At 41.6% G+C, this 72,089-nt stretch overlaps 1 protein-coding gene across 1 annotated transcript; it reads left to right on the top strand.

Moving 5' to 3' along the window:
- The first annotated feature begins 16,669 nt into the window (after positions 1 to 16,669).
- Positions 16,670 to 47,161, top strand: GDA (guanine deaminase). The gene is made up of 14 exons (XM_064438373.1): positions 16,670 to 16,890; positions 19,615 to 19,703; positions 23,828 to 23,999; positions 26,528 to 26,615; positions 28,498 to 28,603; positions 31,398 to 31,425; positions 32,846 to 32,953; positions 34,014 to 34,121; positions 36,135 to 36,232; positions 36,825 to 36,892; positions 37,365 to 37,511; positions 41,231 to 41,349; positions 42,456 to 42,483; positions 43,635 to 47,161. The coding sequence occupies exons 1-14, from the start codon at positions 16,768 to 16,770 to the stop codon at positions 43,703 to 43,705; spliced, it is 1,353 nt and encodes a 450-aa protein (XP_064294443.1). The 5' UTR covers positions 16,670 to 16,767; the 3' UTR covers positions 43,706 to 47,161.
- The last annotated feature ends 24,928 nt before the right edge of the window (positions 47,162 to 72,089 follow it).

Below are 72,089 nucleotides of genomic sequence, written 5' to 3'. Positions count from 1 at the left end.
GTTCATTACAACGTTAAACCCAATGGTCTGGTTCAAAGGGACCGGGGCTGGAGATTGTAATGGAAGTACCTTTAAATTGTTGTAACCTGGGATTTCAGTTATAGGTTATGGGAATTACTATAGCAGAAACTCCTTGTTGCTAGCCAGGCTAGGAGCAAGGGGAAGAGTTCATTGCAGTGTTAGGGCCTATAACCTGGCGAATGGGGCCAGGCGTGGAAATTGTAATGGTTCTACCTTTAAAGTGTAACCTGTGATTTGAGCTGCAAGTTATAGGAATTACTATAGCAGGGACCACCCAAAACAATGGAGGACAAGTCTTACAAGAAGCTGTGCAAGTGCAACAGTCACCCGACCTGAGCTGGCTTTGGCGCCCAGGAACTCCACACAGCACACCGCCTCTCCTGCCCTGAGTGACCACCAGAACAGATGGATCCCAAAGTCATGAACTGAATGAACTCAGTGGACACTTTGTGGACATTTGTGGACATTTTAAAGACATTTTACATGGGTGGTCCGTAGACTAGGGGAATGATATCTGTGTATTACATCAAAGGATGGGTGTGTGTGTGGGTGTGCATGTGTGATTAATGGGGTTGTATTGGATAATGTGGCACCTGAGCGTGATGTCAAATGGTGTGGAATAAGGGGTGGATACTGTCCTGGTTTTGGCTGAGATAGGGTTAATTTTCTTCATAGTAGCTAGTATGGGGCTATGTTTTGGATTTGTGCTGAAAACAGCGTTGACAATGTGGAGATGTTTTAGCTGTTGCTAAGTAGTGCTTCCACTAGTCAAGGACGTTTCCAGCTTCCCACGCTCTGCCACAGGCACAAGAAGCTGGGAGGGGGCACAGCCAGGACAGCTGACCCGAGCTGAGGGTGCGAGATATCCCATACCATGTGATGTCATGCTCTGTATATAAAGCTGTGGGAAGAAGAAGGAAAGGCGGACATTTGGAGTGATGCTGTTTGTCTTCCCAAGTAACCATTATGCACGATGGCGCCCTGCTTTCCTGGAGATGGCTGAACACCTGCCTGCCCATGGGAGTTAGTGAATGAATTCCTTGTTTTGTTTTGCTTGTGTGTGCGGCTTATGCTTTAATTATGAAATTAAATTAATGATTAAACTGTCTTTATCTCAACCCATGTGTTTTCTCAGTTTTACTCTTCCGATTCTCTCCCCCCCATCCCATCGAGGGGAGTGAGCAAGCGGCTGCGTGGGGCTTAGTTGCTGGCTGGGGACTAAACCACAACATTAGCTTTTTTTATTTTGCCTTATCTTCTTTTCATCAAGTTATTGAAAGCCGAGAATCTTAATCTAAATTTCATCCCACCTCAGTTTGTTGCTGTCACCACCCTGAAATGGCTTAGGGAACAGGCATATTATCTGAAGACAGATCTTGACATGGCAGAAATTGTTGTAGCTTTTGAATCTAAGGGAACAGTGATAGTGAGAGAACTTATTATCTGAAAGAACTAGCTGAAGGAACAACTAATTGTGGAGGATACTCCATTTTAAGGGGCAGGGTGACCTTAGTTTTGCCTCCCTACATAGTCCTTGAACTCTCTTGCTGAGGTAAAACTAAACTTTCAAATTCTTAAGTAGAAATCTCATTATAGCCTTTAACAAAACAGTTTAGGGGCAGGAATCAAAGGGCTAGTATAGTTAGCTGTTCCACATCCTCTACACCTTGAAACCAGCTCTCTGTAACTTTTCATACCTCATTTGGTAATCTGTTAAGCAGAAAGCTATTAAAACTCTTTCCTTTTTTGGAGGTGAAAGTAAGCACCCAGGGAAGACTTGAAAGGACAACACAAAGAGTTGCTGCTAATTGAAAGATGTAATTTCAGAAGTTTAACTCAGAAACTAGGGGAAAAAAAGAGGTCCAAAAGCACTAATAAGACTTGCATGTGCAAGCTTATCGACACCCCTGTGAAATTAGTTATTTTACTAGCAGACAGACTTTCACTGTGAAAGTGTCTAATGTGTTATCGCTCTTAAAAAACCTCAAGACTGTATTTAATCCAGTGCATCTGAGCGTGATTTAAAGGAATGAGTTATGGACAGAATTGGTGACTGCATGTGGGAAGTGAATGAAGGTATTTGGCGCTGAGGACTTAACAAATATTTGTGGGTGTTGCTATTTTTGTTTAAGGCACATGAACTGAGGTTGGTGTTAGTGTTAATATAATCTTCAACTGATCAGTTGCTTAATGTTTAACCATTACAGGGTATTAAAAGAGATATCTGCTCAATCTTAAAACTGGTTAAATTAAGTTGCCCAGACAGCGAAGTACAAGTTGGCTTTTCTGGCTAACTCCTTCACTGTACAAACTTGTTTCACGATATAAGCATTCCCATGAATCTTCTCCCTGGGGAAATAAATGGTTCCCTATCAGTTAAAAAAGAAAGAGTTAATACACACAAAATCTTGTGTTTCTACTCTACTGCCAAAAGTATAGACAAATGTAACCCCTAGTTTTGTTTTGTGATTAAAAACATCCTCAACTGACCACTTCTTTTGTAGTTTGCCTGTGGCAATGTAGCCTGGATTTTTCAGTTTAATCTTGACTGTTATGCTGTGCAGTGAATGATGAAAATTAGGCTCCCTGTGTGAGTCAGCTTCCTTATAAATTGCTACTTTTTTAAAAATCAATTTTGCACTCACATAGCTAAGGTAAAATCAGGAGGTATAACAGTGATAATTTCAAAACCATTACCCATTATTTCGGTTCAGCCACCTCCAGCATGCTTCAGGATTCCCAAATGTACATAGGAATTAGCTTTTGGAACAACAGGGCATACTGTGAGGTCAGAGTCTGGGGAGGATCACCAGTCATAACAAGTGATCAATAGGGTTAGCAGAGAGGTTCATGAAGCTCTCCAGTCAGAAACTTCCTGGGATATTTTACGTTGCTGCATGATTCCTCTGGTGCAACACACCAAATCTGGCATCACAGGAGCATGGTAATTCCTGTTTAAAGCACTCTAGGGTTTTTTGGTGCATGGCTCTGGAATAGCCCAGACACCTCTAAAACTTCTTTAGTCTTTCAGTGTCCACTGGAACACTGGCTGCGCTGTGCAAACACCTCTGAAACACATTACATGTTGCCTAGAAAAGCAGAAGTCGCCTAGAAAAAATAGAAATCAGTGCTGATACTGTGGGAGTTACATAACTTCTCCTGGGAATGCTTCTTTTCTTCTCTCTCAGCCTAGCAGGTCTTTCTGCCAGTATCTGCCTTGGGACCTGTAGGGTAGGGACACATCAAAACTAGTGTGGCTGTACAGTCAAAAAGTAGAAGTCATCTTTCTGAAATGACACAGCCAGAGCAAAAACAGTACTTTCAGCTGGTACTTGACTGTTATTCCAGACATCCATTTCTCTTGCACTGACAAGGTGGCAGGATAAAACTGGTCTTCCCTCAGACAATGAAGCACTCACTGAGAATCTGTTGTAGGTGCCTTGGTTGTTTTTTTGCAACTATGTGTGTGGGACTGAGAAACAGGAGGCATAAACTAATTGCCTTTTACAAAGGCTTAGATTTTTTTCTGTTGTGTCTAATCCAAAAAACTGGAAAAATACAGCAGTTTAACATTTAAAGTGTGTGAACGAGTTTGATTTACCAGAGAGCAAGATTCTCAAAGCAGACAAGCCACTTTGCCTGTACTGTCTTTCTGTAACAGGGTACTATTTAAAGTGTTGTACTTGCATATCAAAAGGGCCTATGAGTCACGACAGTACTTCTGAATCACAAAAACAATCTTGCTTGTACCACTGATGAAAAAAATAACTTAGCTGTGAATGCTAGCAGGCGGCAGATAATTAGATGCATGTTTCTATGTGACTAGAAGTCCGAAACGGAACTTTTACACTCCCAAGCAGAAGCCTGCTACTTGCTAGTTGCAACTGGCCTGGGGGACAGTTGTAAAGGTTGATAACACCTGGTCTAAACACGGGTGGCACATCCTGAATCCTCCAACTGATGAAGGGACATGAGACACCACTTAAGAGGCTGATCCTGCTTCTGCACACAGACTGTTCAGGTTGGGAAAGATGAGGCCTGTAAAGCAGCAGGTGAAGGTCCTGGCTGAAGGAAACATCCTGGAAGTGGGGGAAGATCCTGGAGGTCAGAGAGCTCTGTGGAGATGAGTGCCAGGGGATGTCCAGCATCCTTGGTCAGTAACACCCTAGAGAGGTAACGGCCAGCAGTCACAGCAGGAGCCTATGCGACCTCCTACCCAACTTCACTGGATCAGCAGTGACCTCCCTGCTGGGGTCAGAGGTCAAGAGTTTGGGAACCTAATGCTGGGGAAAGTGAGGGAGTGAGGGTGTGAAGACGCCTTAATCCTGTTGCCTCTTACACACCAGTACCCAGATCCTTGATGGCTGTCATTCAACCTGCCTATCTGTGACAGTTTGAGAGGTTGCTTCATATGTTTTTTAACTGCTTCTGAAAGCATTTCAGAGCTGACATTTTCTAATGTGTGCCAGCTGTTGCATGCAGATGCTTTGGAGTGGAGATCCCAGTGCTCTTTTCTGCAAGTATTGAAAGAAGTGATTGGGGAAAAAAAAGCACAGAAAGCAATTATCTAAGTGTCTTTGGGTTTTTTTGGGTGGAAATAAGAATCTTCTGCTATAGTGAAGTGATAAAATGAGAAAAAAGTAAGCAATCCTATTTTCTAGGTATACTAGAAATGTGGAAGTACATTATGGTATGTCTCTACTAGAATTGTGCAGATACCCCTGCTTGTCTCTACACTATTTCTACCAGTCATTTGAAAGAAAATACAAAATTGTCATGGGTAAAATTTGCAAAAAACATGGAGGTAGAGAAAGTATCAAACATCAGAAAGTCCAGTTCTGTGGTCTGGACAGGTTAACTATCTTGTCTCAAATAGCATGCATTTCAACAAAAATGAATGTAAGGTGTATGCTTAGGGATAAAGAATGTAGGATGTATATATTAGGCAGCTAACTGTGCCACAGGATTAACTGTGATTGATAATCAAGTGAATATGTCTTCTCAGTGTATCAGCAAAAGCAAAATGGTAAATATGCTGGTTTCAGATGTATAAATAGTGGTGCTACATAACTTCTGCATTTGGCTTTAGCATGATTGCTTCTGGCATATAGTGTCCAGTTCTCACGTCCATGAAAGACACTGAAATTAGAGAGGAACCAGAAAAGAGCCAGAAGGAACATTTAAGGCTGGGAAAGCAAACTATACATTGAAAGACAGAAAGCACAATCTATTTAGCTTGTCAAATAGAGATTGAAGGGTTCTGTTTGATCACAGTGAAAGCACAGCTTTCATAAGGGGTTTTCTACTCAATATAAAAATATTGTGTGTCTGGAAATTCAAGGTAAACAAATTCAAATTATCAATAAGATGCTTTCTTCATTTTTTTGCCAGGAAAGATAATTATAAATAAAAATAATCTCTAATATCTTATTAAAGGCCATAATGAATTCTCCATTACTGGCAAATTATGTATCAAGGTCTTTCTAGAGATATACCCAAACACTCATAACCTCAGGCATTGCCAACAGAGCATATTACATAGATGATTAAACTACAGGATCACGCTTGTCCCTTCTTCTTTATACAAATTTAGCTGTATGTATGGGTGAAGGGAACAGCCATGGAACACATCACAGTTTAACAACCTTGAGTATAGTGTTTCAGCTTAAAATCTGAAGGAAAAACGAAATATCTTAATATCACTAATGTGAAAAATTGAAAAGCACAATTCTTAAAAAAAATGAGAATATTACTTAAAGTTTAAGGAGGTCTGAAGAAAACATTGTAGAAACCATAGAACTCTTGAATGCTGCACGACAACAAAGACATCTGAAAACAAACCTGAACAAATTAACCTCATAGTATTCCTAAGCAGCAGAAAGACTGCAGCATAAATAGGAGTCACAAAAAAACAGAACTGAAAAAGAGCTGTTATGATATTACTGAATAAATTGACATAAAGTACTAATGAATGACAAGCATGATGAAACAATGTTCTTGGGCAATACTTGGCTAAAAATAAGAACTGATCTAATACCTTGTACCACAAATATATAGTATCTACAACATGTCACCATGTCACAGTGTTCTGCCTTGTCCGTGTATGTGTTCATAATGCTCCAGTCAGCATTGGTTTCTCCACAGCTTTTGCAGGCACATTTCCAACAGAACAATTTAGCCTCGGTATTGGTTTTGGGATATGCCTTGTGATGCTTTTGTGAATTCTGTCAGGATTCCCTTCTGGAGGTGTCAACAATAACGTGGGGTATGCAACTGTGTTTCCCAGATATCATCTTGAGATTCAAGAGAAGTACCACACTATAAAACAGTGAACACTGTTATTACCTTTGGGGGGAAAAAAAAAAAAAAGACTGGTATCTTCAGAAGTAGGCAGATATTTAGAATCACAGAATGGTTCAGGGTTTTTGGACCTTTAAAGTTGAACTAGTCCAACCCACCTGCCTCAGGCAGGGACATCTTTCACTAAACCAGGTTGCTCAAAGCCCCATCCAACTGGACCTTGAACACTTCCAATGACTGGGCATCCACAGCTTCTCTGGGCAACCTGCTCCCATGTCTCACCATCCTTATAGTAAAGAATTTCTTTCTTATGTCCAATCTCAATCTACCCTCTTTCACCTCAAAACCGTTACCCCTTGTCCTAAAGGCCCTGGTAAAAAGTCTTTCTCTGTCTTTCTTATAGGAAATAATTATGTAAGGTAAATATAAGCAAGAATATACATTGAAAGACTGCAATAAAGTCTCCCTTGGAGCCTTCTCTTCTCCAGGCTGAACAACCCCAACTCTCAGCCTCTCTTCACAGGAGAGGTGTTCCAGCCCCCTAATCATTTTTGTGGCCCTCCTCTGGACCCAATCCAACAAGTCCATGTCTTTCCTACACTGAGGACTCCAGAGCTGGATGCAATTCTCCAGGTGGGTTCTCACCAAAGCAGAGTAGAGGGGAAGAATCACTTCCCTCGACATACTGGGCCCACGTCATTCTATGGAGCCAAGGATACAATTGGCTTTCTGGCTGCAAGTTCACCTTCCTGATTCATGTCTAATTTTTCATCTACCAGTATCCTCAAGTCCTTCTCTGCAGTGCTGCTCTCAATCCATTCACCATCCAGCCTCTACTCATGCTGGTGATTACCGTGACCCAGGTGCAGGACCTTGCACTTGGCCTTGTTGAACTTCACGAGGGTCACATTGGCTCACTCCTCAAGCTTGTTAAGGTCCTTCTGTATGGCATCCCTTCCCTCAAGCATATCAACTGCACCACTGACCTTGGAGTCATCCACAAACTTCCTGAAGATGCACTCAATCCCACCGTTTATGTCATTAACAAAGATATTGAACAGTACTGGTCCCAGTACATACTCCTGAAGGACACCACTTGTTTCTGATCTCTATTTGGACATTGAGGACTGATTGCAACTCTTTGGATACAGTCATCCAGCCAGTTCCTTACCCACATAATAGCCTATCGATCAACACATATGTCCCTAATTTAGCAACAATGACATTGTGTGGGACAGTGTCCTTAATGGCTTAAGGATGCCGCCTTACTTACTGCTGTGACTCTAATGGAAGAGGTTTGTTTTAATGCTATCTGTTATGGTTCTAGGATTGTATACCCAAGTTCTCTTTACCAGCAACAGAATTCATGCTAGTTGCTGGTCTTTAGTATGCACCATGTGTCCACACCTAATAAGTGATTCCCAGGTGAATATGTCTATAGCTCATAAGTGAAACCAGATTTCTGTAGAAACATCCCAGACTGCCTAGTCTTTACTAACAGAAACTACTGAAGGACCTTGCAGAGACATTGCAGACAGGGACCTCTATGTGGCTTCCTGCATGCAATGTCAGCATGGGCTCCCTTCAACCAAGAGAGGAAACCATGCCAAGCATGCAAGTGACACTGCATGACTCTAAATATAGACACAAGACAAATCTGCACCCAAAGGAAAAAAAAACCCTGTCTAGGAAATTTGTGTGTCCAGAATAGTAAATTGCTAACATAAACACATTTATTGGGTGCCAATATGGTGGTACAGACATGTAGTACTTTGAAGTTATACCAATGAGTACTTAAGGGTTATCAAGCAAGACAAAGTATTAATTTTATGAGGAAAACTCACACTACTGAAAACCCTCTGGAAAACACAAGCAAAATGTAGAAAAAAATGGATACAAGAAATATTAAGGCCTATCAACAACTGTTCTTTTGCAGCCTTAGGAAATCACACTTTTTCTTTGTGTCCACATGGTCCCTACATAGCATACTGACTAGTACTCTAGGTTATAGGTCTTATTAGTCAGTAGGCAGCATCCCATAAAAACCTGTTAGGATAGGGGTGAGGTTGGGAAACAATGAATACTTTGATCAACGTTAAAGTGACAAAAGTTCCACTTTTTCCTACTCATTGTATGCACTTGCCTTTTGGGGACATAAGGGAGCTTTTATCAACTTCTCAGATTGAACTCAGGTAAATAATACTTACATGCACATCTACATAATGGTTATCATCACTAAGTTCCTCCCTTTCTCCCCCACCTTCCTTTTTGCCTTGCTTCCTTCTCCCTCCTCTTCTCTAAGAGGAACTATTGGGAAGTTGGAAACGTTGTACACCTCAGATAAGAGACTGCCACTTTTAGAAGGCTTAGAAATCCTGTTTTGGATGGAAAGAGGAAACTTTCTGTCAACAGGTCATAGAAATAAATTCCTTTACAATTTCAGAGCTGGTAATCCATAAAACTATGTACCTGTGAATTAATGTTAGTTAATTCAGTTTATGCACATCACTGTTGCCATCAGAATTCAGTAAGAGTTTGAATTATTTTTAATTCTCACAGTATATATATTTATGTTTTAATACCTTCTGTAACAAAGTGATGAAATAATAATACTATGATATTTTTATATTTCTAGTAGACTTTCTCCAACTTGATCACAAAACCTTTTGCGATAATTTTACCACTTGACTGGACACTAGCACACATGAAGAGGTCCTTTTTACAGCTTAGAAATACAAATGCTGGTTAGACATTGCAATTAGTAAGCTATTTTACAGGAATAGGTTTGGATCATTGCATTATCGATTACTTTTGTAAGTTAGATTACTCATCATGGTTCAGAGTTGACAAACCACTTGAGAAGAAAATGAATTCCAGTGTTATGTGGGAGAACATTGGATGACGGAGCTCATCAAGAAAGGTGTTTGTGTGTGGAGAGCATTAAAGAGGAAATCAAGAGTAACTGCTTACTTCAATTCCTTATGACAATTTATTTTTGTCTACATGTCTTAAGGGCATCTTTTGTTACCAATGCAAAAGTAGATAAATGTCTAGTCACTGATAATATGTTGAAGTATATTGCTTGGTTTCATGCATTTTGAGCATGAAAACCAGCCTAGCAAGACAGTTTTTTTAAACGGTTAAGTGCAGTGGTTTATGATGATGTCATCACTAGAAATCAACTGATCCTGTTCTATTACTAGAATAGAATACAGTAGAAGACTAGGCTAGACTAGGCTGGAATGGAATGGAATGGAATGGAATGGAATGGAATGGAATGGAACAGAATGGAACAGAATGGAATGCAATATTTCAGTTGGAAGGGACTTGCAATGATTATCTAGTCTTACTGCTTGACCAGTTCAGGGCTGACCAAACATTAAAGCATATTATTAAGGCCACTGTCCAAATGCCTCTTAAACACTGACAGCCATGGGGCATCCACCACCTCTCTAAGGTGGCTGTTCCAGGGTTTGACCACCCTCTCGGTAAAGAAATGCTTCTTAATGTCCAGTCTAAACCTCCCCTGGTGCAACTTTGAACCATTCCCACATGTCTTATCACAGTATAGCTGGGAGAAGAGACCAGCACCTCCATCTCCCCTTCTCCTCCTCAGGAAGCTGTGGAGACCAATGAGATCGCGCCTCAGCCTCCTTTTCTCCAAACTAGACAAACCCAGAGTCCTCAGCTGCTCCTCACAAGACATGCCTTCTGGCCCTTTCACCAGCTTTGTTGCTCTCCTCTGGACACATTCAAGTACCTTTCATCCTTCTTAAATTGTGGGGCCCAGAACTGCACACAGTACTGTAGGTGAGGCTGCACCAATCCTGAATACAGTGGGATAATCACATCTTTTGAGCGGCTGGTTATACTGTGTTTGATGCACCCAAGGATGTGGGTTGTTGTCTTGGCTGCCAGGGCACACTGCTGACTCATATTGATCCTGTTGTCAACCAGCACCCCAAGATAACTTTCTGCAGGGCTGCTCTGCAGACACTCTTTGCCCAATATTTACCCAACATTACTCCATCCCAGGTGCAGAATCCAGCATTTGGACTTGTTCAATTTCATTCTAATAATCACAGCCCAATGCTCCATCTATCCAGGTCCCTCTGCAAGGCAGAGTCTTGACCAGATGTCTGAAAGGCAGAGACTTGACCAGCCTTGACCAGAGTCTTGCAGACCCTCAAGAGAGTCAACAGCACCTCCCAGTTTGGTATCATCAGCAAACTTGCTAATGGTGCATTCAACTCCTGTATGCAGATAGTTGATAAATATATTGAACCCTATTCAGGCCCTAGAATTGAGCCCTGAGGAACACAACTGGTGACTGGTCACCAGCCAGATGTAACTGCATTCACTAAAACTTTTTGAGCCCTGCCGTTCAGCCAGATCTTCACCCAGTGCACTGTGAAACCACTTATCCTACAGTTGGACAACTTGTTCAGAAGGATGCTGTGAGGGACAGTATAAAAAGCCTTACTAAAATCTGGAAAACCCACATGCACTGCCCTTCTTATCTGAAACAACACTGGCCAGTTTCAACTCCAATTGAGCTTTGGCCTTTCATGACTTCCCCCTGCATATAAAAACCACAGCTCTGTACTCTTCCTGTGAAACCTGATCTTGCTTCCAGAGATCATACAATTTCTTTTTCTTCTTGAGATCCATGAGAAGTTCCCTCTTCAGCCAAGCTGGTCTTCTGCCCCACTTGTTTGGCTTATGACACAGTGGGATGGCCTGCTCCTGTGCTTCTAAAAGGCGGTTCTTAAAGACTGACCAGCACTTGTGGAGTCCTAAGTCCTCAAAAGCAGATTCCTAGGGTACTTTGCTAAATAGCTCCCTGAATAGCTTAAAGTTTGCTCTCCTGAAATCTAGGGTAGCAACTCAGCTGTCCTTTTTTCTCCTTACACTGAAAATTTTAAACTCAACCATTTTATGATCATTGTGGCCAAGAAAGCCACCTACTGTCACATCCCCCATGAGTCCTTCTTTATTCACAAATAGCAAGTCTAGGAGGCCATCTTTCCTAGCTGGCTCACTGAGTACCTGTGACAAGAGGTTATCTCCTGCAAACTTCAAGAATTTCCAAAATCTGCGTGTCACAGCAAGTATGGTATTCCCAGTTGGTGTCTGGGAAGATGAAAACTCCCATAAGGACCAGTGCTACTGATCCTGAAATGTCTCCTAATTTCCTATAGAATAATTAATCAGTGCTTACATCCTGGATGGGTGATCAGTAGTAGATACCCAGTACAACATCTCCATTGTTTTACATCCTCCAGAGGCTCTCAACCACATCAGCACAAACTGTAAGGGCTGTACAATCAAACCTCTCCCTCCACCTTGACTGCCCTGCCTATCCCTCTGGAGCAGCCTGTAGCCCTCCATCCCAGCACTCCATTTGTGGGACTGATTCCACCAAGTCTCACTAATACCAATAATATCATAGCTCTGGGAGCTGACTAATGCTTCCAGTTCATCCTGTTTATTCCTTATACTCTGCGCATTGGTGTACAAGCATTTCAGGTAGGCTTCTGAGTCCTCCATGCTCCCAGGAGCAGTGTAAATATTCCCACTAGCACTGCCACCCTCAGGCGATGCCATGCCAACCCTTGCCTTACCTACTGCAGTCCTGTTAGTACCTCCTCACATCGATTCTAGTTTAAAGCTCTCTCAATCAGTCCATCCAGCTTATACCCAAAGACCTGGTTTCCCCGTCAGGACAGGTGGATCCCATCAGGCCTCAGCATTCCTGTCCCTCAAAGGCTTTTCCATGGTTTAAAACCCCAAAGTTTTGGCAGAGGCACCAGTCCTGGAGCCAGGTTTTGATATCCTGGGCTTGGCTGTTTCTTCCAAATACAACCTCCCCACAAAACCCCGCCATTACTGAGAGGGTTGAGGAAAACACACATTCATCATGCAATATAATTCCACCGATAAAGTTTTCTCAGTAAAAAGGCTCAGGCAACTACACCAAGTCCTGGCCCAATTTGTTCCCCATAACAACAGCAGACACTCAAGTTCTGTTCTGTTCTCTTTTAGCATGATCAGAGGCAAAGTCTAGCAAGTGTATTAATTCATCCTGTGTGTCTTGTGGAAACTGAAAATAAGTCTGCCAACAAAATCTTTTGGCATGTTTCACCCATCCATGCTTGCACTTCCAGTGAAAGATGAGCTTTACTGATATTTGTGTAGTATTTCCTGGCTCTTCTTAAGGACACCTTTGGCTTAGTTCCTACAATTCCTGTTAGGAACAAGGCAGTAACCACAAAATCTTTATCAGTATTAAAACTAACATCAGCCAATCTGCACTTCAGGTAGTTATGTACCAATGAACAAGTAAGACGTACTACCTTTAAATTCTAATGATGGGATATTTTATGACAGGACTATGCCAGTGCTGGCCCCTTGGAGGAGGAAAACATCCAAAGGTCACTCTAGCTTCACTTGGAGGTGTCTCATCCTTGCCTTCCCAAGCTTTTGTAGACTTGGGAATCAAAGGCTGAAAACTCTGTCCAGGACCTGCAGAGTGAATGCCCATGGCAGTAATTGAAATGGAGCTTGTATGTATGGTCATTGGTTCTTATCCTTTTTAGGTGGGGTAATTTTCAGTTTTAGCTGGAGTTGGAAAAATAAAGTATTGTAAACAGATGTTAATGACATAAAAGTTTCAGGGAAAGTGAGGTGCTTGAAGTAGCCTGTGCTAGATTAACCCTAGCTCTCAATTTAATTTCACACTTGAGACTAGATATATATCATGCTTCGCTTCCTTTCTTTTTCTGAATAATCCCAAGTATTTGCTGCACACTCAGCTCTTTCTTTTACAGACAAAAATCACTCAATAGCAGATAAATCAATTATATTTTGTCTCTCCATTGACTTAGTTGCTATGCTACAAATTATATACAAGGTACATTTTGACCATAAAATGCAATAAGAACATTCACTTCCATATCAGAACAATAATTAATGTACCCTGATGCTCAGGCTCCGCAGGCACTTACCTCAGCAGAGTCCTGATGATAGGAGTTTCTGTTCAGTGGCATGTACCACATCAACTACTTTTTGAAAGTGGGGGGAGAGGCAACTTCCTTTTTCTTATATTTCTTAGATGTTCCAGAATTAGCTTAGGTCCTCTGAAACTTTGAAACAAGTTGAAGTCTTGCTCTGTACAGTGTAACAAGTAAAACAAGAGATCAAGAAATAAAAGTGTTAATGAGAATGATGACACTCTATTCCTGCTAAAATCTGTCCCTGTGCTCCTAGAAGTACACTGATGGGTTCATCTTCTAGTCCTGAAGTTGTTTGGCTTCAGGACTCACCGTAAAGACTTATTTTTATAATTGACTAGAAGACAATGTACTGGAAGACAAAGAGAGTCAGAAAAGCTATTGAATGGTAAGACAGACTGTTTTTTAAACTGCAGTATATCGAAGTACAGTGATTATGTACTTTAACGTAAAAGTGCTAATCCAGGTATGATGATTCTAAAGCTAAGATTTATTTTAAAATACTATTAAAACAAAGTATTTTGTAATTTTTAAGAAGCTAAATGTCTTGCCAGACCCTCAACTGTTTCGCAAAAAAAGCAAATTATTTCAGTCACTCCATAATTAGTATGTAACGGTGATAACAGAGCATTACATTTATATCCAGTGAGGTAAACTGTCTAGCTCAGCATATCCCAGTGAAACTAAACATACATCAGTGTAATCCTCTTATAATATCTTGGAAGAATGACTCAGTTTTTCACGTCTGGCCGAGGTCTCATCTTGAGCCATGTCAATATCTAGGGCACGTATGTGTAACTTGCAAACTAATAACCAAAAAAATGTCTGGGAAATGGGAAGGGTGTTAATCATTCTTCCACCAGCCCTCTTCAGGGGCTTCCATTCTCTTCCACATGACAGCTGGAAAAGCAGAAAAAACCTTTAGTTCTTTCAAAAGCGAAATTATAAAACTTCAGAGCATTTGGAACCCAATTACAGCAATACATTTATCATTAACAGTGTTTGTTATTGACATTCCTTCTTAAAAGTGCTAAAGAAAGAGACTATCAGTGTTTTCAGTGTTCTTCTCATGTATAAATACTGGCTGGACTAAATCTCACTAAAATCAATGGGGTAAGTATCACCCTTTATGTAAGGTAGCTTGAGTAAATACCTGAGATTTTAATGGAAAACCAGGGTTGAAGCAGTCTCGGACTCTCAGGAGCAGCCCACGTGCCCACCAAATGCAGCCAAAGGGTTTCTCAGGATTAGTAATCTCTGCTGATGACTTCTTTGGACCGCAGTGTACATGCGCCTGGGCAGCAGCCAGCACAAGAGCTCAGGATTTGAAGCTGAAGGCTGTATGTAGACTGATGTGAGTTAAGTGAAGCACGCAGGTACCTAGGGCAGCATACTGGAGAGGAGAGCATACAGTAGGACCCAGGTACCTTGAAAAATTGGGTTAGCTGCTGTCACAAGAGCGGAAGGAGGCTGTATGGAGCAGTAGCTATTGCTGGGGAAAGTTGTTTTCACTCTTCTGTTCACAGGAACAACTGAGCTTACCTCTGCAGGGCTTGGTCTCTGTTCACCCTATTTCTCAGCACTACTCCCTCTACCCTTTGTTATTCAGGGACAAAACCAGCCTCTGACTCATTCCTTAACCTTCATACAGAAGAAGAAAATTTTCCTCACCTGGGGTCACAGATTGAATTGCATGGAAGATTCTCATGCCATTTTCTTCTCCCAACTAGATTGATCTGCAAGAGCAATGTGTTTTGTTTTGTTTTGTTTGCTAGCTTCTCATGTGAAAGAGATTAGAAATACAATTAAAAAAAAAAAAGCCATGTGTCTTAAAAATCCATTTTATCTCATTGGGAGTCTTCTTAAACTACAAGACCTCTCACAAGAAATTACCAATACCAGCATGTAAGAGTCACTTTCACATGTCCATTTTATTTTGGACACTCTTTATGGCCTGACTAAGTTGATAGCAAAGTCAAGATAAGGTCTTTCGGTTGGAGTCAGTAAGTCTACTAATTTTTAAACTTTATTCACAGTAACCTAAAGCATTATGCAAAGAAGGCAGGATAAAGGCTGATGAAGTGCCCATAGCAGATCAAAATAAAATTCATTCTGTGCTTTCCCACTTTGTCTTTCTCTCCTCCCACCATTGACCTGGAGAGCTTGCAGGAAAGATAATCTGCTATGCATTTGTATAGTGTCAGCACAAAGGGAAATGCAAAGATATGATAAACTATGTAACAAGAAACTTTGCAATCCAGCTTTGAGAATGACGATGTCAGTGCCCTTGGTGCCAAGTTCTTTCATCACTTGGCAACCTGATGAAGAAAGGTGTCTTCAAACCAGAGTAGAGGTCACTCATGGTGTTATCCTTGGTGTACATCATTCTGGCCCCATGAAGTCTTATCCCAATATTCTCAATAGTGATCCTCTTAGCATGTGTTTATGATGTACTTTGACTTACGTTGTGTGAGCAGAATGTGGTTCTGGAAGTGCAGTTCTCTCAGTTAACAAAATTAATTTTTCTCTACCTTTCATTTTCCTGAGGCTGATTTCTCTTTTTCTGTAGACCATCTCCACTGAATGTGGCATTTGGCTGCCTACCTCTGGTAGTTTTGGTACCTCAGGTGGCATCTATTTCCCACTCCTACAGCCTACTAACATGCAGTACAGGGGGCAAGGACCGAGGAGACAGTCTGAGAGATTAATCTTGCAGCACTGATTACAAAAGAACAGGTGAAAGAAAGCAGTAACTGCCACCTCTAAATAAATGTTTTAAGTTTATAATATTTTAAAATTAGTTCTATTTTCTAAAACGTTGGATAAGTTTCCTAGTGCTCCAGGCACAGAGCGACAGGCTGCAAGCTGCTGGCAGCTTGTGGCAGAGCAAGCTTACAAACTCAGCCTTTAGTAAATGAAGCTTTTGAAAGTGGTTAACGGTCTTCAGGTTGGTTGCAAAAGTCAGTTGCCAGGCGCTGGGGAATTATTGCCGGATGCCTTGTCGGATGTCTCACCACTTCCCAGGAAGTAACTGGGACCCCAAAACCCAGCGGGCGTTGCTCCAGGCTTTTGCGCCTCTTACATGGCCCCCCTCGGGGGCGGGTCCGGTGATGGGGATGTCTGACGGATTGGGGTGGGGAGACACCCCGCGCACCTCCCGCCTCCCCGAGCCGGCGCCGGTGGAAGGGAAAGAAAGGGGAGGAAAGAAAAGGGAAGGGGGGGGCAGCCTCCCGCCCTCCTTCCGCCGAAACCACTCCTCGAGGAGAAAGTCATTAGGGGGTGGGGAAATGGTGACAGCTGCAGGAAGCCGCCAGCGGCACCGTGAGAGGCCGAGGGGTGGCAGCCCGCCGGCTGGCAACTCCCAGCCGCCTCCGCCGCGGCGAAGCCAGCCCTGCCGCCGGCCAGCCCGCCCGCCCGCCAGCCCGCCGCCGCCATGGGCTCCCCGCAGCACCCGCCGCTCACCCACGTCTTCAGGGGGACCTTCGTGCACTCCGTCCCCTCGGCGCCCATGGAGATCCTCCACGGACACCTGCTGGGGGTGGACGATAGCGGGAAGGTGAGCGCGGGGGCGAGGAAGGGTGTGGCTGGGGGGGTGGCTGGTCCGGGCGGCCGGGGAGGCGTTGGGGGTGCCCGAGCCGCTCCGCTCCGCCAGGGTGGTGGTCTCGGGTGTCCCGCTGTTCCCCACCGCCCCGCCGGCTCGTGGAGAAAATGACCTTTTTGGGGTGCCGAGCCGCGGACCGGCGGCGACGTGGGGCAGGGCCGACTCTGCCCGTCTGGGGGGAGAAAGCGGAAAATTTTCGCACTCGAAGTACTCGGAGCCTGTCGACAAGGGAAAAGAGAGCGGGGAAAGGATTTCCTGCCTGCAGGAGCTGGAGGTAACTGGGATGGCGCGTTACCTCCCTGACACGAGTCTGCAGATATCCTAAATTTTGTTTGAGGTGCGCTGGAGTTGTTACTTAGCCTTTCTCAGCAGGTTGGTCTGTCTGTTCAGGAGCTGGGTCTAATAAGTTCTCCTGACTCTCATGTAGCCTCACATTCCAGTTTTGGGAACCAGGCAAGCAACAGGCATCATGTGTCGAACTGCAAAAGTCGGCTAAACATTGTGGGAGCATGTGGGAGGGGAAAGAAGGATGGACCCCTTACTCATGTTCAGCTGTGAATGTCATAGCCGGGAACCAAGTAACACAGGAACTGTTGGATAAAAAATCCCCGTGTTCCTTCAGCCAGTATTGTTCACATTCTGTTCTTTTGGTAGCAAAGTTATTTTCACTGTGGTGCTTGGAGGCAATCAGGGGTGGTTGATGCATAGTTTAGTGGACCAGCTGTGTGTTGATGGAGGAGCTTTGGGCATCTCCTGGAATAAAAAAGGCCTGAGCTAGGCACCAGTGTAGGGAGGTCTCAGCTCCTCATCTTTGGATCCTTTAACCCCATCACATAGGTGAGACATCCAAACTGATCAAAGGATTTGGGCACTGGTGTTAGCAGCCATTAATCCTGCTTTTTGTGATACACCTTTCCTAAAGTGCTGGTTGTTGCCCTTGACTTCCTTCTTAAAAGCTGAAGGTCTTAGCCTTGCCTGTGCACTTCCTGTGACCCTATAGTGACTTAAGGACCTCAAAGACTTTAAAGCATTCAGTGTTAGAAAGGTGGCCAGAACAAATGCACCCTAAAGCAATGGAGAACATCTCTTGGGTGACCAAGGTGTTCTGTTGGAAAGTTTGTCTGAAAAGAGTATAGGAGTCTTGCTGATTCATCTGTCACTGCATTCGACAATGATGGACCAGGTGTCAGGTTTAGAGTTGATTTCACGTGTCCAGCTCCCCTGAAATCTGCGTTCTTCATTCTTCCATGACTTAAGTGTTTTATTTATCTGTACCCTAGGAGTATATAATAGTCACTTCTTTTCCATGGCAACGTCTGTTTCCAGAATTTGCCATCTGGTGTTTCATGTTTCTCTCTCCCTTTCCTTCCCCCCGCCTCCCCCCCTTTTTATTTTTCTTCTTTTTTTTTTTTTTTTTTTTTTCAGCAGTCTTAACATTACTCATTCTGCATCCATTTTGACTTCAGCATCTGAGTGACATTTTCTTTTTTGCTCATCAGAAATTTCAGTAGAACTGTATTCTAAGCCCTCTGCAGATATGTAGCTAATTAAGCTGGCTATATTCCTCTTCAGAAGGAGAGAGACGCTGCTTCATATGAAGTATTAATGGACTACATTATTCATGCAATTTTTGCTAATGTGGTATTTATATGATATGATTTTAACAGGGTTTTTTTCTGACTAAAAAATGAAAACATCTGCTCTTTACAGAAAGTAAATCATATAAGCTGTATGTGCATTTAAGAGAGTAGGCAGCCAAAAACTTCTTGTCTACAGCTTAGCAGCTTTTGCTTATTTTTCTCCATAGAAAAAATAGGAAACGCTAAAGGTAATGTCATACACATAAAAAAATGGGAATGCAAATAATGGCTAAACAGTGCTCTTTTGGTCCTTTTGATCTGCCTCCGAAGTTCATTCCTATTGCCTTTTTACAACTCTTTGATCTTGCCTTTACATGGTTTTTAATTGCTGACATAGAAACTGCTGTCACAAGGGTGATACAGGCCCTCAGTGTGGGAATATTCACAGGACGGAAGGATGCCAATAGCAGTGAGATCATTCCCTTGAACCTAGAGGGATGAGCTCTTATACCAAGGGAGTTAGAAGACCATGAGTTGTTTTTTGACAAAAACAAAGATCTTAGGCATGCTTTTAGTCTGTTCTGGAAAATCAAAAGATTATCCGCAATTTTTCCCTCAATCGCTTTTCTCTTCTTAGGCACTTAAAAAATTAAAAAAGCCCAACATTAACAACACAAGCGGATGCCAGTCAGTCCTAGGCAAAGCAATTAATTTGACCCCTCTGCTTTTGTATACTGCAATTGTATTCCCATAAAGCTGTTGCACACCTCCACAATGAACAACCATACTGCTAGCATGGTGGTATATTACAGGAATTCCAAGGAATCCTGAACTCTATGCGGTTTTGCCCATGTATTACTTGAGAATGAATTGGTTGTTTTCTTACAAGTTACAACATAGGTTTGGTTATTCATTAGATTGTGAGTAGGTATTTCAAAATCATGCTTGATAGCCAGGAAGAACAAGTATTTCAATGCAAACCTATCACCTTTGTAGTAAGTGTGTAAAATCTGTTTTAAGATATGACTTGTTTTGCCTTCACGTAAAGCTGATGTGGGATATGGGTTTAAAGTATCTAACTATGTTTTCTTTTTTTCAGATTGTGTTTTTGGAACAAGCTGATCAGCAAGAGCAACTGGCCAAGAAGTGGGGGTTCAAAACTTGTGACATAAGAGAACTGAGTAACCAGTATGTGTTTTGTTTAGATTAATTTCAGCAAATGCAGTTTATTCTCTGAGTGAAGTAGTGCAAGTCTCTGTGAATACATTTTGGCAGGGAGCAAGTTAAATCCAATGGCAGGGGCAAAACTCCCTTTCAAATCTGTGAGAGCTCTTAACCCAATAGCTGCCTGTGTCCTGGATGGGACTTGGAGGGTGGATGGTCCGTGTACTTTTTGCATTCGTTGGTTTGGGACTGCAGCCATGGCTGAATTGTGCTGCCTGATTTACACTGCACAGAACAAAATGCCATACTTAACTTTCACGCATGACCTCTTCTGTGCTTACGGAAGTAAATTACGTTATTTCTTGAGATTACATTTTATATCCATTTTGTTAGCAGCAGGCTGTGCCTAGCTAGCTCAAAACCCTAGACTTAGTAAATGTAGGCAACACTAACACTGCAGATATAAAATTCAACTGCTTGGGCTTTGACACACTCCCTAATAAAAACTAATAAAATTAGAAGATTTAAACCTAAACACAGAGCCTTGGATTTCTAACTGTATTGCAGCTAGAGTGTTTCTTTTTTCTTCAAGCAGTGAAATACCCCACCTTCCTGGTGAACTGTTATTGTTTTGGATTGCACCTACTATGCTTTGCATGTAGTAGCACAACTGTAAATGACTCGCGGCTTAGAATCTAGAGCTGCAGCATTGTTTTAGTGTTCAGTTGTTAAAAAAATCTGTAGGCTTTGTTTGAAGGCTAATCATACAGAATATGTGAGTCATCAGATCTTTACTTCACTTGAAATAGCCTGAGCAAGACAGAAGGTACTGTGAATATGGATCACATTGAGAAAGATCTTTCAGCATTTCTAGCATGCAGGAAAACAGGAAGAAGGGGAGCTACAAAGAGATGAAATCACTGTTCATTCAGTAGTCAGGGAGAAAGGAAGAGGAGTGAAAGAAATTTTATACTCTATGGAGTTCCAGCACAAAACAAAATAATTATAGCAACTTCCTGGTAATGTTGATGTATTCATCCCTGTTATTGCATGAACACTACATGTCAACAAACAATATTACAGTTCCATTGTAAATATACCTTTCCTGTCAAGATACTGAGCAGAGTTTTAACTCACCAGTGTCTGAATTTCTAGACACAGTGGCTGTTAGAATCATAGAATCATTAAGGTTGGAAAAGATCTCTAGGATCATCAAGTCCGACTGTCAACCCAACACTACCATGTCTCCTAAACCATGGCCTGAAGTGCCACATCTACACTTCCTTTAAATACCTCCAGGGATGGCGACACCACCACCTCCCTGGGCAGCCTATTCCAATGCCTGACCACTCTTGCAATAAAGAATTTTTTCCTAATATCCAATCTAAAACTCACCTGATGCAGCTTGAAGCTGTTTCCTCTTGTTCTATCACTAGTGACCTGGGAGAAGAGACCAATGCCCACCACACTGCAACCTTCTTTCAAGTAGTTGTGGAGAGTGATAAGGTCTCCCCTCAGCCTCCTCTTCTCCAGACTAAACAACCCCAGCTCCCTCAGCTGCTCCTCATAAGACCTGTTCTCCAGACCCTTCATCAGCTTCATTGCCCTTCTCTGGGCACGCTCTAGCACCTCAATATCCTTCTTGTACTGAAGGTCCCAAAACTGAACACAGTATTCAAGGTGCGGCCACACCAGTGCCGAGTACAGGGGCACCATCACTTCCCTGCTCCTGCTGGCCACGCTATTCCTGTTACAAGGCAGGATGCTGTTGGCCTTCTTGGCCACCTGAGCACACTGCTGGCTCGTGTTCAGGTGGCTGTAACTAGCAACCCCAGGTCCTTTTCTGCTGGGCATTTTTCCAGCCACATTTCCCCAAGCCTGTAGCACTGTGTGGGGTTGTTGTGACCCAACTGCAGGACCAGGCACTTGGCCTTGTTAAACCTCATACAATTGGCCTCAGCCCATCGATCCAGCCTGTGCAGATACCCTTGCAGAGCCTTCCTACCCTCAAGCAGACCTAGCGGTGGATGTTGTCTATCTCGACTTCAGTAAGGCATTTGACACTGTATCCCACAGCCTCCTGCTGAGTCTCCCGTAACATCCTCACAGGCAAGCTAAGGAAGTGTGGGTTAGATGAGTGGACAGTGAGGTGGACAGAGAACTGGCTCAACAATAGAGCTCAGAGGGTCATGATCAATGGGGCAGAGTCTGGATGGAGGCCTGTAACTAGGGGTGTTCCCCAGGGGTCTGTGCTGGGTCCAGTCCTGTTTGCTGATGATACCAAGGTGGGAGGAGAGGCTGATACACCAGAAGGCTGTGCTGCCATCCAGCGAGACCTGGACAGGCTGGAGAGCTGGGCTGAGGGGAACCTCATGAAATTCAAGAAAAGCAAGTGCAAGGTCCTGCACCTGGGAAGGAACAACCCCATGCACCAGTACAGGCTGGGGGCTGAATTACTGGAAAGCAGCTCTGTTGAGAAGGACCTGGGAGTGCTGGTGGACAACAAGCTGACCATGAGCCAACAATGTGCCCTTGTGGCCAAGAAGGCCAACGGTATCCTGGGCTGCATTAAAAGGAGTGTGGCCAGCAGGTTGAGGGAGGTCATCCTCCCCCTCTACTCAGCCCTAGTGAGACCACATTTGGAGTACTGTGTCCAGTGTTGGGCCCCCTGTTTAAGAAGGACAGGCAACTGCTTGAGCAAGTCCAGCAGAGAGCTACCAAGGTGATCAGGGGACTGGAGCATCTCCCATATGAGGAAAGGCTGAGAGACTTGGGTTTGTTCAGCCTGGAGAAGAGAAGACTGAGGGGGGATCTCATCAATGCTTATAAATATCTAAAGGGTGGGTGTCAAGACAATGGGACTGGACTCTTTTCAGTGATGCCTGAGGACAGGACAAGGGGCAGTGGGCACAAGCTGGAACACAGAAAGTTATACCTCAATATGAGAAAAAAAGGTCTTTCCTGTGAGGGTGCCAGAGCAGTGGAACAGGCTGCCCAGAGAGGTTGTGGAGTCTCCTTCCCTGGTGACATTCAAAACCCACCTGGATGCGTTCCTGTGCACCCTGGTTTAGGTGTCCCTGCTCAAGCAGGGGGGTTGGACAAGATGATCTCAAGAGATGCCTTCCAACCCTTACCATTCTGTGATTCTGTAACACTCCTTCCCAACTTGGTGTCATCTGCAAACTTACTGAGGGCGCACTCGATCCCCTCATCCAGATCATTGATAAAGATATTAAACAAGATTGGTGTCAAAACTGAGCCCTGAGGAATCCTACTCATGAGCGGCCACCAACTGGATTTAGGTGCATTCACCACAACTCTCTTGGCTTGGCCATCCTGCCAGTTTTTTACCCAGCGAAGAGTACACCTGTCCAAGCCATGGACTGCCAGCTTCTCTAGGAGGATGCTGTGGAAGACAGTGTTAAAGGCTTTGCTATAGTCCAGGTAGATAACATCCACAGCCTTTCCCTCATCCATTAGGTGGGTCACCTGGTCATAGAAGGAGATCAGGTTCTTCCATTAAGCCTTGAAATTCATTGATTGAGTATATTATATATAGACACATATATAATGTAGAGGAAAACTGGGATATAGGAAGTTACAGTTTTGTAAAGATAACTGTCTGGTACCTAGAGGCATCCCAAATACTAGGATGAAAAACTGTGCCCAAAACTTCTGTTTTTCAGGTGGATTCTGTAGTGGAGTGATTTTAGTTATTGTATTATAATAGTAGAATTATTCTATTCTATTCTATTCTATTCTATTCTATTCTATTCTATTCTATTCTATTCTATTCTATTCTATTCTATTCTATTCTATTCTATTCTATTCTATTCAAGTCAGTTTGCCTTTATTTGTTGGTATTTAGTCTGGGTAAATATTAAAGATAATTGGATTCATCATATTGTTTTTCTCTCAGTTAGCTATACATCTGTGTAAAATTATCATTCAACTGGTTCATACAGTAAAAGGAGTATGGGTAGAAGTACAGTAGGAGTTGATAAGCTGATGCTGGAAGGGGAAGGTTAATCTGCACTTGATGTTTACTCTGGTGGATTTTTCTCAAACGTACTGTTTAAAGCAAAACTACTTACTGTGAAAAGTTTCATGTCATTTTGGACTATTATTATTTTCTTTTCTTTCCCTAGTGAATTCTTCATGCCAGGAATGGTAGATACACACATTCATGCCCCTCAGTATTCGTTTACTGGTACAAGAGTAGATCTACCTCTTTTGCAGTGGTTGACTACCTACACATTCCCAACAGAAGCCAAATACAAAGACAGTGATTTTGCTGAAGAAGTGTACACCAGAGTTGTTGTAAGTACTAGAAATGTTATTTACCTACTTGACAACATTCATATTTGTGAAATACATTTATGTTTTCAGAAGGTCAGCAGAAATAGTAGAGTATGTTTTAATGTCATGAAAACCAGATACAGCCAACAGTATAACCACTGTCCTAACTCCTAGCCAAGATTGTCCCCTACTAGTTCCAGTCTCGTTCTGTTGTTGCTGGTAAGACAGTTCATTTAACCACATGGTTAACAACAAACTTGGTTTTAATCTTTTTTGATATCTGAGTACAATGACCAACATTTAAGAGTACTCTCAGAACTGGTATAGCCAGCGGGTGCTGACAACCGCAGAAATAACCAAGCATGGTAAAAAAAAAAAATCAGAGGGTATTTCCTTTTCTGCACAAAACCCCTCTATTAAGAAATTGTCTTCTGCAAAGACTAAATTGAAGAGAAGATGCTTCTCACAGATGACAAATCTGGGACGTTTTGGAGTAATTAGGGAAAGCGTTTCTACGGCTGAGGTCCTTGTAGCAGGAATGTCTTTCACTGCAGGGGCTTTAGATGAAGCCTGTCAATGGTATTGTGGCACAAAGAGAGGGACTGTGTCTGAGCTAGACTGGTTCTGAGCAATATCAAGGCTTTAAGGTCAAATTCCACTTGATGAACAATAAGTAGCTAGGTCACACCTATAACTGAAATGAATCCTTTAATATATGTACTGAAATATCTTCAACAGTTTAAATGATTTGCCCAGCATAAGTTGCACTGCATTTGTATAATACCATGGCATGTGTTGCCAAAATAATAACATAGTGAATCTGAAATAAATAGTTGTACTGTCCTTGCCAAACAAATTTAAAGAAAAAATTACTTTTTGCCATCTGCCATAATAAAAACACGCAGGGGCAGCTTGGTTATAAACTCTAGTGACAAGCACACATGCATTCAGCTACTTGAAACATAGAGGCGGTCTCACCTTCCAGCTGTGTGCCTCAACGTACTGTTACCATCTCCATCAGATGAGATTGGGTGACACCAGCTCAGCTAAGGTGCTTACTGTGCAGGTGTTTAATAACATCACCTGGAAAAGAACTGCTAGTGACAGATGGAAGTTGTAGGAGTTTCAGCACAATGGTTAGGCTTTCCCAATGTGTATCAAAACAGATAAGGTCAGGAAAATGCCTTCACCCTCAAATGCTGCAGAATACCAGTTGCTCTGTAATGTTTGATGGGGCTGATAATAACTTTCAGCTGTTAGAAACAGGACTAGGCCTGTGGGGAGCAGATATTTTTTCATATGTATCTTCGGACTTCTGGAGTTGTAATGAAAACATTGTGACTTTTTTCAGATCAAAATTCTCTTTCTAACAAAGACTTTCTATACTAGATAAAAGAAACAAATTAGGTGGAGTTTGACAGTTTTTAGCTGGAACCTACTCTAGTCCCTCAAATTTTAGCAAAGCCAATGCTTCATGCTGATGTTTTGCAAACAGAATGTCTTTGGATTTCATTTAACAATGGTGTTAGGAATCTAGAACTAGAGAATTCTGGGTTTTAAAAGCTAAGAAAGACAAAGGTAGTTTCTCTCAGTAATTATGTTATTTTTGAGACTCATTTTAGGAACCCTTGAATATATATTTTTAATTATTGACTCTAACTTGAGTATTGTGTAGAAAAGGCAGAGCTTGGCTTTATGTTTGTCAAATAATTATCTCTAGACTTTCTTAAAAGTTGCGTTGGATGTCCCACCTTCAACCTGATTAAAAAAAAAATCTTAAATTACACTGTAGCCAGAATCCAAAAATGTAGTTTAAACCTGTATGTTGGTTGGGTAGTCAATTTAGTATGCATTAGTCCCAAGGGCAAGTAAAGATATAAATTTAATAATGATTTAATGTAACTTTAAATGGCTCTTCATTTACTGTTATGTCCCCCAAAAGTAACAAGAGCAGGTATCGATCACTGTCTTTTTTCAAATGGTATAATTAAATGAATAATTAAATTACACTCTGAGCAGTTCTCAGTTTACTTTTAGCTTGAAGTTTGTTACTTTGTATTCAGAAGTAACAAAGAGTTTTTATACATGAAACCCTGGCTATTTCTCCCCAGCCACATGAGGTGGCCAAATGAAAACCACTACTTTTTCCCAAAGGTTTGCTTTGCTCACACTAAACAGTGTTTCACTGTGAAGAATTGAGAGCCTTTCAAAACTAGGAAATAGCACAAATGACTGCTTGGTTGTATTTCTAAATATATTTCAGAATTTATTTCCAGTTTGAGTAAAGGAAATACAAACTGGTTTCTATGGGTTTAGCTATTGTTAAAATCCTGTATGGATTTGGAAGAGGAATTTTTGTATTTATGAACACTCAGACTTTAAAAAGTTGTTATGAAATTAAAAATTGGTATCTTACCTTCCCCCTTCACTGCACAATTTCACAATCACTAAATGTTCTCGCAGTTTGAATTCAGACTGCCAGTTCTACATTTTGGCAGCTTGACTATTTTTTTTTTTTCCAGACATCTGAAACTGATTTCTTTTTATAGAGACGAACTCTAAAGAATGGCACAACTACAGCTTGCTACTTTGCAACAATTTACACAGATACTTCTCTCCTTCTTGCTGAAATTATAGGTAAGACTAACAGTGAGTTTTGACAGATGTTGCACAGACTGTGTAGTTGAAGAAAGCAGAGCTTAGTACTTTTAGACTAGGTAGGGGTCTGTTCTACTAATTTGTTTTTTATTAATTATATCTTTCATACTGTGTCCCCAAAATCGACTCTAGTTACCTTTGTTTACTTAACCACCTCTCTCCTACTGTTGTTTCTGCTAGTCTATTCATTCCCAAATCAGCTGCTAGCTGAGATTGAAGTAGGTCTGCTGGTGTTGCCTTTCAGCCGTAGTTCTCTGCTCTTTCTAGCCTTATGCTATTTGAGGATGTTGTGATTTAGCCCCAGTCAGCAGCTAAGCCCCACACAGCTGCTCACTCACACCCCCTTCTGGAATGGGGGAGAGAATTGGAAAAGTAACAGCGAGGAGACTCATGGGCTGAGATAAAGACAGTTTAACAGGTAAAGCAGAAGCTGCACGTGCAAGCAAAGCAAAACAGGGAATTCATTCACTACTTCCCATGGGCAGGCAGGTGTTCAGCCGTCTCCAGGAAAGCAGGGCACCATCATGCATAACGGTTACTTGGGAAGACAAATGCCATCGCTCTGAAAGTCCCTCCTTTCCTTCTTCTTCCCCCAGATTTATATGCTGAGCATGACGTCATATGGTGTGGGATATCCCTCTGGTCAGTTGGGGTCAGCTGTCCTGGCTGTGTCCCCTCCCAGCTTCTCGTGCACACCCAGCCCACTTGCTGGTGGGGTGGGGTGAGAAGCAGAAAAGGCCTTCACTCTGTGTAAGCACTGCTCAGCAGTAATGAAAACATCTCCTTATTATCCACACTGTTTCCAGAAAAATCCAAAACATAATATCATACCAGGTACCACAAAGAAAATCATCTCTATCCCAGATGAAACCAGGACAGAGGATTAAAGGGCTGAATGACAAGAAGTGCAGTCAATGCATTAATTTCCTGATACTCTGTAGTTTCAGTTAAGTATCAATATAAAAAAATCACACCCCCTCTGAAACCGGAACAGTGGGAATTGCATCAGGATCTTACCTCTCCCTTCCGTTCACTGTTGCAAATGCCTGCTGTTTGAAACTGTTGTGATTCTTGCAGGATTTCTCAAGGCTCAGCTAGCTCCCAAAGCAGAGCAATTTAATGAGAATTTCAGTTTCCACCAAAAATTCCCTGGTCTTTCTTATTTTGTAGGGAAACCTAAACATTTGAAGCCATTGTATTCAACAACTTGGACAGTAAAAGGGAACAAAAGATATATAATTTAGAAACACATGTAAAAGCTTAGAGTTTAATATTGTATGCAGTCTTTTAAAGTTTTACATATAAATTCTGAGTCCTAGCATGGATAAATCTCAAGAAAGAGGCTAGAAGTAGCTCTGATGATTTTCTCCATCCAACTCTACGTAGGAAGCATGTTAGGATCTTCATTCCTTTTTCCTAAGGAGAGATGGTTTGCTGATACCTTTGTGCATTTTCTCAGCTGAGGGTAATCATCTACTACAGCTACTATACTTTGATGCTTGTGTTTCTCATCCTCCACGTCACAGCTGTCTTCTTCATATACTGCCATTATGAATTCTGGTTGTGGTTAAACTACAGTAATCTAGTTCTCAGTTATAACATTTATAATGTTGGGTATTAATGTGGAAGAGGAGGACTCATATTTAAATGGTTTTTGTTGGTTTTTTTTCCCATCTTTCCTTTTTAGCTTTAAAAGTCACATGGATGGTCCCTACTTAAAGATAAGAAAAAGCATAAATTCTGTTCATCTTAAATGAAGCTAGCTGGGGTGGAATTTGCTATTTGGACTTCAGTACAGGCTTTGATAGCAGTTTTTGAGAATGAGTGATTCTGAGTTTTATATTCTTATGCATATCAACAGATAAATTTGGTCAACGAGCATTTGTTGGAAAAGTCTGCATGGATGTGAATGACAGTGTGCCACAATACAAAGAGATTACTGCTGACTCTGTCCAAGAAACAGAAAGGTAAGGTGATTAAATTAATGGCACAACCTTTAGAAATAAGACTTTTTATACATATGAAAAGTGAATGTGAAGCTGACTAAGAACTTACAGGTGTAAATGTATTAGGAACAGAATTTTTCTTCTGACAGTATTGTTTCCTGCAGTTCTGGCAATTCCTGCATACCCAGTTGCTGCACAGTGCAAAAGGTTTCTCTTTAGCTCTTCCAAAGAAAGGGAGAAGCTACAGCTCTAGGGTTTGGAGAGAATATGTGTATCTTGTTGTCTGTTTTCTGCCTCCTTTTTTCCCTTCACAGCTCTGTGTGTGGAGGTGCTGTGACCTGACATGGAATGGTGGAGTGGCAGTCAGTTCCCTCGCCCCATTAACTTTGGAGCTATTTTCTTCCCCCATTTAGGGTAAAGCTTTATTCAAGTTGTTGGTGTAAGCTTTCATACACCCCATTTTAAACATACGGTGGTTCTCCTTTCCTCCAGCATAGCACCAGTGAAATTACTACAACCTGCAGCTGAAAGAATGAAGGAGAATCAAATCAAGGCAACGTACATGGCAGAAGGGACCCAAGACTGGAGTATGGCAGCATGCTGTCTTAGATTCCCCATGTCTTTTGCATCCATGCTCACCAAATGGTTGAGCTTTTCTCATGGGACTATTTGTTTACTTCTATAAAAGTTTCAAACGTCATGCTAGAAAGAAAATACCTACTAGTAATATAAACATCTTATGGCACTTGTGTGAAGTTGCTACCTTATTTTTGCAAATGATGATAGAAGAATGCCAGTAAAAGTTAGAAATGGTCATGGATTTCTAATGGTGCTTATATTTAAAGATATTTTTAAAACATGAGTATTAGTTATTTGCACTCTATTAACACTTGTTTTCCTTCATGTAAATCCCCAGTTTTCGTAATACAGCCTGAGCCCTGCTAAATGGGCCTGAAAGTGGCAGAACTTCCAGTTCTGATATTTTTAAAGCTTCAGCATGATCTAAATATCTTTCTTTTAAATATCTATCTTGTGCCTCCAGCTCCCTTCTTATGGGATTGTGTTAATAACAAAAGTCTCTCAGCTTTGGATGAGAGTGTGCCATGAGTACTCTAGAATTGTCTGGACAGGAGAACTATGTGCTTGTCGGCATGGGTCAGGAGTACTCACGTCATCAGGCCTGAATCATAGCAATACAATTGCAAAAGGATGAAAAAACTCTTCCTTTAAGAGGGCAACCTGTTTTTTTTAAAAAGAACCTAAGGCTTGTGATCTGTCAGACAGTCAGAAAATGTGTTACATTGATTTCAGTTCTTCACAGCTAACCTCCAGAAATATTTATATTGTATGCATGGAAATAACATACAATTCCAAGTGCTTAATATATTAAATCTAAATTCAAGTCAAAAATTCTCCTGCAAAGACGGTTGAATAAAAAGTTAGGGAACCAAAATCTAGAATATGTTATATGCTGATAATAGTTGTAGTCATCTAGAAAGAGGAGGACCCATGTTCAAATCTTTTCTTCTGCTGCAGGAGACAGTGGTTTGAGCCTGAGCTTCTTTCCTCATAGAGAAGGGCCTAAGCCAACAAAGTATAGGGTATTTTGAAAAGGGTATTTCAGTTTTGAAGCAATGCTGACACCGTTCAAAGAATGTGTAAAGAACGAAGATGCCATCTAGAGGTTTTGGAGTATCACCTGAGAGTTATACTTGGTTACAGTTTCTGCTCCAGTGAATATTTTATTATTATATCAGGTGAATCAGTAAGAACAGAGACATACAGACAATGCCTAATTCACATTGCATTTTGGCTCTCCAAGTTAGACAATGGTGGGCCCAAACTCCTTTGGTCACTGCAGAAGTTTAGCTTAGGTTTCCCACTTCCAGCTGGTGATCTAGCACCAGCTTCAGTGTTGTCAATCTAGCCTCCAGGATTATCTGCTTCCATCTGAAGACATTTGGCAAATTTTCTTCAATGTTTGTTGTGACCAAAATTATAGTTTTTTCTGAATATAAACTATGACATAAAAATTCATGGAGATCCTGTCCAGAACCCATCTTAAACTGGCTTTTGGAAATTATTTGTGTACGCAGGGCATATAAGTTTTCAAAGTATTTCTTCCCTGCAAAGTCAGAGGAAGTTTTATTTGCTCGTTTGGTTTATCCATATTGACTGCTTGGTGTTTTTTGTAGAGGTCCCTGAGGTAGCTTCTTTTATTTAACACAGTAAGTAAATCTATATGGTATTTTCCATAGGTAGATAATGTATATGCTAACATTAGTACAAGCATTTCTGGAAAATCAAGGGTCCTTGAAGTGAATAAGCACATATGCAACTACTGTAAGTGATGTATGAAATATTGCAGCTTTTTTTAAACAGAGGATTTAAAATAATAGAATATATTTAATTCTGTAATTTAAATCCATGGACAGACAAATCTAAGTGGTTGGTTTTTTTTCTGATGTTGCAGCTGTATCTTATAATTACGTTTTCAATGAATTTAATGTAGTATGGATTTGGTTTCAGTGAGAACTCAGAGTAATTACCACATGTCTAATGTTAATTATTGCAAATGAAAAAATTCTGCATATTCAGGGTCAAATTTATGACTAGCATAATTTGGTGTAACTATCCGGACCTCATTGTGTTGCTCCTTTTCATTTCATCTGGGAACCTGACCCAACTTTCTGTAAAAAATCAATCTGTATCTGAAATGTTTAATAGGGTGTACAAGTAAATATTTTATATATTTATCATAATTTATAACACAGATGACAGATTTATAACAAATTTTTTTTCTACCCTTTTTCAGGTTTGTTAAAGAACTACTGGAAAAGAGAGTAAGTAGAGTTCTCCTTTGTATTCACTTTTCTATTCAGAAGATGCCGTGTGACTATATGAAATAGTTAATCCTGCTGACAAGTTCTGCTAGCTTAGCGACAAGTCAATAAATAAACATCTTTCTGCGTAGTAGACAGATATCATCAGTCTGAAAAATGTTCTGCTAGCCATGTTATTGAGAAATGGACTTGTAGCGGTATAAATTCAGTTTTGTGTGTTCAGAGCACAGCAAAGTAAAGTTCTATGTGTGTTCTCTATTGACTTTAAAATATTTGGCTTCCTAGAAAGGACAATTTTCTGTTAAAGAAAGGTGAAAGTCAGTTGATGACTCTGTGGTATATAGATAGTCTGATAAAAGATGCTCTCACCAGCAGAAATCAGTGTTTTTGCAGTACTGTTACTAATCCATTACCAAATTAGTATTTTGGAGCAGCACATTTCTTCCAGTATGTTTCTAAAGAAATCCGGGTTTATACTCCTGAGGTAAAGATGGAGGTTTATACTCCAATATTACAAGCAGGGATAATCTTCTTATCAACCTTTTGTTTTCAATAGCTTAATTTGTTGACATTTGCATCTCAAAATATTCAAGAACAGATGCCTAGAATTTAATGCCTAAGTCATATGTATTAATAGAGTAAATTGGCTAATCTGCAGAAGTCCTGAGCTCCTTGTGTCTGGGAGATGGCATAAGAAACTGCAAACCAAGTTATCATATACTGTCTCCTAGTGGTGACACATGCACAATTGTTTCCTGTGACTGAAGGCAGAGTTGTAATTCCATTGTCTATTTTTAATTAAAATTTTAATCCAGAAGTGCAAGGTGTAAAGTAAACATCTGTAGCTTTAGTCTTGATATCTTTTCCACTGTTTCCTACTGTGCAGCATATCTGGTGCTACCACTAATCTTCCTGACTAGGGAGTATAGTCACAGTTTGTTGCTATCATGGGTGGAGAGGTTTGAACAAGAAAGTGGCTTTGATTTTACAGAACTCTGCAGTTTTGCATCATTACATCTTTGATATTTACAGAAGTGGGACTCAGAAAAACGTCTGGTCATTCATCTGACTTATTTCTCATAATGTATATTGGAGGGTCAGCAAATACGAAAAAGCATTCAGAGCTTCTCCTTAAGTCTGGTAAAATCTCAGTGGCTTGATGAAAGAGTTCTAATGAAAATAACTTCTTTACCAAGGTTCATTAAAACTGTTTTTAGAAAAAAAATTGGATTCACTATTTCTGTGGTGAAATTTATAATGAAAATAACGAAATTACTAATAGGCTTAAACTGCGTTGGCAAGGATGCAGTAAGAAATAACTGATGGAGACAAGACATAACTTCTGTGTAAATGCTTGTCTTAATTATGGTTGCTGATATATAGATGTAGAATCTCAAGCATGTATTTTTAATGTTTTCAGTATCCAAGGGTACAGCCTATAATAACCCCCCGCTTTGGCCCTTCCTGCACAGAGGATTTGCTGAGTGCACTTGGTGATTTAGCACAGACTTTTGATCTCAATGTGCAGGTAAGCTCTGAGAGCTCTGTATACAGTTTAAATAGTTTGGATAGATAGCATACAGACCAGGGAGTTTTCATAATTTCAGCAAAACACTTGAATCACATTCTTACCTTGGAGCCTGTCTTCTAAATTCCTCTGTAATTATTAATGGTACTCTGCAAGAACACTGTGACCTGCATAGGAAATGAGAAGGCTCATAGCTGGAAGGATGCACAATTCAGCAAGGCCAGGCGCATGGTCACTAGGAGACTGGCACCTAGTATCATAGGTTAGAGCAACCCTTGGGTTGCTGAAGGTTGCTCTCCCTAGTCCAAGGTTATTATGTCTGTCTCTCTGTCTTCTGCTGTTCCTGTGCAAAGCATATTTCAGTAGATAAAAGAATTACTATCTTTGTATCTTACTTAACATTTTTAACATAGTTGTAGGATTTCCAGTGTGATGAAATTTCTGTGTTTAAAAAAAGACATATTTTAAAGCTTACAGGCCTGTTGAAACTTTGGGATGTTTCTTTTTTGGTTACATAGTTCAACGCATATACTGTTCAAAGCTATGCTGTATTAGGATTTTTTTTGTCACTATGAAGTGGGCATTTTGAAAATATATGCTCCAATGGGAGTACAGAAAGATCAGACTTTTATCTGAGACCAGGAATTAATCAGCCCATCTGATGATATATGGAACAGCTATCTATTTGTTGCCCTGATCCCAGGGTCTGCTCTGTGGTAGGGTGGTTCTCTCTTTACCTCACAGTCATATGTGGGTTTTTTAATTTACTGTTTAAACACCTGCCGAATACCAAGTGGACTGTTATGTCACCAAACTACTGGGATGGACTATCCAGGCATACCATCTCATATTACCTTTAAAAGAACAAATGGAGCTACTCTTTTGGGTTCTCAGGGACCTCTCAGATAAAAAGAGAAACCCAAGGACTAGATCTAACTCTAGGCTTTACAACTATTAGTTTCTATCTTTATATGTTTAGCACCAGTATGTTGCTTAGAAGGCTGTAATGTCGGTTTTAACTCTGTTTAAAGCCCTCACAGCTATATATATTCTATTGCAGAGCCACATAAGTGAGAATGAAGAGGAACTCAAACTTGTGGAGAACATATTTCCTGCCTACCAGAATTACACTGAATTGTATGATAAAAACAAGCTGCTTACCAGCAAGGTAGCTGCACAAAAACTTTCACGGCATAGCTCAGATTTATCCATGTAGAGAACATGGTGGTTAACTGTATTTACCTGAAAAGTTTGTATTGTTTTGTCAAGGTCAGTGGCATCTGGGGGAAGGTAAATTGCTTTTATGGTCTCTGTTGCACAGGTGTTGGTCAAGGTATTGGTACTTCAGACAAGCCCAAACTTTTCCAACTATTTTAGGGGAGATGAACAGTAAAGGTATTTTATGGTCCATGATCCATTTTCCAAGGGCTCCAAAGAGAATTGGGGTAGTGGAATCAGAAGAAGACTAGGTAAAACTGGTATTGTAGGAACTGGTAATTCTTGGGCAGAACCCAATTATTCTTATATTGCAATGGTCTTCCACACTGGTTTTGCCTGAAGATTTGTTCTATGGTGTTGTGGTAGGACCAACTTCATTTTTTGGTAGTTTCCTACAGAAAAGCATTTTGTCCTGTTGTGTTCTGTGTATGAACCGCACATGCAGACAGGTACACTCCACTGTTTGGACTATCCAAAAGCACTCTCATCTCATTAGCTGATTTTACCAAGTACTGAGAGGCACAGTGGCCTGAAGAGTTGAAATTAATTAAAGCTTTATGCTGGCAAGATAAATGCCAGCAGATCTGGTACCAGCTCACATTAAGTACAGGTTGGAATGCCAGGACACACATTATTAGATGGTGGAGAGCCCATGGAAAAGTGAATATGAACAGCCTAACTACAGCCAGAAGGTTTAAACATCAGTCAAATTGATTTAAAATTTTGTGAGAGAATTTTCAGAGGCACAAAGGGCACCTTGGAACTCCTTGGGATTTACCTATTGAACTCCTATTTCTGCATCCCAGCAAATCACTTATTTACAATCCTTTTCACCTGAGAAATCAATATGGACTACTTAAGCATGTACACAGTATTAACTTTTGTTCTCTCGCACAGTCCTAGGCACGCTGATTTCATGCATCAGTGTACTTAAGAGAATATTAGTGCTGCAAGAACATAGGTCTTAATTCTGTCAGACTTTTATATGCACAGCACTGAAATGATCACTGAAAATCAGGGTTACCGGTGCTTTCTGGCACCAGGCTCCTGGTTGGCTGGGGAAGCATTCTATTAAACACAAGCATGACAAAACTGCACACATTGACCCCTTCCCAGCCACCAAAACTAAGACGCTAATTTTTTTTTAATGTTTTAAAAGTATGTTTTTCAGACATGTGGCTGAAATATTTCCAATTTTGTTAAAAAGAATTACAAATTAGCAGAGATATGTTCAGGTTCAGCAGCTGCCATATGTATGTCCTCAACTTAAAATGTGGCTATTGCATTTTCAGTTACATTTGAGCTTGATGAGTAGAGATGGCAAGGGTACAGTGCTATTTGGGGATGCTCAGTGGAAAAAGTCGCTGTGCTGTTCTCATTTTTATCAGCAGATTGCAAGGCCTAACAGAGCTTTTGTTCTCTTCGAGTGGGCATTTGGCATATGAGAAATTCCAAGTAGATTTGTCTGGGAATAATTGGTTGATATCCTAGTAAATTATGCTATCCTATCCTTCTGTTTTTTGTATACTGCTTGTGACTTATTTTTAAAGTCAGCTATGTAGGCCAAGAAAGAAAAGTCATTAATCAGTTGCATAACAAATTAGATTATTTTAATTAAAGAATATTCCATATATATATATATATATACCTGGTAAAATCTTCAGAGATACAACGGGAAACATGCTGAGAGTAAATACATCTGATGTACTCCTAACCCCAGTACTTAATCTCTGTGTTAGCTACAAAATATAAATCGTAAGGTTACTAGTGCTAAGGCAACTGGGGGATTCTTGCTTCTATTCCTTGGTGCTCTTAAGTCACAGCAGTCACTGCAAAAGTCAGCACATTAATTTCACTTGATGGTAACAGGTGTCCATTTGGCTATTAACAGTAGTGCAGCAAAAATCACAGGAACCGAAGTAAATGCAGTATTGAGTAAATTGGTAATTTTGTTTTTCTTTAGACGGTGATGGCTCATGCCTGTTATCTGTCTGAAGAAGAGCTGAAACTTTTTAATCTTCGTGGAGCTGCGATTTCACATTGCCCCAATTCTAATCTTTCGTAAGTTAAAACAAAACAAAACAAAAAAAAGAATGATGTACAATTAGATAAAGCTGTTGTTCACTTAGTCAGTTTTGTCAGAGGCAGATTCAGGCCATCTCCCTTCCCTCCAAAGTATGCATATGTTTTGGGGAAATGGGAATGGGCTATATAGTCTTCTTTGTATTAAGCAGAAATGAGATGCTGTAAGGTATCGAGCTAGGATACTATACTAAAATGTTAACTTTCATTTTGCCTATAGCATAATCAATATCTTGTTTGTGATAACTTACTGGAGCTCATGAAAAGACCTCCCATCTCCTGGAATATACTTTACATCATATTTGAATTTTTTCACAGGTATACCAAGAGCTCATTTTCAGCAGATAACTATAAAATTATGGGAGTTTTTAATTGAGAAAAACTGCCTTTATTTTTAGTGATTACACCCCATCTTTCAGATGTATGAATGCAAATTCTCTGTCCCAGTTTAATAAACCCAATGTATTGCACACATTCTGAAAGCCTTTGTCATGAAACAACTCTGCAGCCTTACTCTTCCTGAACTACTTCTGATTGTGTTATACAGAACATGTTTCTTCTTCCAATCCAGGCTTTGTAGCGGTTTGTTAAATGTGCAAAAGGTCCTGAAACACAACGTGAAGATTGGCCTTGGCACAGGTTAGTAGTTTGCTGTAAAAACAGTTTCTTTTGGAAACCATTGGGGGATACAAAACCATGCCTACTTGTTTGGATTTAAAAGTCAGCGCATTTGTGTCCTGTGGAGCTGAGCTTTTTTTGCCACTACTTCTAAAGTAATGAAGTCTAGAGTACTGAAAGCTAGAGCTGGTCCAAAAGTGTTTGAAAAGAAAACCAAAAATGAATGAAGAAAGCTTTGTTCCTGTCGTGAGAGTAAACAGGGCTTGAACAACAACTTTTCAGGTTTCTGTTATTCTGTCTTGTTAGAACACAAGACTGACTTCACATGTGAGAACACCTTTATTAGGAATGATACATTCAGAGACAGTGCTTAGCAGTAAAGCTTTTTATGTTTACCATATCTGCCACTCTGTAACATTTAATTAAGGCCCATAGAAATTTAAACCAGAGAATTACTCCCAAAGCTTGTTTCTTAGAGTCTGATCCCTTCTAGATGTTGCTGGTGGATATTCAGCTTCTATGCTTGATGCCATAAGGAAAACAATGATGGCATCTAACATCCTTCAGATCAAGAAAGTGAATGAAAAAGGACTAACTCTTGAAGAAGCTTTTCAACTAGCCACTCTAGGAGGAAGCCAGGGTAAGAAGAAATTTTTTTAGTATGTACACAGAGAACTACAGCTCTTTTTGATATTATGTCTCCCTGTCTTTAAAGGGTAGCTGAATTCACAGATTTTCTGGTGCCAGAGTGAAGTCTAAAATGGTATCTGCTGGGCGGAGATATCCTTCAGTCTTTCATACACATACTAGCCTCATTACAGAAGATTATTCATATTAATATTGAGAGTGTAGTAATAGAATCCTAATGATTTTTCAGGGTTGTACATTTTCTTGGCAAAGATCCTCAGACTTTTTAATCATTAGGGTTTGTATGTTTATCACACCAATTGGAAAGACTGTTTTCTCAGCAACCCACACTTAGAAGAAAGCTGTGCAATTACTATAAAATCATGCATCCTGTTTGTCATCAGTTTCTAATTTTGTTTCTGCTTTTTGATCTCTCAGTGAGGCAGTTTGTCACTGTCTTTCCAGCAAATCGAAACATCATGCGAATCACTCCTCAGTCAGAGAAAAGCACAAAGTTTAAACAGAATATGCAGCATGGTTCTTTAAGAGACAGTTGTATCTGCAGAATATAGCCATATACTATATTGGTTATTCTGGTTCACTGGTGTGTTTTGACATGATCAGTATGCACATACTGATTTATACAATTAGCAAACTTTTAGCAGAACTTCTATGATTTAGTAGAAAGCGAATCCACATGTAAGTAAGAATTACTATTTCAGTTAGCAGAAATGAGCTCACTAGCTGCTAAAGAACTGGTCCCATGTCCTTTCAGTGTTACATTTTTGTAGTTGTCAGAAAACACCATTGGGAACTATTAATGGAAGTTCGAAAGATGTAATGAAAATGTCATCAAACAGGTCTCAGAACTGTATTTTAATTTCTGGAGGATGTAATGAGTAAATAGAGATGACAGAAAATTGACGGGACAAAAAAAGAGGGACCTTTTTCCCACAATATGTACTGTTTATGTTATACATAAAAGGTGAGAATAAATTAGCTGAGGTATGGAAAGGAAAATTTATAGAACTTCTGAACTCATACATGGTTTCCCTTCCCAGCTACACTTGTGCTGTTTTATCTGGGTTCTTAGACTTACTTAGTAATGTGTTTATTTTATATATTGATTTTTGGGCTGGTTTATCCTTCCAGAATCACTTTCAAGGGTAGAATATAAATTGTTTTACAACCTTCCAGTAGCCTGGACAAGTACAGTTTGTGGAAATTTAAATGAATGATTCTTTGTAACAATAATTTGCTTTGCTGAGACTCCTAAACACTTGTCACCCTCTCATGTTTAATCTAAAAATTGCATTCTGCTCACAAACCCGAAGGAATATGAGATCGCTGTAGTTGAAACTGGTAGGTAGTCAAAATGTTTCACCATTTGGAGGAGTTTAAATGTTTTTGAGTCCCAGTCTCACTTCTGTGCCTGGCAAAATCATGGAAATTATTCTGGGAGTTATTGAAAAACGCCTGCAAGACAACACAGTCATTGGTCCCAGCCAGCACGGATTCAGGAGGGTAAAGTCCAGCCCAACAAACTTAATTTCTTTCTATGACAAGGTTACCCGCTTAGCTGACCAGGGGAAGCCAGTCGATGTCATCTTTTAGGATTTCGGTAAAGCTTTCGATGATGTCTCTCACAGTATCCTCCTTGACAAAATGTCTAGCATACAGCTGGATAAATGCATAATGCAATGGGTGAGCAATTGACGGATGGGTCAGACACAAAAGGTCATCGTGAATGGGGTTACATTGGGCTGATGGCCAGTCACTAATGGGATTCCGCAGGGATCCGTCTTAGGGCCAGTACTCTTTAATGTCTTCATAAATGACTTGGGTGCAGGACTGGAAGGAATACCAATTAAATTTGCTGTTGACACAAAATTGGGAGGAGCTGTTGATACTCTCAAGGGTAGAGAGGCCCTGCAGAGAGATCTAGACCAATTAGAGAGCTGTGCAATCACCAACCATATGAAGTTTAACAAGGGCAAGTGCCAGATTTTGCACCTGGGGCATGGCAACCCTGGATGTACATACAGAATGGGAAATGAGAGGCTGGAGAGCAGCTCTGCAGAGAGGGACCTGGGCAATGGCAAGTTGAACGTGGGCCAACAGTGTGCCCTGGCAGCTGAGAGGGCCAACCGTGCCCAGGGGTGCATCAAGCGCTGCATTGCAGCTGGTCGAGGGAGGGGATTGTCCCGCTCTGCTCTGCGCTGGTGTGGCCTCACCTCGAGTGCTGTGTGTAGTTTGGGTGGCACAGTACATTAAGGATATAAAGCTGCTAGGGAGTGTCCAGAGAAGGGCCACGAAGTTGGTGAATGGTTTAGAGGGGAAGCCATAGGAGGAGCAACTGCAGTCACTTGGTTTGTTCAGTGTGGAGGAGACTGATGGGAAACCTCATCGCGGTCCACAGCTTCTTCACAAGGGGAAGAGAAGGAGCAGGCGCTGATCTCTTCTCTCTGGTGACCGATGACAGGACCCGAAGGAATGGCAGGAAGATGTGCCAGGGGAGGTTTAGGTTGGATATTAGGAGAAGGTTCTTTACCCAGAGGGTGGTGGAGCACTGGAACAGTCTCCCCAGGGAGGTAGTCACTCAAGAAGCACTTGGACAATGCCCTCAGACACATGGTGTAAATTTGGGGCTGTCCTATGCAGGGACAGGAGTTGGACTGATGATCCTTGCAGGACCCTTCCAACTCAGGACATTCTATGTTTCTATGATTCTATGATCTTTAAGGTATTGTGAAATTCCTGCCACACAAAAACTTCACTGAAGGCTGAAGTTCCTTTGTTGGACAGGAGCAATCTGAAAACAAGTGAACAAATTATTTGCAGATATTATCCCCTTCGATAACTTAGTTTAACTCTAGAGTATGGGAAAAGTTGATATAATACACAGATACTTTGTACAACTGAAACCAATCCTAAATCATTTCCAAGGAGACACAAAAGCCTCTCTTTAGGTATTCTAAGCACATGGAAGTACCCAGTTGCTGAAGGTGAAACTAGATTTTCAGTGCTTGTGAACATGAGAACCAGAAGTTGTAGTGAAGCTTTGAAATAACAAAGCTAGACAATAGATCACAAGACAAGCCTGTCAGGTAAAACCTTCAGATCTGGCTATAATTTTTTCCCCACACCATATTTTTCTTTGCTCCTTCTCATTACCCTTAGTTATCTTCTCTGCACACCTCTTTTCTTTATTATTATTATATGTTACTATTGTTATAGGTCTATACAACCTGTCAAAGTTGCTTAAACTGTTTAAAGAATTAAATCTAATATTGCCGTAGCAAGGTCAGTATTATTATATACTTTACTGTTTGTCTGACTTAATTTCATTGTCCCTTCTGGAGCTTTAACTTTTTTGCAATGTAAATGATTGTTATTCCACTTTAAACATTTAATGGCCTATACATCAGATCTGCAGTGACACAAAATCAATGGAGAACATTCAAAGACCAAAAATCAAAAGCAGGGTTAAAATTGTTTTTCAGATTTCTTTTAGCCTTAACAGCTGCCCTTCAGAAATTCATCAAAATATGCATGTTTTTACTGAGAAGTTGCTTAATAACTCAGATGCTAACATAATCACTGTTGAATTTGCTTTCATGTTTTTCCTTGTAATCATCTAAATTCTCATAGTTTTTCTTAAGAACATCTCAAGTAAGTTGGTGGAAGGAGGCTTGTGATGAAGATCTGCTTGTGAGCTTCTTTTCTTCTCAGCTCTAGGACTAGATGACGTGATTGGAAACTTTGAAGTTGGCAAAGAATTTGATGCACTGCTAATCAACACGAAGGCTTCAGACAGCCCTTTCGACTTGTTCTCTGCTGATAATTTTGAGGTAATCGAACAGGATTAACGATCCAAAGAATTACTGGAAAGGATGTGGGGAAGGTCTGTGATACAGCCAGAATAAATCTCTTGAGAGTTATTCCAGTAACAGGAATTGGGTGGACTATGCAACTGCTGTCTGTTCTTCTCAGTGGCTGGTTTTTTTTAGAATCTTGCTGTCCTCAGTGACAGTCCCATATCCCCATGACCAAAAATGCATGTAACTTTTTTTTAATGAATGTTTTATCAATGCAAGATGGCAATTAGAGTTAGCTATTTGTAGTGACAAATGCCAGCCAAGAAAAAGCAATTTAGTTTTAGTTAACACATTGAGTTACCCAGAAATGGCAACCTGTTCCCAGATAAAGGCTAGGTTGCCTTCACTGCGCTGCTATTGTAAATTTAAGCAAGAAGTCAAGATGGATAATTTGAGTTGAAAACACAGGTTTTATGCAAACATGTAAGCAATATTAGTATTATGCAATGGGTACGCTGTTTCATACAAAAGCTTTTTGTGATTAAACAAAGGTAAATGAACAACAGTTACTTGCATTTACTAATGTCACCAGGTTCTCTGTTGCTGTCTCTATTCTGAATGTCACCGTTTCCTTAGAAATGTAGGCATAAATTGTGAGGTAATCGTTCCTTAATCTGTTTCAGTCACAATAATCTGGATTAGATTAAATTCTTTAAATTTTAGATCTTCTTCCTAATTCAAAGAATTCTGGAAAAAAATATTTTCTGGTGTAATTCTAAACCTTTTCAGCTAAGTTAACAGTTCTTAGCACTTTAAAAATTCTTACAGTTTTGTCTTATTTTTCAATAAGTAAATGAATTTGAGAACTCTAAAAAAGAGGTCCCTACCTCGTGTATTGTGTTTTAGGCATACATTCGCTTATGCTGTCAAGCTTGTGCAGTGTTTTGTTCCTGAGACATGCAGCCTTCTTACTGAAAGTTATATATGGGAAAATGTGCAAATTAAGTTTTGATTTTACTGTTAGTAGGAATATTTGGGAAAACTATTTTTAACAATTCTTTCAAGCTTTAAATATTTATGATCTGAGATAGCAGATACTGCTTTCTGTATTTGTATTTCTCTCTTTTTTTTTTTAATAGGACACTGTCCAGAAGTTCCTGTATCTAGGTACGTTCTGATTCTCAGCCCATATAATATTCTCTTGTTGTTCCATACATCAAAAATTGCCTACATTGATATGGAGGTTAAAATAAATTCATTTATACATAATTAAATATATGTTTGTTTGCAGTTATCAGATATATTTGTTTACATTGTATATAAAGATTATTATGCCAATATTAATAATAATATTTACTCACATAAATTAATTATGCATTCACTTACATTTATTAATATTTATTTATAAATACTGATTAATAACTAAGTAGTTTAACTTTTGTTCTTTGGGACATAGTTGAATAGTCAGTTTTATATGATCAGTTGCACTAGGTTTGTCAGATTTATTACCACACCTGTCTTTATCTACAGTATGAGCTAAATGATATTTCACAGTAAAGTAACACTGGCATGCTAATCACTGGTTCAGAACCAGTTCAACTCAGAAGGACTTCTGCAGACCATTTGCCATTTTGTTTTTTTCACTCCCAAATGAAAAAGATGGCCTTTAAAACAAACAAAACCCAACCCAAACAATCCCACCCAGCCAAGAAAGCAGATATTCTTTATAGGGCATTGTCTGGACCAATAGCTGCACTGCCCATGATTTTATTATGGTAGCTGGTGTTAGCTCTGGCCATGTTTGTGTCATTCTCTAATTAGGCATTGCCTTTTTGAGAAGTTGGCTGAAGTGAACCAGCTTCACTGCTTCCTGGTACCCGAGTTAGTTCAGATACTGTGCAAAAATGCATTTTCTGTACAGATATGTAGTATTTTCAGGGTTTGAATCTACTAAATATATAGAATAGCCATGACAGGGTGCTGGGCCATCTTGTTTAGACTCTGCTCTTCCTAGTAAGGTTGGACTAGATGATCCCTGAGGTCCCTTCCAACCTGTGATTCTGTGATTCTGTGACACCATTGCAGCAGCTGAATGCTATGTTGATTTCTTTAAAAAAAAAACCCATGGGTAGTTTAAACATCCATTGATCTTTGTGGTAGTCCTGACTATTTCTATCCAAATAAACTTTCTGAGTTCTAGGAAACAGTCACTGCAAATGATGTATTCCAAAACTGATTTTGTGGATTGCATAATTTTCATTAACTAAATGCGTGCATAGATTTATGTGCAAATCTCTGTTTTGACTATGTTATTTCAGGTGATGATCGGAATATTTCTGAAGTATATGTGGCTGGAAAGCAAGTGGTTCCTTTTTCGAGTTCAGTGTAAATCCATTTCTCTTTTGCAAAATACTCTGCTGATCATTCTGCATCTGAATTGGAAAAGATTGATTAAACACAGTGCCTGATTGTCAGGAATGACATCTTGATTTTGTTTAATGTTTTAAAACTTGCAAATATTAGAAATTTTGTTAGAACTTTCAAGAATTACTTTACCAAAATTGTCACAGTTCTAGAGGAAATGGATATTTAAATTTATCTGTAAAAATAGCATGTGTGCATGAATAAGGGATTTGGTAAATACCTTAGTTAAAGAAGACACCTGCTGTTCCTTTTAGTAATACTGTAGGAAGCATTATGAAGAGCAGTGAGACTCTCATTTTCTATATTGCATCTGAATTTTAAAAAAGCCAGTGCTAGTAAATTGATTTTGCAAATAATATCAGATAATCAGATAATTATCACCAAGTATGGAAAAATCAGTGACAATTTGGGGCATTTAGAACATTTTTTAAGTTTTATTTAGGAGCTTATTTTTTTAAAGTAATTATTTCATTGAAAACATTATTTTTTTAAGAAAAATTAGATAAGGAGTGTGTGTTTATAAATAAATAAATAAGAGTCCTTATTATCAAAGAGTTCAAATTTTCATTTGTAGTCAGACAGAAGAGAACTGGTGGAAGAATCAAGTAAGAAATGAGGCATTTGTCACAGGGAGAAGGGCTGGGAGAGCAGAAGGGCTGCATTGTTCTATGATGCTGTCAGCTGAAACTGTTTTTCTGCAGATTTTGTTCCTAAGTCTAAAAGTGGTCTGCCTGATCTTCCACCCACTGCATTGGATTACCTTCAGGTGAGCAACAGCTGAATGAAGTTTGTGTTAAATTAGAAGCAGGCACTAAGATATCTGAGCAGGCTACTTGAGGGCAAGCAAATGAAGAGTGTTTTCTGAACTAGAGAGTGTGCTTCATCTAGTTCAGCCTCCTGCAGAACCTTCCTGAGCTCATGTGCTCCTCACTATTCAGACAGGATAATACAATGTCCCTTCTTTCTGTAAGGGAAGTGAGTGGGTTTAAAACAAATCCAAGAGCAATGGTCTATTTCTGGCCATTACCACCTTTGACTTGAGCTGGAAATTGTCACTGGAAAAAGCAGCTCAGCTTTAACGTGCTCTTCTGTCTTTCAATGTGACAACCATCATTCCAGCCCTGTACAAGTCCAGGTGAAAAGTGTGCCCTTTTTTGCCTTGGAAATCTGTGAGACTTCCTATCTTAGAAAGCATATTTCCCTATTTTTTTCTCAGAGACTTTTTTTTTTTTGGTGGTGAGATTAGTTTAAGGAGGAGGTTGCTTCTTGTTTCTTTATTATGTTTTTGCAGCACAAAGAATGTAAGCTTTAATTTCAATGTCCATAGAGACAATATTGTATTGAGTTACCATAAACATGTGTTGAATATGGTTTTAAGGCCTGCTTCAAACTCCTTTGATTTCACTAAGCTTTGTTTCACACTTATATCTCACTGCTTGGCCATACAAAGGCACAGGACTTCCCTCTGTTTACAAAACAAGGGAAGTCACTCCACCAAAGTCTCACTTCATGTCTGCTTCTGAGACAGGGCTTGGCCTAATGTTGCTGATAACTTTCTGATTTTACAAGTGTTTTCAGAGCTTACATACCATTATGATTACACCTACATGAGACAGTATAGTGTCAAATGGAAGTGTAAAAGCTAGCTTGGGCACTTAAACTAACACAGTGCACTTTTTTGCTAAAGCTGAGAAGCCCTACAGAAGAGCAGGGGATATTGGCTTTCAGACACCACCTGAGTTCACCTGCGTGGCATGTTCAGTGAAAGCTAGCTCAGGTATCTTCACACGGCACTGCACTGTGCGTGTGCTTGCAGAGGTTAAGCCTTTGTACCCATTATGTTCAATGATTCCTAAGTCTTTAGGAGTCGAGATTTAAGAATTAAGATTTCCACGTTCCATCAGGGTGTTTTCTTAACCATTTTGTTTTTCATTTGGACCAATCACCTACACAGCAGCACACTTGCACTTGCTTGGCAAATACAATATTCAGCTATTTAATTTTGTTTCCTGATTCAGGGAGCATTTTTCCTCATGAATTTTGACATAAATTTAATTGAGCATATTTCACGTTCCAAAACCAAAGATCTGTGAGACACATTTTTAATCTTCCCAGCTACTGCTTGAAACTATTTTTAGGGAGTTGCATTGTTTTCAGCTTTAGCTTTCCTGCAAGAAGGTTTTCTGGGGCGGAGAAAGATTACACAGCCTTGTGTACAATGTATGTTTGTGCCCTACTTCTTCACTTCCAGAGCTATGAATTAAATCAATGCTTTTATTTTAATGGTAGTCTAAACTGTCTCTGACTTAATTCCTTTCCTTCTGTTTGTAGTGTTGTTAAGAATGGGATTCAGCATTTCTTCTTAAAAGATTTACAGGGGAGGAGGGGTTGCTTATTTGCAAACTGGGAATACAGAGGATTTTTACAAGTTCAACACTATACTGCCAGCCCAGTTACAAAGGGACTAGTTAGGATAACTGCTGCCAGTGAGCTTGGTATCTGAAGCTGCAGATATTGGCTGCGCCACGAGCAGTTTCATTCTTGTTAAATTCAGGCACAAGGTAAGAACTCAGTCTTTTGCATGAGCTTTATTAGTGGCTAGTACCCAGACTTAGAAAGGGAGAACCAACTTTTTAAGAATCTCAGCTGAAGGAGCGGGTCTGCCTGCAGGTGGGGCTGTGGGCTGCCTGCACCACCCTGCAATGCCCAAGACTGGGAGGAGGAGCAACAACCAAGATGGATAGCATTACACTAAATATTGTGGTGCTTAGGGGTAAATGAAAGAAGCCTAAGTTTGATGTGAGAGGAAGCCAGTGGAGGAATTAATATAACAAATAAACTGGGAGGTACTTTAAACATCAGCATCTTAAATATAATTGAATGGAGAAAGGCTGTAAATCCAGGTTGAAGTGAGGTAGTCCCAAAAGCTTGTTCTCTGGCTTATGTGAGATTGCCAAGATACTTGATGCAGTAGGGGAGGATCAGTAGAGGAAAGCAGTTACTGCTGAGACTTGTACATCTACGCTATATGCGGCTTAAGACTACATATAATCTAATTCCTTGGATAAATGTCCCCACTGCATATGCAGTTTGAAGCAGGCCAGATTATTGGTTCAGACTCTTAATGTCCTTTTAGAGGCTGGAGTATATTTGGCATGCAACTGAGCTTACAGTGTAGTTTCCTCCAAAAAATAACTTAATCCTTGTGCACCAAAACTACCCTGCAAACTGAACCAAGGTTCAGTAAGGGAGGATGGTTAGGAATTCACTTCAGAACAGCACTCTTGCCTCAAACGAAAATGCTAATGGTAGCTAGAACTATTGCCCCTCCATCCTCATCGTCACAAAACTTAGTAGCTGAAGACAAACTAAAGCAACCTCCTTCTCCCTTTCTCCCTCTTCCCCTCTGGGGGGGGGGGGGGGGGGGGGAAAGAAAGTAAAAATTAGGCAAACAAACGTTAAGGGTATGTGGAAGAAAAGAAAGGGATAATTTTCAGACAGTATAAATTGACACAGCGCTACTGACTTAAGATAAAACTTCTGGAAAAAGCACATGCAAGTGTTTCCAGATGTCACTCCCCCTTAGGTCTTTTGCCAGATTGTGGATGGGATCTTTGTTTCTTAATGTGTCTTTGTGTTCAGTGTTAGCACACAATTCAGACAAAGGGAAAAAAAAGGGTAGTTTGTGGAAAGCTTGCTTGTTGGCACAATATGCTTAATGTGTTCTATGTTCAGATGAGTCCTTATTTATTATAAATGGAATGTATTTGAATTACTGTTATATGTTGATCTCATTGTGTCACTTTAGGTTTTGATTATTAATGACATGCTAGTAAGTATTGCCTAAGCACTATGCAACATTATATGAATTATTCATGTGTGGCAGGTGGAGTTCTGCACTTTAAAATGTTGCTTTGGCCTAATGTTTTTATTTACTCTGTGTTTTTTGTGCAATCAGAAAGCTTTGTAGGGGGAAAAAATGTGTATTTGTTCACTGTACTGAACATTTTCATGATTGTAAGTGGACTTCCTGTTAAAAAACCAAATGTTAAAATGACCCTGTTTAAAAGCCTGTGCCTGATTATACTCTAATGAATGAAAAACTATAATGATTTTATGAAAGCCAACATGAATAGTAATGTTTTAATTTAAAAATATTTACAGAGAAATAGATTATTTTAATTGTGATTATGCAATGCAAATTAGCAAAAGGTAATAATTCTTGCTAAATATTTACTGTTGTACTGAGCAAAACAGATTACTCAAGTCTTGAAAAAAAAGGCCCAAATTCTTTGAAAGAATATCCCAGTTTTAAAAGGAAAATATATTAGCAACATTGCTCACAGAAGCTGTTTAAAAATACTGTTTTAAGCATTTCCAGGAACAATCTATGACACATGATAAGGTGGTCAGCTTTTAAAATACTGGATTTGTATGAATAAACAGTGCTGCCTTATCTGCAGCCCTGTGTGTAGCAGTAGTCAACTCATGTCTAAAATGATAGTGTACAAGTAGGAGGTATTAAAAAAAAAAAAAAAGCCAAGGGATTTTGAATATTTGAGAAAGGATTGGGGAAAAAAATGAATTTGAGAAGAGATTTGAAAAGGGTGGTAGCAGAATACAAAATAATGCAAAGTAGAAAGAATCTAGATCAGAAGAACCAAGATGACATGTCAGTGAAGTTTTAGGTGGGAAACAGTCAGAAAAGAAAATACGTTTTCAGGCAGTGTTCTGTAAAATCACAGACCTCATTCCTTCTGAGAGTCACTGAGGCCCAACTCAGCAGACTTCCAAAGCAGTTACTTATATGCTTAATAATAAAGCCCAAACAATTGTAGCCAATCATAGCATAATTATATAACACTTTTCAACCTCTCAACCTCTACTTCAAGATTTCAATCAAAATTACCTGTAACAACTCCAGAAGAAACCTAATGCAAGGGCACATAATGCTTTATCTCCATGTCCTGTTAAACATTTAGCATTGTCCAGGTCAGAGACTGAACTAATCTGGTCGGGGGAAAAACCTCTGCTTCTTCATGCCCCAAACGTCATCCCCTGTCATGTGCCTGGTGGTGCAGTGATGACTGAGTCCGACACAGGAAGACAAGCATTTGGTGTGACTATAGTAACTGATAATAAGCTGTTTTAAAAATCAGGTTGTATTGAAGTTAAGCACACTGCAGGGAGCACAGCACATTTTAAATTACACAATAATATACCTAATAGTAAACTTCCGCGTGTTAGGGATTTTGACTTAAAGTTGGGATTTTTTAAAGCCCTTTTACTATATGTGGCGACAACTCCTGATTCTCTCAACAGAGAAGCAAGCAAATGACATCTGCAAGTCTCTCTGTACAAAAACTAGTAACAACAGCAACAAAAACAATTCTTGGGAAGCCAAAAGTACATCAGCAATATCAACAACAATTTGTTGTGTAAAGTTAATAGAACTGTTAGTTTTTCTTGAATGGCTGAGCAATATTTCTGGAGAGCAGTTTCCTGGAAATTTCAGTGGAAATTCTTTCTTGGAAAATGCCCTGAGTCAGAGTGTGCTCCAACCAATGAGGTCAATTGTAGCGTCTGCAGAGGCATTAACTTCTGTAGAGTGAATGCAATCGTCATGCCTAGACACACACTTCTTCCACTAGTCAGAAATCAGAAGTGCGTATTTGCCTCAATTCTGGTATTAGTTTGTGGTTTCTCATACTCTTGGTTTTAATTTGAAAACAACTATGCTGAATGAGTGGAGCTGGGAGAAGGATAAGGCTAAAAGGCAATCTTACACCTGCCTGCCTAATGCTTCAACTCAAAAGATTTGCCCCATCTAGTAGATGCTATTATGTTTGCACAGCTCTTAGACTCAGTGATTTAGCTGAATGACTTGAGCCAGCTGGTAACAATTAAACCCAGTCAACACCAGGAGGTAAACTGTGAGCAAGTGACAAAAACATAAAGATGTTTTACCTTGATCTGCACTTAAGGCACCAAACACTTTGCTTAGCCAAGTGCCCCTAAGCACATTTAGGTCCGAAAACTCCCTGGAGATAAGCCTTCAGAAGAAGGGACCAGTGTTAATGACAACTGAGGGCTTTGATCTCTGTGTGCTATCTGGCCTTGTGGCTTCGGAGTTGGTTCTCTGTTCCTTTAACAGCTTTTGCTGATGAAGGTTTTAAAGAGCAGTTGCGGATACTCCTTAGCTGAGGAAGTTTGCAGCCCTTTCTTCAAGATAAACCATCTTCTCCCAAAGGAGAGTTCACATCTCACTGGAATAGGTTTTCTGATTCTTCTGGTCCTTGATTTTGTCTGCTCATCGCCTGTTGTGCTTAGGTTCCTGTTCTTTTGTTTGTGAAAAATGCTTAACTGGAGTTAATGTTGTTGAATTTATCCTTCCTGTTGTACTTGTGTAGTTTCAAGGAAGAGCATATGTATTAGGAAAAATGGTATACGCGATTTCCACTGTTCTGCTTGGTTTTGATCATGCTAAATTGGAAGTTATGTACTGCTGACACAAAATAAAGAGGCCTTGTGTTTACACCAACCTGATTTCTTTCTGTGTTTGACTTTGGAGAGGGGAGAGAGGTGGCAAGCTGTCTAATGAAGATTTACAATGAGGACCATAATACCCAGCAAAGTGTTAGAGACGTACAGAACTTGTTTCCTGGGGAACTCAGGCACATCCATCATAGGGGTCTGCGAACTCCGTTTAGTATGTATACCATTATTTTAGGGTATCTTTTTCCAGATTCAAAGCTCTTACAGCTCTTGACATATCTTTATTTGCAGATTTGTTGGATTGATAAATCAAAGCCAGTGCTTCAGTAATCTTTTTATTATTTTGTGTCTAAGTAGACTATCCTGAAATGCGTTCTTCTTGTGCTTGGCAGCAAGCATACACAACCACATCTCCTTTAACATGGTTTCTTCACTTACTTTTCAAAACTTAGGCATAAAATGTCTCCAGTCTAAGCAGGTCTGAATCTCACCAGAAGTGTATTTCCTTAAAACAGAAATTACCATAGGAGAACCACTAGTTACACACTGAGGAATTATATGCTGAAATTTTGATTATTATGTGCAATTTGTTACCTACTTATGCAAAATTTTGTGCAGAAGAAAAAAAAGCTGTTCTGTATTTTCATCAACAAGATTATCAGCAGAAGTCATGGAAGCTACAGGGAAAAGACAAGTAGAAGAAAACTTTATCGACTACTGTTCTTAATAGAAGGGCACATTTAGGCTTTCAGCATAGGAATTCTACTACTTAATATTTTATTTTGGAAAATAGCAGTAAGAAATGTTTTTACATCATTTTGCTACAGCACTGTGTTGAGACTTACCTATTTAAAGCAGTATAAGCCCCAGATGTGAGCACAGTTGTTATGATATGTCACAACAACCCCATGCAACGCTACAGGCTTGGGGAGGAGGGGCTGGGAGGTGTTGGTTGACAGCCACCTGAACATGAGCCAGCAGTGTGCTCAAGCGGCCAAGAAGGCCAACAGCATCCTGCCTTGTATCAGGAACAGTGTGGTGAGCAGGACCAGGGAGGTGATAGCGCCCTTATATTCAGCACTGGTGAGGCCGCACCTCAAGTACTGTGTGTAGTTTTGGGCCCCTCAGTACAAGAAGGACATTGAGGTGCTGGAGTGTGTCCAGAGAAGGGCAACAAAGCTGCTGAAGGGTCTGGAGAGCAAATCTTATGAGGAGAGGTTGAGGCAACTGGGATTGTTTAGTCTGGAGAAGAGGAGGCTGAGGGGAGACCTTATCACTCTCTACAACTACCTGAAAGGAGGTTGCAGCGAGGTGGGGGTCGGTCTCTTCTCCCTAGTAACAAGCGATAGGACAAGAGGAAATGGCCTCAATCTGCACCAGGGGAAGTTTATGTTGGATAGGAAAAACTTCTTCACTGAAGGGGTTTGTCAAATATTGGAACAGGCTGCCCAGGGAGGTGGTGGTGTCGCCATCCCTGGAGGTATTTAAAGGAAGGGTAGATGTGGTGCTTGAGGATATGATTTAGTGGTGGACTCTGCAGTGAGAGGTTAGCAGTTGGACTTGATGATCCTAGAGGTCTTTTCCAACCTTCACGATTCTATGATTCTATGATACTGTGGGGCGGTTTGAAAATCTGAGAGCCTTTGGGCATATTGTCAGTAAATCTCAGGCTACAATTACCTGTTTCACTACAATGAGTTGACGCAGCCACAGCTGCACGAGTGAACACAAAATTTGCAAGCTTAAAAAAAGCCATTGAAAAATCATTAATGTTGCCAGTGTCATTTTCATCAGCCTTCTCTCATGGCTATTAAGAAGAATACAATGACTATTCTTGGTTTAGAATCAGATAGTGAATTATTTATAATAGCTTAATAGGATTATAGTTCACGAGTTAAGAGCATAGTTAAAATGCAAAATGAAGGTTGCTTGCCCTACGCTTGTACTCTGTAATTAGCTGTCTTCCTTCCAAAGTAATGAGTTTGTGACTGCATTCTTGCATTAATTCTGATTATACCTGTCCTTTAAGAATTAACTTAAGATTATGGCCAGAAATGCCATGAAAACCAGATGAAATATGAGTGGTGCCTCTTTCTTTCATAATTTGTCCTAGAAGTACCATCTCAAAATATAAAAGGTATTTTGCTTCTTAGAACATGGAATTATTAAAACGGTAGCTGAAGTTTAGTTGATACTAAACACTTAAACAACTCTTAACCTCCCTGCACACTGGTGAATGTTCATAGCTTTAAGAAATACAACTTCTCTGATAATTCATACAGAATATGAATTCCAGCTAGCTGTGGACAGTGCTAATACTTGTTTTATTAACTCAGTGCTGTAAAAGTTGTTCTCTGAACTTTTATGTTTGAGGAGGAGTCACCATTGTTGTATTTTTATGGCTTGTGAAACAGCAAACAGATGTGCCAAATGAGAACAGTACTGTCCTGTAGCACACGCTAGCCAGCACTGAGCAATCCTCCCTACCCCAGCCAAGGGGCTGCATATACTAGGGGCATTTCCAGCATTGTTATAACAAAGACTCACATGATATAAGGGATAATTGAGGGAAAAGAGAAGAGTTTGAACTGTGTGCAGAAGGTGCTGTTATACAAAGAGAGATACACATGTTTTTAGGCCTAATCCTATCAAGAAATGAACTGTTGTAATCCTCTGCTCTGACCTCTCCAGGCCACCCCATGCAGCCATGCCTTCATCACATACCCACATGTGGGGCTGAAAATCTCAATGAAAGTCAGGACACTCACAGAGCAGGTTGGAGTGACTGGGGCTAGAGTTGTTCCATGAACAGTAGGTAAAAGCAGCATGACACCACGCACATGCTAAACGCTCACCATCTCAGCATATTATAGGGGCTTTTTCCCTCAAGTTCAGTGCTGTGCTGAACTTTTTGGGAGGTCGCTTGGACACTGCATCAATCAGCCAGCCTACATGAGCAGGTCAAACTCTCATCAGAGGCCTAGCAGAGAGCAGGGAGCTAAGCAGAGTTTCCTGCATTCCTGGGCTGGTGTCCCCATCACTGGGTCATCCTCACCTCAATGCAATCTCAGGTCTCCCAACCTCAACACCATTTCAAACTGTCGAGAATTAAATGAAATTAAAATTTCTATACTTGCACTTCTTCTGATTCAAAAGCCATCTCAAAGTAGTTCATGGCACAGGCAGCTCTTGGCTATACCTCTGCATGACTTGAGGGCTGCTGCTGCCCTTAGCAGCTGCCACTCTGGCTGTAGGTGCTGATGTGGGACTGAGACAAAGTGAGGCAGTGTGAGGTGGGACATGGTATGAACAACCTTCATAAATCCTTGCACTTCAGTTGTTTCTCTCTTTAAAAAGAACAGCGGTTGGTAACATTACACCAGCTTTGTAAAATCCTTTGAGGAGTTGCAGGGAAAAAAGAGGGAAAGAGAAAAAGAAAGAGAAAGGGAAAAGGAATAAAATGAGAGGGAAAAAGGAAAGCAAGAACAAAGGAAATAATAAAAGGAAGATTGGAGAGGGGGGAAAAAATGGAATAAACAAACCTTTTCCTCCTGCTTTTCCCTACTCTATTTCCAAGGCTGTATCTTACAAAGGTGTTTTGGACCAGCGGGAGCAGCCCAGGGGTAGGGGCAGCAGGGGGCAGGCTGTGAGTGGAGGGTGGTACCCACCTGCTCTACTCTCCCTCTATCCTTGCACAGCCTCTTTGCCTCTTTTCCTGGAGCATGGCTCCTCAAGGCTGGGCTACCAGTCTTCATAGCACCCTGGCAAGCCACAGCCCTCTGATAATGCCCCCTCGCAGTATCATGTGTCATCACCTTTTGTGATCATCTCCACACCTTCAAAGTCCAGCACATCACCTAAAGAAGCAACTGCTTGCAAGCAACATGCAGCCATTGCCCTACCAGCTTACTTCCATTTCACACTTTTGACTTTGGTGACATATAAACCTTCCCTTAAAAAAGTCTGATCCATACAGGTAGTTGGACTAATAGCTGAAATCCAGGATAGGCAAAGGTAGGACAGTCTTAGGTGCTACACTGTCTGACAGTTGTAATACTTCTTTGAACAGTCCTGCAGCCCTCTTTCAGTGATGAGATCTGCACTGGAGAAAAGGACACAACCTGCCCAAGGGAACACTCAGTTCCTTTGTATTTAGGGCATGAAAATTGCATTTAAGTTAAAACCACTACAACAACAAAGAAACTCCAGTGATGTGGACCCTCTAGGATCTGTGGAGTTACCTGATAGTTATTGTCCAAAGAGCAGATGCTAGAAGGGCTACAATGCTGAAGGCTACAGCCTGTGAAAGCACGAAACATATGCTGAAACCATGAGCAGGTAACTAAGTCACCAGCACCATCCTAATTTGTGGCTGCAGGCTAATTTGTGCCAGGCTTTGTGGCTGAGCTTTCCTACAGGACACATAGCAGTAGGCTCTGGTGTGCTTGTGCTTGGAGCTGAGCCTCTTTGTGATTTTCTAGGTCTTTCCTGAAAAAATGTGATTTAATTTAAAGTTCCTAGAATTCATTTGCTAACCTTTTGCCACAAAGAGAGATGCTGCTGGGTAAGAAGAAAGCAGATGCAATTTTAGGGTGATGAAAAAAGCAGCATGCAGTAAGAGCTGTGGGATGGGAGAGAGAATGGTAAAGCCCATTTCTACCTTTCTGCCTCCTCCTGTTCCCCACCTGTACACATGATAAGTGCAGTTCACCTTCAATGCAGCCCCAGGAAATCTTTTTCTAGATTATTTTTCCCATGAAAGTCTGCTTAATGATGGCCCATGAGCTCAAGGGAGTCACTTACAGGGTCACAACAGCACCAGGCTGATAGCGATAACTCCCTCCCAGACTAGTCCCTTTCAGAAAAGTTGGTGTAATGTATTTCTAAGGGAAAAACCAAGAATGAACTTCAATGCAAGCTGCTAGGAGCATAGAAACACGACCATGTAGAAACTCTCCTTTGAAGAGATCTCCCTGGTGGGCCAGCACCTGCCCAGCCTCTAGTCCTGTGGGCCAGCAGCCCTCCTGCCATGTCTGCCTCCCGAAGGCTGGGCCTCATGTGGTCTTGCCACTGCCCAGGTAACAATGGTATGCCCTCCATGAGGAAAGCGCTGCTTTCTCCCTCTGGAAAGGGGGAGCTTAAGGAAAGAAACCAAATGCAGTACCAAAGCTAGTTTTCCTCATGGAAGGAATGGTCAGCCATCTCTCCTAGTCCTTTTATTCAGTGCAACTATGGTCTCCAAGAAGGGCTATTTTTATAGTGATGTTCTGCCATTTTTGCTCCATTTTAACCCCAAACAAGAAAGATAAAGTCAAACAAGAGGAACAGATTACAGTAGAATTTATTTTATATATGCTTTTAGGAGCATTTTTAATTGTGGCTTGAGTAAAGAGTGTCTGTTGTTACTGCTAGCATGGGTGGCTTTTATTTTTAGCCAGGATGTTAAACTGTAATGGGAGGTACAAGTATTCAGGAACAACTGACTGTGCAGAAAGAGTGAGAGACACTGTTGGGACAGTAAAAATCAAAACTTTGTGAAACACAGGAAAGTAAATGGTGTTACCTCATTATCATATCACCGCATTAAACTGATGGCTGATTCCAGGTATGGAGGCCATGAAGGCAGCATGTAAACCATGGGGACCTGGGGCATCCTTCCCACTCCTTGCTTGGGCACAGGCCAGGCTTGGAGTCACCTGAAATAATATGGAGGGGGGGCGGTTTGCAGAGGAAGAGGCCCCTGGGGACATGGCACTGCAGAAATTGATCAGTTTTCCCCCAAATTCGTCATTACTTACCCCTGGTTACCCTAAATACAAACAGCAAAGATGTGAAATGATTATTCCTCACAGTCAGCAATATCAGTTTAGCTTTTCCCTGCAAAAACAGCCGGATGATTTCCCTGCTTGCAACATCCACCACAGAGCTGCTTATAAAAATCGATGTGAAACATTTTCTGGTGGAAAAATGTCTTTTTACAAAAGTATTGTTTCCAATATTTCATCAATTCCAGTGGAATTTAACCATCATTTAGGTAGGAATTTTTGCATCTGGCAAGATATACCCAGCATGTACTGTGAGTGAAATAGTTCATATCTCTGGCAATCAAGTGAAGTAAATGCTCAACTGAGAGATCATGGGAGCAGTGGTTTTCTGTATCCTTGTGTCAGTCTGGAATAATTTTTCTGGGATGCTGAAAACCAGCTGCTTCTATAACTAGTTCATGAAGTGTCACTTTTAGGGTATTCACTAAATCCAGTTTAGGGTGTCAGCAGCAGAAAGCTGCTGCAAGATAATGGTTGTTTAGTGGCCCTTGCTAACTGAAATGCAACTGAATGAAAAGAAAAATATAAAGAAAAAAAAGCAGAAGAAAGTAAAATTTCACCCATTGCAAATAGAATTTATTTTCTCCTGGCAAAAGTTATCTGTAAATAATCCTGCTGGGCAAATTAGGTTGTTGTAGGGCTAACCTGGCATCAAGGTAGTTTGAACAACTCTTGCTCCTATGCAACACCTGTGAAGCCACAGAAGACTTCACCCATCACACTGATGATCCTGGCCCTTCCATCTTCAGAGCAAAAAGCCCCACCCCTTCTTCATTTATTTAAAGTAATCGATTTGGAAAAAAACTGCAGTAAAGGAGAACGGGCTCAGGAACCCCAGAGCTGTTGACAGTGTTACGTTCTTCACATGGAAAGCAATTATGTCCTCAATGGCACCACCAGCCACTGCTCGCTGCATGCATCCCCTTGCACTCTTCCTGATGCAAGTGTGTAAAAGGGACTGAGGTGGGTTTATCTAGCACAACTGTTTGATTTCTAGTAAGGTTGATAAACATGGACCTGCAGGAGGACAGCATGAGCCTTCCTTCATAGCCTCCCCTGCTTTCAGCCAGCAAGTCAAAGAAGTTTAAAACCATCTTCGCAGCAGGAAAGTTGGTTAGGCTCTTTAGTTTGTCTAATCCCTTTCTGAAACATTTACATTTTTGCTTTCTGTAACATCCAGTGACTGTGAATTGTACCTATTCATTATGTATTGGGTGGCACAATCTTTTATTCTGTTTGTTGCTGCCTAAATACATCCCCGCTTCCCAGACCACAAGCTATAGTGAACAATATAGCATTACCTTTTCCATTAGCATCACTGTCATGAAAATCAGTTTCAAAGAAGAGTAGGAATGTTTTGGTTCCTACCATTTTGGCTTGGATTTATCAAAATAGAGTTTCCATGTATTTATTTTGCAATTTTTTTTTGACAGACAAAGCTTAGGGCTGGACAGCAAATGACATGTGAGGTAGACTGGGCTGGTTTCATAGAAAGCATGGATTAACAGCCAGTACTACCTATCCCCCAAACAAAACAGATCATTTCATTGACCTGGAAGCAGCGGAACATTTTGTACATGGTACATTTTGTGCAAAAGTCAAACAGCTTGAGATTTGCCTGCTGCTACAGAAGTGTCTAGTCTCTTTGTTAAAGCTGATGACATGTTGAGTTGGGCATTGCTGAAAGGCAGTGTCAGATTCAGGGTTGGCCAGACTTTAGAAAAAATATTTTACAGCTAGTGTCTTTATCTTGATCCAAGACTGATTAACAGTATCAAGTGTCCATGGTTTCTTCCTCCCTGTACAAATATGGTGTGTGGGATAAAAGACGCCATAAAGAAGAGAGCAGTAACTGTATGCCAGGGCATAGAAAGAGGGAAGAGAGGCAAGAGGAGGATAGTTCCTTCCTTTCCACTGGCTCTTGCTTATATAAAACCTAATTCTTAAAAGGCTGTATTCTCTGACAGAAAATAAGTGCAATAAGAACATGGTTATTTTACCCTCCTAATAAGGACACAAGAGGAACAAGCACCATAGCTGGCAGTGGTGTCACCCTTCACAACTCCTTCCAGAGATGCTTTGCGAGTTGCTGCTGATGTGCAGTCTGTGAGCACTACCAAAACTTTGTGTTCTGGGATGAGTTTAAAAATGTGCATCAAACTACAGACAAACTTGAGTTTTGACTCCAGGAAATTAAAAGTTAAAATAGCTTGGCTGTAAATAGATGCACAAAGTGTAAAATTCCCTTTGGATCATTATTCATACTTGCTTCTGTTATTCCCATGAGCACTCAGAACAATTACATTTTGTTTTGTAAATTGTTCTCCAAGCACAATTAGAAAAACATTCAGATACCATGGTGTCATGGTTTTGGCTGGGATGGTGTTTTCTTCACTGTAGCTGTTGTGGTGTGTTTTGGATTTAATGTGGGAATGGTGTTTATGGCACACTGATGTTTTACATTTGCTGAGCAGGTGCTAAGTATTTCTAGGAGGCGCACTGGAGGTCAGGAGGAGAGTGGGCATGGTGGGGACAGCTGATTTGGGCTGGTCAGGGGGTGGGGGGTGAGGTGGGGATATTCGGTATCATATGGTGTCATGACCAGTATGTGAACAGGGGGCAGTTGGCTGGGGGAAGGAGCAATCATGGCCTGGGGACTGATGCTTGTGCTGGTTTTGGCTGAGAAGGGGTTAATTCTCTTCACTGTGGTGCCTGTGGTGGTTGGGCGACCTTTCCAGCTTCCTGCGCTCTGCCGCGTGGTGGTGGGGGGCTGGGAGGGGCGGGGCCATGGTGGGGGCGGCTGACCCCGACTGGCCAATGGCATGTTCATTCCATACCATGTGACACCATGATCAGTATATTAAGGGAGGCAGTTGCAGCTCGGAGGAGGTGTGGCGTTGGGCTGATGGGTGGTGAGCAGCTGTGTTGCGTGCGGTGTGTTTTGGTGGTTCATCCCCCTCCCCGGGTTTAGCACCTCTCATTGTTTTCCTTTCCATTGCATTTTTGTTGTTGGGTTTTTTTTATTTTAATTATTGAACTGTTCTTATCTCAACCGACGAGCGTTACTCTTCTGATTCTCTTCCCCGTCCCACCAGTGGGGGAGTGAGTGAGTGACTGTGTGGGGCTGAGCTGCCGGCTAAACCACGACAGTCTGTTTGGTGCCCAATGTGAGGCTCAGGGGTTGGAGGCAATAACAGCTGCTGGTCACAGCACCATATTTTCATTTTTGCAGTTTGTGTTAAAGACTGGTGTTGGTTTGTTTAGTCTGCTGTGTTCTGCTGTGATTAGTAACATTTTGCCTACGAGATTTTTTATGCAATTGTTATGCAACGAGCTTTATCTGGTATTTGGGGTTTTTGCTGAAACTGTTACTGTACTTTGGATACCACCTTGTTGAGGCAATTAGCAATTATACCTCCTCCTCTGAGAGATTTTATATGGAGGAAATACAGAATAGTATCTTTGCAACTTTGTTCTATGATGTCTCTGCCTCTATTACAACAACCTTTTTGTATCTTGAACATCCTTGGGTGGTTAAGGTGAACTTATTGTTAGTTTCTGGGCACATTGTTTTGGTTTTGACTAAGCAACTTAAGGATATTACCCAGAAATCTGCCCCAAGGCTTGATAGTTACGAGCGGCAGGGCATGTGGGATAGCATGGGCAAGTACCTAGGGCTGTGGGCACCCCCAGTGTTTTGGAGTTTCACCCCTGAACAAGTTCAGAATCCTGAAAAACTAGTAGAATATTTGGAGAAAGTATGTTGTTACGCTGGGAACTCCAGAGAGACACAGATAACTGCAATGTGCTGGGGCCTGGCCCTGCTCAACAGTGTTCAGTGCTCCCAAGGGGAAGAGAAGGTCTCTGGATTGAAATGCAAAGTGACAGGCACTGCGGCCACTCAAACCCCCATGGCAAGTACTGGAGCTGGCTCAGAGAATCAACCCATACCAGTATCAGTCGCCCCCATACACAAGACAAAATCTTGGAAGCGGATGTCAACTCATTTAGAACAGGATGATGAAAAAGCAGGGCTGTCACGAGGAGAGGAGGAAGAAGTCATAAATGAAACAGAGACCAGCTGATCTCTGTCCTTGAGTGAGTTGTGAGGTATGCAAAAAGATTTCAGCTGTCGTTCAGGTGAGCACATTGTCACCTGACTGCTCCAATGCTGGCATAATGGGGCCAGTAGCCTGGAATTAGAGGGAAAAGGAGGCAGACAACTGGGATCCCTTTCTGGGGAAGGGGTGGTTGACAAAGCAATTGGAAAAAAACCACAAGCCCTCAGCCTCTGGAGATGACTCCTGTCTGGAGTGAAGGAACGGTATCCCTTTAAAGAAGATGTTACATATCACCCAGGAAAATGGACAACCATGGAGAAAGGCATCCATTATCTAAGGGAATTAGCTGTGCTTTAGGTGATTTATGGTGACCTGGACGATCAACGGTCATCCAAAGATCCAGATGAAGTCGAGTGCACATGACACATGTGGCGGAAGTTTGTACGGAGCGCGCCATCTTTGCATGCAAACTCATTGGCAGTAATGTCCTAGAAAGATGACGAGACACCAACAGTGGCGGAGGTGGTTAATAGTCTCTAGGATTATGAAACAAATCTCTTCCTCGCTCGTCTCTGCTGTGGAGAAACTATCCCAAGAGGTCCAGCAACTCAAAGAAGATATGTCCTGCTCCCCACCTCTACAGAGTAGTGTCTCAGCTGTTAGGAATAAGTGTCCTTTGGCTCAAAGGAGAGGATACACACCACAAGACACCTTATGGTTCTACCTGCGTGACCACGGAGAGGACATGATGAGGTGGGATGGCAAGCCTACATTGACACTAGAGGCATGAGTACGTGAACTGCAAGGAAGAACAATCACTCAAGGGATGTTCTTCCAGGAAAGCTGCTTCACCAATTTCCAGTGAGCAGGTCCCCAGACAGAGGAGTAGAAGTGCTGGTTTTATTTCTAAGTGTAATGGAGAGACTCTTGATTCACATTTACGGGAAGTGAGTTGTGAATGCCATGATCAAGACTAGAGGGGCCCTGCCTCCAGCCAGGTGGAAGAAAGGGATAACCGGGCTTACTGGACTGTGTGGACCCGATGGCCTGGCATGTCCAACCCACAAGAGTATAAAGCTTTAGTGGACACCGGCGCACAGTGCACCTTAATGCCATCAAACTATATAGGGGCAGAACCCATCAGCATTGCTGGAGTGACAGGGGGATCCCAAGAGCTAACTGTATTGGAGGCTGAAGTGAGCCTAACCGGGAATGAGTGGCAAAATCACCCCATTGTGACTGGCCCTGAGGCTCTGTGCATCCTTGGCATAGACTACCTCAGGAGAGGGTATTTCAAGGACCCAAAAGGGTACAGGTGGGCTTTTGGTGTAGCTGCCTTGGAGATGGATGAAATTAAACAGCTGTCTACCTTGCCTGGCCTCTCAAAGGACCATTCTGTTGTGGGGTTGCTGAGGGTCAAAGAACAACAGGTGCCAATCACCACCACAACAGTGCATCGGCGGCAATATCGCACCAACAGAGACTCTCTGATCCCCATCCATGAGCTCATTCACCAACTGAGGAGCCAAGGAGTCATCAGTAAGACCCACTCACCCTTTAACAGTCCCATATGGCCAGTGCGGAAGTCTAATGGAGAGTGGAGGCTAACAGTAGACTATCGTGGCCTGAATGAAGTCACTCCATCGTTGAGTGCTGCTGTGCCAGACATGCTAGAACTTCAGTACGAACTGGAGTCCAAGGCAGCCAAGTGGTATGCCACAATTGATATCGCTAATGCATTCTTCTCAATCCCTCTGGCAGCAGAGTGCAGGCCACAGTTTGCTTTCACTTGGAGGGGTGTCCAGTACACCTGGAATCGACTGCCCCAGGTGTGGAAACACAGTCCCACCATTTGCCATGGACTGATCCATAATGCTTTGGAACAAGGTGGAGCTCCCGAACACCTACAATACATTGATGACACCATCGTGTGGGACAACACAGCGGAAGAAGTTTTTGAGAAAGGAGACAAAGTAGTCCAAATCCTTCTGAAAGCTGGTTTTGCCGTAAAACAAAGTAAGGTGAAGGGACCCGCACAAGAGATCCAGTTCTTAGGAATAAAATGGCAAGATGGACGTCATCAGATCCCAATGGACGTGATCAACAAAATAGCAGCCATGTCTCCACCAACTAGCAAAAAGGAAACACAAGCTTTCTTGGGCGTTGTGGGTTTTTGGAGAATGCATATTCCAAATTACAGTATGATTGTAGCCCTCTCTATCAAGTGACCTGGAAAAAGGATGATTTCATATGGGGCCCTGAGCAATGACACCCCTTTGAACAGATTAAACAGGAAATAGTTCATGCAAGAGTTCATAGCTCTTGGGCCAGTCTGGGCAAGACAAGTTGTAAAAAGTGTGCTTTACCCTGCAGCCAGGGAGAATGGCCCTACCTGAAGACTCTGGCAGAAAGCACCAGGGGAGACCCAAGGTCAACCCCTAGGGTTTTGGAGTCAGGGATACAGAGGGTCCGAAGCCCGCCATACTCCAACTGAAAAAGAGATATTGGCAGCATATGAAGGGGTTCGAGCTGCTTCAGAAGTGGTTGGTACTGAGGCACAGCTCCCCCTGGCACCCCGACTGCCAGTGCTGGGCTGGATGTTCAAAGGAAATGTCCCCTCTACACACCATGCAACTGATGCTACGTGGAGTAAATAGGTTGCACTGATCACCCAGCGGGCACAAGTAGGAAACCCCAGTCACCCAGGAATCTTGGAAGTGATTACGGACTGGCCAGAAGGCAAAGATTTTGGATTATCACCAGAGGAGGTGACACGTGCTGAAGAAGCCCCACTGTATAACAAACTGTCAGAAGATGAAAAGCAGTATGCCCTGTTCACTGATGGGTCATGTCGCCTTGTGGGAAAGCACTGGAGATGGAAGGCTGCTGTATGGAGTCCTATACGACAATTCGCAGAAACTGCTGAAGGAGAAGGTGAATCAAGCAGTTTGCAGAGGTAAAGGCCATCCAGCTGGCCTTAGACATTGCTGAATGGGAAAAGTGGCCAGTGCTCTATCTTTATACTGACTCCTGGATGGTGGCAAATGCCCTGTGGGGCTGGCTACAGCAGTGGAAGCAGAGCAACTGGCAGCGTAGAGGCAAACTCATCTGGACTGCCACACTGTGGCAAGATATTGCTGCCCGGGTAGAGAACCTGGTTGTAAAGGTACATCACGTGGATACTCACATCCCAAGAGTCGGGCCACTGAAGAACATCGAAACAACCAGCAGGTAGATCAGGCTGCCAAGATTGAAGTGGCTGAGGTGGATCTGGACTGGCAACATAAGGGTGAACTATTTCTAGCTCGGTGGGCCCATGACACCTCAGGCCATCAAGGGAGAGATGCAACATACAGGTGGGCTTGTGATTGAGGGGTGGACTTGACCATGGATGCTATTGCAGAGGCCATCCATAAATGTGAAACATGTGCTGCAATCAAGCAAGTGAAGCGGGTAAAGCCTCTGTGGTATGGGGGACAATGGCTGAAATATAAATATGGGGAGGCCTGGAAAATTGACTATATCACACTCCCACAAACCCTTCAAGGAAAGCACCATGTGCTTACAATGGTAGAAACAACAACTGGCCGGCTGGAAACATATCCTGTGCCCCACGCCACTGCCCGGAACACTATACTGGGTCTTGAGAAACAAGTGCTGTGGCGACATGGCACCCCAGAGAGAATTGAGTCAGACAATGGGACTCATTTCCGAAATAGCCTCATAGACACCTGGGTCAAAGAGCATGGCATTGAGTGGGTGTATCACATCCCCTATCACGCACCAGCCTCTGAGAAAATTGAACGGTACAATGGACTGTTAAAAACTACACTGAGAGCAATGGGGGGTGGAACATTCAAGCACTGGGTTACACATTTAGCAAAAGCCACGTGGTTAGTCAACATGAGGGGATCTGCCAACCGAGCTGGCCCTGCCCAGTCAGTAATCCTACATACTGTGGAAGGGGATAGAGTCCCTGTAGCGCACGCAAAAAGTATGCTGGGCAAAACAGTCTGGGTTCTTCCTGCCTCAGGCAAAGGCAAACCCATTCGTGGGATTGCTTTTGCTCGAGGACCTGGGTGCACTTGGTGGGTGATGCGGGAGGATGGAGAAGTCCGATGTGTGCCTCAAGGGGATTTGATTTTGGGTGAAAACAGCCAATGAACTGAATGGCACAATGTGAACTACTGTATAATATTGTGTGTCATCTCTGTGTTGTATCAATGATGTCATAGTACAAGCCTCCCAATCTATGGAAGATAAACTGTGAAACAAGCAAAGTGCAGCAGTGATGGAACAATGTCTGACTTGGATGCAGCAACCCAACGCCACACACACCATCTCTCCCACCATGAAAGACTGATATGACAGATGGAGCCCAGAGTCCTGCACTGGGTGAACTCTGTGGACATTTTAATGGAAATTTTACAGGGAAGGTCCGTAGACTAAGGGAATGATGTCTGTGTGTTATGTTAAAGGATGGGAAGGGGAGGGGTGGTGGTTGGTAAGGTGTTGGATTGTATGAGATCTGGGCATGGTATAAATGGTATGGAATAAGGGGTGGAGAATGCGCTGGTTTTGGCTGAGAAGGGGTTAATTCTCTTCACTGTGGGGGTCGGCGACTTTTCCAGCTTCCCGCGCTCTGCCGTGTGGCGGGGGGCTGGGAGGGGCAGGGCCATGGTGGGGGCGACTGACCCCGACTGGCCAATGGCATGTTCATTCCATACCATGTGACACCATGATCAGTATATTAAGGGAGGCAGTTGCAGCTCGGAGGAGGTGTGGCGTTGGGCTGATGGATGGCCAGCAGCTGTGTTGCGTGCGGTGTGTTTTGGTGGTTCATCCCCCTCCCCGGGTTTAGCACCTCTCATTGTTTTCCTTTCCATTGCATTTTTGTTGTTGTTTTTTTTTTTAATTTTAATTATTGAACTGTTCTTATCTCAACCGACGAGCGTTACTCTTCTGATTCTCTTCCCCGTCCCACCAGTGGGGGAGTGAGCGAGCGACTGTGTGGGGCTGAGCTGCCGGCTAAACCACGACAGTGCTGTTGGTCAGTGGGTGATGAGCAGTTGCATCACTTGTTTTTTGTTTGGTTTTTTTATTCCCCCCCCTGCGTTTTGCCTCTCTCTCTTGTAATTTTTCTTTTATTGTTGTTATTATTATTGTTGCTACTACTGTTTTATTTTAATTATTAAACTGGTCTTATATCAACCCATAAGTTTTCTGGCTTCTGCTTTTCCGATTCTCTCCCCCATCCCACTGGGGTAGGGGGAGTGACTGAGTGGCTGCGTCATGCTCAGTTGCTAACTGGGGCTAAACCATGACACATGGTGACAAAGGTGGGATGGGTGGATGAAACGTATGATATTAGTATACACCAAGGATAAGTGTTTGTAACTTGTTTTCTAAACCCAAGATTACCCTGCAACACCAACCATCTCATACACACAAAGACCATGAAAATTTCAGCTGGCCTTCTCTTGTGGAAGTAGGTTACAAAACCAAGGTACTAGATGATACCAAGATTTACTTTGTAATAACCACAACAGTCCTTTAATAAAGCTTACTCATCCTTTTTCACTAGAGGGGAAGAAAATCAGCATGGCCCACTGCTTTCTCTGTCTTTGGGAGAGCCCAGGAAAGACCAGCTGGATACTGCTGCTTCTCTGCCAAGAAAGGGGATATAATGATATGCATCCCCCTTGGCCTGGAGGATTCACCTGCCAGGTCTGCCCCACTCTGGAGGAAAGAAAGCCACTGCTGACTGCTCGCAAAGTTCTAAGCAACCTGCCTGGATAGGCAGTGAAAGATTGCATTGTATTACCCCGCTCTGTAATGTTTGCTGCTTTGGGAGAGTTAAACTTTTCTGCAGGCATAATTTTACCAACTACTTCCAGCCTCAACAGCATGGGAAGATGCTTACACAGGGGACTCTTGCCTGTTCAGCAGAGAACCTGGCATCCTAGTTACTAATATCACCTAAATAATTGCTTTGGGTGGTTCTGTTATTTAGCCAGGCATCTGAAGTGTTAATTGTATGTTTGATATTAGTGCTAAATGCACTGAAATGTTTTTTTGCATTTGCTGAGATGGTGACTCACTGAGTTCACTAAATCTCTACATATTTAACTCCAAATATGGGGGCTGAGCTAATGGATTTCAAAGAGGTATCTAATAAGCAGATTCCTCCACTGCCCATACAAATGCCTACTAATAATGAGACAAAATTACGTATGAGCATGATTTGTGTGGAGTCTCTCACTGGCCTAAATAACTCCTACACTCCGCTCTGCATTTCCCTTGGTCCATTTATGGTGCAGAGGGTTATCACCTTTAGGGAACTGTGGCCTTTTCAATACTAAAATAACGGTTGAACATGACACCAGAGGTTAAAATATTTGTACACTGGACTCTGAGACTCTTATTTTAACATTTTATTGTATCATCATAAAAATAGAAAAAAAATGCTGTTATTTATTGCTGCTGGCATGTCGGATCACCTAAACATGACATAAAATTGCTGGTTGCAAGCTTCTATAAAGTCATAAAACACACAGGGGAATAAAACAATCCCTCCTTTTCCTGCCAATAAATAATTTCTTTTGCGTTTGCATTTTCTTTTTTTTTTTTTTTTTTTTTTTTCCGGTGTTCCCCTTGCAGTTTGCATGGACAATGGGCAGCCAGGAAAATCCTCACTGTAAAATCTCACAGGTCAGGTCAGATATTGGCCAGGGGCCGGGTCTTGCACTTGGGTCACAACAACCCCATGCAATGCTACAGGCTTGGGGAAATGTGGCCCAATGGGGAGTGTTGGTCGATAGCCACCTGAACACGAGCCAGCAGTGTGCCCAGGTGGCCAAGAAGGCCAACAGTATCCTGCCTGGTATGAGGAATAGTGTGGCCAGCAGGAGTAGGGAAGTGATGGTGCCCCTGTACTCAGCACTGGTAAGGCCACACCTCGAGTACTGTGTTTAGTTTTGGGCCCCTCAGTACGAGAAGGACATTGAGGTGCTAGAGCATGTCCAGAGAAGGGCAACGAAGCTGCTGAAGGGTCTGGAGAGCAGGTCTTATGAGGAGCAGCTGAGGGAACTGGGGTTGTTTAGCCTGGAGAAGAGGAGAGACCTTATCACTCTCTACAACTACCTGAAAGGAGGTTGCAGTGAGGTGGGTGTTCATCTCTTCTTCCAAGTTACTAGCGACAGAACGAGAGGAAATGGCCTCAGGCTGCATCAGGGGTGGTTTAGATTGGATATTAGGAAAAAATTTCTTTACTGCAAGAGTGGTCAGGCATTGGAATAGGCTGCCTAGAGATGTGGTAGAGTCACCATCCCTGGAGGTATTTAAAAGATATGTAGACATGGCACTTCAGGACATAGTTTAGGAGACATGGTGGTGCTGGGTTGACAGTTGGACTTGATGATCCTAGAGATCTTTTTCAACCTTAATTATTCTATGATTCTATATATATATATAAGCAAAATTCATGCAGAGGTCCTATAAAGGATGATCACATATTGGAGAAATTCTATCTTCTTATTGCTTTTAAAGAAAAAACATCTATCTGAAAATCAAAAAAGGTACCTGAGACACAACACTCCCTTGCTGGAGTGATCCACATGGCAGCTTGCAAGGCTTTGTATGGGCTTTGGTGGCACATATGTGCCTTGCCTCTGAGCACAGGTAAAAGTAAGGTCTGCATCCTTTGGGGAAATTCAGTCTTTCCTGGCACTTGCAGTGAGTTTTAGGGTATGAGACTGCTTGTGCTGGAGCAAGTCTCGTGTAGGGAATGCTGTACTGCTCCCATGCAGGCTCAGCTCTGCCTGGCTGACTTCAAGCATTTCCTCCATCTTTTAGCCACTTGCCCTAGCATCCTGGGGACCAGCAGAGGCAGTGTGGTGGGCATAAATGCTTGTCCCCTTTGAGGTACACCTAGCAGGGGCTGGGTTGGTGTAAGCAGGGCCTGGCAGCTGACCACATCCACACACTGCTGACATCTGGCATCACAGTGGTCGTGTGGCATAGACAGCCCTTGGGGCGCTGTGAATAACCCTGCCCTTTGGATAGCATTTGGGGCTCCTACAAGTCCCTCTGAGCTCTGGTGCTCAGCAGAAAACGGTCAAAGCAGTCCAATTTCATGGTGCTGGAGGTTGGCACTATCAGGACAGATAAACATGTCTGCCCAAAATACTTACTTGGCCCTGAAACCTTGTTCTAGGACTAGTTGATGTGCCTGATGATGATTTCTTTAAATAAACAAACAAGGTAGCTTTGTCCTTAGTTTGTTGTTGCTGGAAAGGGGAACCTTATGACACCAGTCAGTTTCTTTTATTTTAATGTTCTTCTAAATGCAACTTCTTTATATTGAAATTCCTTGTAAACAGACAGGGGGAAGGAAGAAAAAGACTGTTATTCAGATGCAGAGTCACTGAAGGGAGAGGCTTGCCATCACTGGAGGAGGGATTGCAGGGTCCAGACAGGATGGGCTTGGGGTGGCACCACAGTGGGTATGGCTAGGAATCCCACAGCCCTGCCAGCCAGCCCAGGACTGCTGGAGGAGCATGCGCAACCTCAACGGGGCTGCTGAGAGGGATGGCTGTGTTTGCATGGGGATGGCTGTGTCAGGGCTCAACCCGCATCAGGGAGACCCTGCCTGGCTGTCCTGGCCACCCTTTCTCACTAGTAGATCATGAAGTGTCGGGACCTACCTGGCAATCACTTTCGGACATGTCAGCAGGGAGCAGAAGCACAGGGAAGACTGTGGTTAGCCACAGGTTATTTTAAGCTGAATCACACTCCTGAGCTGGCTGTGTTGCTACCTTTGTGGGCTGAGAATGGCTCTTTCCTTGAAGTAGGAAACAAAAAAGCTATACACTCTGCTCATGGCTGTAACCCTGAATACAAAAAAGGTTTTAAAAAAGCAAAAGCAAGCATCTGGTCTCTGAAAAACACAAGGCTTTGCTTCTTTACATACAGCACTCAGGCAATTCATGTGGGAGAGCAAGGGGCAGGGATTTTCCTATCCAGCTCTCATCTGGAACAGGGCTGTACACAAATGAGGTGTGTTTGAACAACAGACTTTCTAAAAACCACAACGACCAGGCTTGGGAAAACACAGGGATTTCATACAATCCCATTGCCTGTACTCCACCTAACTAAATTGTATTTGGTTAAAAAAAAATAAACAGAAGTCAGCAATTTAACTGATGCTAGCAAAACGTACCCTAAAAAAAGGCATGGTTAGCAGAAGAAAAGTGGAAGTTACCCATACTGCTTAGGACTTGCAGTCAATAATGACAATCTTGTGTCAGCTTTTTTAAAAACAGCCCTCTATTTGTAGCCCAAAACAGCATACTACTTATATTCAGAAGCAGGCTGTGCATATATTAACTTTTTTTCTCCAGTACTAATAAGTTCTACAAAGATATGTTCTTGGCATAACCTTTTACCGTAGTTAGTTAAAAAATAACATCCCCCCAAGCACCTTTTCAAATTATGTGAACTGCTTTAAGAAAATCACAGGCAGGTTTGCCTCAGACTGCTGAAGTGCTACCAGAAGAGGGGGATGAAATGAAAGACGAAAGCAAAGGAGAGCCAAAGCTGCTGCAGGAGTTAGTTATGGAGTAAGGGTGTTTCTGAGGTCTGGGAGCAGAAGTGTAACAGAGCTTTACACTGCCAGAGGCAGTTTAGGATATGGATGATGTGCTCCTCTCTCTGAGATATGCGTTTGATTTCCAATTGGGGCATCCCCAGATGTTGTACCTCTGCTCCTGGCATCGTAACTTACCTATGCTCTCTGTGATCTGTGGTTTTTCTCTTTAAAACATGGCATTTTAACTTACATCACTTGCACAAAAACAAATCAGGGAGCTATTGCATACATTAGGGTGGAGGGGGTAAAAAGCTAGGGCTGTAGGAGAGTCAAGCAGCTGGTGGCAGTAGCCTGGTAATATGGCTCAGCTGAAGCCAGGATCACAGGGCTTTGTCCTTGCTGACCCTTTCTGTGTTTCATCCTCACCTCTGTGCATTGGGGACAGCAACCCTTACTCAGCATCATGAAGGCTCTAGGAAACAAAGAGGAACAGGGCTGTAAAGGTCCTAATGTTATTATTCACTGATATAACCTTAGGTCTCCAGCAGCTATTTACAGATGAGTGTTAAATGTGTCTATTTACTGAAGGCTGGTCGACACTGAGAAATTACTCTGTGCTGACCTGTGATTCACCCTCACCAGATGACAAACCATTAAACACAACAACCTCTGCTTATGTGAAATGCTGAGTAAATTAAGTTGTACCTTGAGGCCATTTCCTAACATAATATGATTTCCAAACTCTGGCTTAGAAAATCTTGCTGAGGAGCCAGTGAACTATTCCCACTGTTAGTCCTCTATTGAGAGGTGCTTACATGCAAGAGACTAAATTACTAGTATTGTCACCGAAAGCGGGAATAAACCTCTTAACACCAATGTAGTGTTAAAAGTCAGGCATTCTTTATTGACAGTGCTGGATGCACAGGGGATTGCTCTTCCTAACGTGCATCCTGTCAGATCTAATTGTGCCGGTTAAGTACATGCTCCATATACATATTCATTAGTTTTCCGATAAAATATATACATATTCATCATATGCAGATGTAATTTGCGCATGCCTGTTGGTGTCTCTGGGTGGTTGTCAGGGGTCTCTGGATGAAGGATATGCTCTTTCTCACTGTGTCCACTAGTTAACCCCTGCTTTCACGCAAACTCAGTTCTGAGATTACGTATGTACTGTCCTTGAGGGATGGTCTGTTCTTGGTTTAGTGTTTGTTCTGCAGTTCCTTATCTTTATGGCTCTGTACATCTGCTTTTCTTAAGGCCAAATGTCATCATGACTTTGTTTAGGCACTTCTAATCTTGAAACCTTTCTGACTCCCCTAAAGCAACAAGGTTTAGTCATCGTGCAGGCTGTTCCTGTTATGGCTACCTCATTATCCTGGCTAAGTTTTGGCTCCGGGCCCCAGCATTTGTTGAGCTACATTAGATTGCATTAGTAATGCCCAACCATTTATACCCTGAATCATTGCTACCAAAAATTGAGGCTTTAATCCTTAAAAGAGAGGTTTGGACCCTAAGCACTACGAGTGAGGGTTTGGGACCTAAAAATTAGGCTTTGAGCATTAAAAGAGGGGTTCTGACAGAAACACATTGTCTATTGTTTTGTTCACATTAATGATTAACTAATGACTAAAATACAGATCAAAGAATGCACTGATTGCCCCCAGACTTAATAGTTGGATAGTATAGCAGCATCCATGTTTGGTTAACTTCATCACCCTGGTTATATTTTCCCCCTTTGAAATTTTTGAGATTATTTTTCTCAACACTTTCACTACAAACTAGTACTCAATATCCTACCTCTAGTTACCCTATAATATTAATGCCTGTTAACCTCTATGAGATAGGGATTTCCCTATCAAAATTATCTGGACCATATTTTCCATTTGCCAGTGCAAGAGTGACCTTTCGATTCATTGCCATCTCCTTTGTCAGAACCTTCTTTAAACAAGAGTAGACAAGGATTATCAGAACCACGACCAGCAAGAGCAACACTGTGCTTATTATAGATCTTACCCAAGAGCTGAGATTCCATCCCAGTCCATTAAGTATCTTATCAATCTAATTTTCCTGCATATCCTGTTGAATTTTGTGACTGTCTTTTTCTACTTGTCCTAGCAGACTCAAATCATGTTCAACATCCTGACTAACATTCAGGATCTGAATGCAGCAATGATCTATTTTACCCTTCAGATATCCACAGACTCCATGCTTTTTTAGAAAGAGCATATCTAAGCCCATCCTATCCTGCAATGCCATTTTATAAAAATAATCACCCTTTTTTTGATCCTCTGCACTTATCTCCTCTTTTCCTATTGAGAAGTTTCCACACCAAAACACTGGTAACGACAGTGGTGGTAACGACAGCATATCCGC

This window comes from Phalacrocorax carbo, chromosome Z (genome assembly GCF_963921805.1).
Source record: "Phalacrocorax carbo chromosome Z, bPhaCar2.1, whole genome shotgun sequence".
NCBI classification, from domain to species: Eukaryota; Metazoa; Chordata; class Aves; order Suliformes; family Phalacrocoracidae; genus Phalacrocorax; species Phalacrocorax carbo.
The sequence above is the reverse complement of the archived record's forward strand: the minus strand, read 5'-3'. Positions and strand labels throughout refer to the sequence as shown.

Coding starts and splice junctions, on each gene's coding strand:
- GDA (XM_064438373.1), top strand. CDS start 16,768: ATGGGCTCCCCGCAGCACCCGCCGCTCACCCACGTCTTCAGGGGGACC. Junction 19,704..23,827: donor ATAAGAGAACTGAGTAACCA/GTATGTGTTTTG, acceptor TTCTTTCCCTAG/TGAATTCTTCATGCCAGGAA. Junction 26,616..28,497: donor CCTTCTTGCTGAAATTATAG/GTAAGACTAACA, acceptor GCATATCAACAG/ATAAATTTGGTCAACGAGCA.